General features: G+C 47.8%; 2 long non-coding RNA genes and 2 other non-coding genes across 4 annotated transcripts; 3 read left to right on the forward strand and 1 right to left on the reverse strand.

The window, feature by feature from the left end:
• Nucleotides 1-19,222: 19,222 nt before the first annotated feature.
• Nucleotides 19,223-19,295, forward strand: TRNAG-CCC. Its single transcript has one exon. It is a non-coding gene; the product is annotated as a tRNA-Gly (tRNA).
• Nucleotides 19,296-24,711: 5,416 nt separating this feature from the next.
• On the reverse strand, nt 24,712-26,433 carry LOC122693487. Its single transcript, XR_006340918.1, has 3 exons — nt 26,365-26,433; nt 26,129-26,258; nt 24,712-24,813 (listed from the first exon to the last, which is right to left on the reverse strand). It is a non-coding gene; the product is annotated as an uncharacterized LOC122693487 (long non-coding RNA).
• Nucleotides 26,434-27,350: 917 nt separating this feature from the next.
• On the forward strand, nt 27,351-31,164 carry LOC122695469. The gene is made up of 5 exons (XR_006341386.1): nt 27,351-27,365; nt 28,005-28,486; nt 28,635-28,757; nt 30,333-30,626; nt 31,064-31,164. It is a non-coding gene; the product is annotated as an uncharacterized LOC122695469 (long non-coding RNA).
• On the forward strand, nt 28,794-28,980 carry LOC122695902. Its single transcript, XR_006341638.1, has one exon.
• Nucleotides 31,165-71,463: the final 40,299 nt, after the last annotated feature.

Genomic DNA, 71,463 nt, shown 5'->3' on the forward strand with positions numbered 1-71,463 from the left:
CATTTGAGAAAATGGCAGAAGCAGGAGGTTCACACTGATCTTCCCCTACTTCTCCCCAAGACAGGTCATAACACCCTTATGGAAGTGGTACCCTCTCTATATACCCAGAGGAAAGGAGCATCCTTCTCTACAAAGATAAAGGGATGTCAGAAAAATCCAAACAGGACTTGCCAAGTTTCCACCACTCACTTTATACTCTTTGACCTGTCATATTGCTTCATAGGAGCTTCCCACATGGCTCAGATAGTAAAGAACCCTTCTGCCAATGCAGCAGACATGGGTTTGATCCCTGGGTCAGGAAGATCCCCTAGAAAAGGAAAAGGCAACTCACCCCAGTATTTTTCCCTGGGAAATCCCATGGACAGAGGAGCCTGGTGGGATACACATGGGGTTGCAAAGAGTTGGACTCGACTTAGTGACTAAACAATAATGACAAATTCCTACACAGATGTCACCCCATCAAACCTAGCAAAAAAAAATACTCAGGTTTAACTGTTTTTTTGGGTCTTCATTTCCATATGAAGTCTCTCATGTTACATAAAATTTGCATTACATATATCTGTGTGCTTTTCTACATGTTAATCCATCTTCGTCAGTTTAATTTTCAGGCCCAGCAAGGAACTCGAAGAGAGTCAAAGAAAACATTTTCTTTCCCTACGTTTGTCACCTCTAATCTCCGATTCATAAAATCTCAGACAGTATAACAAATGAGCTGAAATTGTATCCAGTGCGATAAAGGAAAACATTATGAGTAAGGGCAAATGCAGCCTGAGGGTCAGAGCAGTATGTAAAAGTCCCCACAATCATAGTCCTGAAATTTTTCCTGCTTTTTTTTTTTTTGGCTGCATGTCTATGTCATGTCCAACTCTTTTCGACCCCCCATGAGTGAACTGTAGCCCACCAGGCTCCTCCGTCCATGGGATTTCCCAGGCAAGAATACTAGAGTGGGTTGCCATTTTCTACTCCAGGGGATCTTCTTGACCCAGGAATTAAACCTGAGTCTCTCTTGCATCTCCTACATTGAAGGCGGCTTCTTTACCGCTGAGCCACCAGGGAAACTGTGGCATGTGGGCTCTAACCCTGACCCACGTGACCAGGGATCAGACCCTCGGCACCTGCACTGGAAGTGCGGAGTCTTAACCACTGGACCACCACTGAAGTCCTGTTCCTGCTGTTTTAAGCTACTGCCTTTTCTGTGGAAAACCAGATCAGAACATATCTGTACTGGCTCTGATTTTTCCAATAATCCCAGCCTTTGCTTCTGGAGCAAGGGGAGCTGGTGGGTGTGAGCACAGGCTGGCTTATGTAATTCAGGGATTATACACATGATCGGAGTATGAACTGCTGGAGAGTAAGAACCCTTCGAGGCAAGCCAGACCATAGCCCTCGTCTTATAAACGAAGACGTCATTCATTGTCTGCGACTGTAGATGCTATTTTGCATTCACTCATCATAAACAATTTCATCGACTATTGACTCTTTATCTGACAGGCAGATAGAAGACATGCTGCTTTTTGTCCAGCAGAGAGCTGTTATCCTCGACAACAACACAGTCTGCTTTTCCAGGGGATTGTTGTTATTTAGTCGCTAAGTTGTGTCCAATTCTTTTGTGACCCCATGGACTGTAGCCCATGAGGATCCTCTCTCCATGGGATTTCCCAGCCAAGAATACTGGAGTGGGTTGTCATTTCCTCCTCCAGGGGATCTTCCGGACCTAGGGATGGAAACTGTGTCTCCTGCGTTGGCAGTCAGATTCGCTGAGCCACCAAGGAAGCCCCTCCAAGGGAATACCAGCTCCTTTATGAGGTTTTCCTCCAGTTAATGATGTGATTTGAAACTCTTACTTTTAGCTCCTGAAAGAAGCAGGTATTTGTTCCAGGGTAGGACAGAAGACTTGAAATCACTCATAACCTCTAAGGAAAGGCAACTTACTGATCTTCTGGACTATTTGTCTTCCTCATCACTACATTCAGAGGTAGCTCTTGGGACCCTGCCTATAAAGCCAGCAAAGCCAGAGCTGCTGTCCTCTTGTTGAAGATGGTGGGATGGTTACTGGAAGGTACTAGTTATTTCTTTCTTGTTCTAACCCCCCTGGGACTACACTGCCAGTCAAAGCCTGTGCTCCCTGCATAATAAGATAGGAATGCTGTGCAGAGGCGATGCTAATGGCAGCTAAATATAGACAGCAGCTTCTAGGTGCTTGAATGCCTGCACGCACATTAGAACAATTACGGGAAGGAGGCGGGGCTGCCTAATTATAACCTTGACTTTAGGAAAGCACGAACTTCTTCTCTGGCTTAGGCCAGGGCTCTCCTGCTGTTCAGTGGCATTCATTCCTGGACCTTGGCTGAGAATGCGCTGTCCTTTGTTATCTTTGGACTTGGTGGTGCCCGGGGTGGTATTACATAACAGGAAAGTGTCCATTGTCACTCGGAATGTGTGAGGCTCAAAGGACAGTCCTATATGGGTGGAGATTAATAGGCCTCATTAATGAGTCACATTCCTTGTCTTCTCCATCCCTTGTAATTAGGGCGTCAGACATCCCTGCTGGCCTGAGACAGTCTCAGTTGATGCCTACTGACTCAAGGGAATTATCAGTAACATCCCTTTTCACTCTCAGAAGTGACCTGGTTGAATGATACATTTTTAATCTAATTTAATTTTTAATTGAAGTATAGTTGATGTACAATGCTGTGTTAGTTCAAGTGTAGAGCAAAGTGATTCAGTTGCACACATACATATATATTCTTTCTCAGGTTCTTTTCCATTATAGGTTATTATAAGGTATAACCTGTGCTATACAGTAGGTCCTTGTTCATCTATGGGTGATAGGTTTTAAGATCACTGATTTGTAAAATCTCAAGGAGAAGAGGGAGACAAGACCTCTTTGTAGGTGTGGATTCCCCTTCACCACTCCCCTCTGCCCCCTGCCACCCGAAAGCCAGCCTGGGTAAGGGGGCTTTATTTTATTTAATTTTTTTAGTGTTTGTTTATTTGGTTGCACCAGGTTCTAGCTGAGGCATGCGGGATCTTCAGTTGTGATGAGCAAGTTCTTAGGTACAGCATGTAAGATCTAGTTCCCTGATCAGGGATCGAACCCAGCCCCCCTGCACTGGGAGCGTGTAGTCTTAGCCACTGTACCACCAGGGAAGTCCCTAAGAAGACTGTAGATTGAAGAATGAACAGGGAGAAGCAGCACTTCCAAACCCTTCTAAAGAACTGTCTACTGTTCCCTTCCTCAATGGCCCTAAGCAACCACACCCCCGCAGCTTCTGGGGTGATCAAAATAAGCCAGGGGGAACTGTTGACCTAGGCAATATGGTCACACTGGGAAAATCAAATGGTGCCTGCCATCCAGCTGACCTTGGAACTGATCAAGATGAAACAGTTGCCTTGCGGTTGGCCTCTGAGCCTTAGGCCTTTAGGTTCAAGAGAACGTCAGAACCAGGCTTATGCAGGGGGTGTTGGCCATATCTGGGGATGGTCTTGTTTATAGAGTCTTCTTCCCATGCTGGCTCATTTTAAGGCCCATTGTAAAAAGCCAGACCATTCTCTTAAAAAAATTAATCAATTAATTTGCCCATGTGAGGTCTTAGTTGCAGCACTTGGGATCTCTGATCTTCGTCATGGTGTGTGGGATCCAGTTCCCTAGCTAGGGATTGAACCCAGGCCCTCCGCGTTGGGACCATGGAGTCGTGGCCACTGGACCAGGAAAATCCCTCATTCCCTTTTCTATATAGATTCTCACCGAGAGTGATGAGAATGAAGGGGGAAGGGCTGAATGATAGCCTTAAGGGATTTTCAAAGATCTGACACCCCAAATTAAACCATTTCCCCCCCAACTCCACTGGTATGAAGGACTTTCTTGTCCTCAGCCCTTCTGCATGTTTCTTCCTGCAGGAGATGGCCAGGGCCAATAGGGGACTGCATTTTCTTGGGCAATCTATTGGTGACAGGCCAACTCCACGGGGAAAATTCTCATCCAGGGCTTGATCTTGAAGTTGCTCTCTAATTCATCATCTCTGTCTAAAAGCTGTAGAGTACATCGATCACCATTAGGCTGTCAAAACATTCATTCAGCCAATGAAAATAGCTTATTAGGGCTTTTAAAATTACCAATCTTTTGCAAACATGTTGGTTGGGTTGCTCTACGCACCCAAAAAGTGCCTTCGCATACAGATTATTTCAGTAGCATTTACTGCAGAGAATGAAGACTGGAGACTATCCAGTAGGTGGTACTCAACAGACCCAGAGATAAACAATTATGGCAGATGGGAAAGGATGCTCAAGATTTAATTTTTTAAAGATGGGGTGTTGGGGGCTTCTCTGGTAGCTCAGCTGGTAAAGAATCCGCCTGCAATGCAGGAGACTCTGGTTTGATTCCTGGGTCAGGAATATGCCCTGGAGAAGGAAGAGGCTACCCACTCCAGCATTCTTGGGCTTCCCTGGTGGCTCAGACAGTAAAGAATCCACCTGCAGTGAGGGAGACCTGAGTTCGATCCCTGGGTTGGGAAGATCCCCTGGAGGAGGGCCTGGCAACCTACTCCAGTATTCTTGCCTGGAGAATCCCCATGGACAAAGGAGCTTGGCAGGCTACAGTCCATGGGGTCGCAAAGAGTCGGACATGACTGAGGGAGACTTGAATCACGGTCCAAAAACTCCTCCTACCAGCCAATCACGATGGTGTGATCACTCACCTAGAGCCAGACATCCTGGAACATGAAGTCAAGTGGGCCTTAGAAAGCATCACTATGAACAAAGCTAGTGGAGGTGAAGGAATTCCAGTTGAGCTATTTCAAATCCTAAAAAATGATGCTGTGATAGTGTTGCACTCAACATGCCAGCAAATTTGGAAAACTCAGCAGTGGCCACAGGATTGGAAAAGGTCAGTTTTCATTCCAATCCCCAAGAAAGGCAATGCCAAAGAACGCTCAAACTACCGCACAATTGCACTCATCTCATACACTAGTAAAGTAATGCTCAAAAAGCTCCAACCCAGGCTTCAACAGTACATGAACTGTGAACTTCCAGATGTTCAAGCTGGTTTTGGAAAAGGCAGAGGAACCAGAGATCAAATTGCCAACATTTGCTGGATCATCGAAAAAGCAAGAGAGTTCCAGAAAAACATCTATTTCTGCTTTATTGACTATGACAAAGCCTTTGACTGTGGAATAAACTGTGGAAAATTCTTCAAGAGATGGGAATACCAGACCATCTGACCTGCCTCTTGAGAAAACTGTATGCTGGTCAGGAAGCAACAGTTAGAACTTGACATGGAACAACAGACTAGTTCCAAGTAGGAAAAGGAGTACATCAAGGCTGTATATTGTCACCGTGCTTATTTAACTTATATGCAGAGTGTATCATGAGAAACGCTGGGCTGGATGAAGCACAAGCTGGAATCAAGATTGCCAGGAGAAATATCAATAACCTCAGATATGCAGATGACACCACCCTTATGGCAGAAAGTGAAGAAGAACTAAAGAGCCTCTTGATGAAAGTCAAAGAGGAGAGTGAAAAAGTTGGCTTAAAGCTCAACATTCAGAAAACAAAGATCGTGGCATCTGGTCCCATCACTTCTTAGCAAATAGATGGAGAAACAGTGGAAATGGTGGCAGACTTTTTTGCGGGGGGCTCCAAAATCACTGCAGGTGGTGATTGCAGCCATGAAATTAAAAGACGCTTACGCCTTGGAAGGAAAGTTATGACCAACCTAGACAGTATATTAAAAATCAGAGACATTACTTTGCCAACAAAGGTCTGTCTAGTCAAGGCTATGGTTTTTCCAGTAGTCATGTATGGATGTGAGAGTTGGACTATAAAGAAAGCTGAGTGCCGAAGAATTGATGGTTTTGAACTGTGGTATTAGAGAAGACTCTTGAGAGTCCCTTGGACTGCAAGGATATCCAACCAGTCCATCCTAAAGGAAATCAGTCCTGACTATTCATTGGAAGGACTGATGTTGAAGCTGAAACTCCAATACTTTGGCCACCTGATTCAAAGAGCTGACTCATTTGAAAAGATCCTGATGCTGGGAAAGATTGAAGGCAGGAAGAGAAGGGGATGACAGAGGATGAGATGGCTGGATGGCATCACCGACTCAATGGACATGAGTTTGAGTATACTATGGGAGTTGATGATGGACAGGGAGGCCTAGCGTGCTGCAGTCCATGGGATTGCAAAGAGTCAGACATGACTGAGCGACTGAACTGAACTGAACCTGCCAACCAGCCCCAATCATACCCACAGCGTTCAATGAAATGGGATGAGGAATTCTTTAGTCGGGTACCGGGTGTTCTGCCGGGCAGCTCCTCAGAGGAATGGAAGGAATTTGCAGAAAAGTCTGTGAAATTATTCAAACATGCTGTTACTGATAAAAATGTCCTTTCATTCAAAAAAAAAAAAAAAATGTCCTTTCAAATCCCAAGTCAAACTCCTTGACTTTTAAGCAAATTTATGCCCGTGCTGGGCTTCCCAGGTAGCACTAGTTTTAAAGAACTCACTTGCCAATACAGGAGACATAAGAAACTTGGATTTGATCCCTGGGTCAGGAAGATCCCCAGGAGGAGGGCATGGCAACCCACTCCAGCGTTCTTACCTGGAGAATCCCAAGGACAAAGGATGCTGGGGGGCTGCAGTCCAAAGGGTCACAAAGAGTCGAACACAACTGAAGTGACTTGGCACGCATAGCATACCTGCCTGTGCTAGTTCTCAGATTCTTAAAACACAATATGGAAACGATGATAAAAATATGATATTTTAGTTTTGTTGTGTCCCAAGAGCCCAGGGCTGAAAACATGGCCCATGGTGCTGCCTGAGAGCTCGTTGTCCCAGGAGCACATGTCTCTCTAGGATTTTGATTCTCTCCCATCAGAAAGGTCTTTCTCCATCTCTGCTCTCTGAAATCCCAGCTCATCCCTCAGATGCAAAGGTCAGAATTCATTCCTCCTTCCTCTGGGTTCTGATCTGGTTTTGCTCACACTATTATTGAAGCTCTCATAAGATTTCGCTGGCACACAGATCTCTCACACAAACTTCCCCAAGCAGCCAGAGCCCAAAACAGCCATGCGAATTTCTGTAGTATTTCAAAATGTGTAAGAGTCCAAGCTTTTCAGTACTTTCTTTTCATTTTCTCTGCCACACAATGAAGTGACTTCAAAACCAGCCTTGATAAAGAGGATTTTCAATATAAGTGTTCTTGCTTGATTTGGCCAAGTACTCTTAAGAGTCTTGGAAAACATCTCCCACAATCACTCCTGGTACTGATTTTGTTCCTTTTCATTTAGCAGACAGTGGGTTGAAAAGGAACGGAACATGCAGCTTTGGCTGCAGTAACTCAGCAGGGTAAGACTTCCCTGATGGTCCAGTGGTTCAGAATCAGCCTGCCAATTCAGGGGACACAGGTTCGATCCCTGGTCCAGGAAGATCCCACATGCTGCAGAGCAACTAAGCCTGTGTGCCCCAACTACTGAGCCTGTGCTCTAGAGCCTTGGAGCCACAACTACTGAAGCCCAAGCACCTATAGCCCGTGCTCCGCAATAAGAGAAGCCGCTAATGAGAAGCCCATGCACCATAACTAGAAAGTAACCCTTGCCCTCTGCAGCTAGAGAAAGCCTGAGCAGCAATGAAGATCCAGCCCAGCCAAATATAAATAAAGAAATAAAATTTAAAAATTACAACTCACAAGGTAGTCAGAGCAAAATGTCCCTTTTCTTGGAGGTGGGTAACATCAGGAAAGGGCTTTAGCCACCCGAAGTAAAGGCCCCAAGACCTCTTCTACCCTACTACCCACCCCCCAGCCAAGAGCAAGGATCTGTCTGATCCCAAAAGGGCCTGAAACAAATGGAGTAGCTGGTGAAAACACCTGAACCCAACTAAGCCGCCACCAGCAAACCCAAAGGACAAGCAGAAGCTGTAGATGTGCTCAGATTGATCGCTCCCGATGTAAAAACCCCACATCTGTGTTTACCAGTTCATTTGAAACTGGTGGAGGGTCAGACCCAGACAGGAGCTGCCAGGGGGCAGTTTTCTGGAGTGAATGATTAAAATAAGTGACTGAAAGTCTTCTCAATATTCTGTAATAAATGGGAAAAGATTTTTAAAAGAATAGATACATGTATACATATAATCAAATCTCCTTGCTCTACACCTGAAACTAACACAACGTTGTACATCAACTATACCCCGATATAAAAAAAATTTTTTTTTAATTTGAAATAGCAAAATAAAATAAGTGGCTAAAGATAAAACAAGAGCACAGCTCTGCACCTGGGGACCGAGAGGACCCACGTTCCCGTGGTTCACAGCCAGAAGATGTTCTGGGTTCATAGTCTCTTGTTTCAAGTTTGTGCCTGACCCCTGAATCATGGAGGGGTTGGGAGGAGGGACTCCTAGGATCCCTAGGATATTGTCTTTTATCACAGATATCCAGGTGGTCACACAAATTGTTGCTGCTGTTCACTTGCTAAGTCGTGTCCGACTCTTTGCAACCCCATGGACTGCAGCACGCCAGGCTGCCCTGTCTTTCCCTATCTTCCAGAGTTTGCTCAAACTCATATCCATTAAGTCGATGATGTCATCCAACTACCTCATCCTCTTTCTCCCCCTTCTCCTCTTGCCCTCAATCTTTCCCAGCATCAGGGTCTTTTCCAACGAATCAGCTCTTCGCATCAGGTGTCCAAAGTATTGGAGTTTCAGCTTCAGCATCAGTCCTTCCAATGAATATGAATATTCATATTCATAGGGTTGATTTCCTCTAGGATTGACTGGTTTGATCTCCTTGCAGTCCAAGGGACTCTCAAGCGTCTTCTCCAGCACCACAATTCAAAAGCATCAATTCTTCAGCACTCAGCCTGCTTTATGGTCCAATTCTCACATCCATACATGACTACTGGAAAGACCATAGTACAAATAGCATTGTAAAAACAGATGTCACTTGGGTGGAAGTGGCATGCTGGCCCTTGCATCTCCTTTCCACCCGGGGCGACCTTTGCCAATCTTGTTTGCACCTACATTTAGCATCTGGAGTCTCTCTCCTGAGACCAGAAGGCATGTGCCTGGGAGAATGTTAGGCCACTGAGTAGGGTAAGAGGTTGTGCGTATTATAGCAGAGTTGGGAGCAACTATGGCAGAAGTTGGGAACACTTAAGATCTTGTGTCTCCTGTGTTAACTCCATGGGAAGCACTAGACCTTAAGGATCCTTATTTGTGAATTGTTGTTTGCCCCAAAGGCAGTGATAACCTCAAACTGGCAGTATTTCAGGGGTGGGTGAGTAGAGAGACAAACTTATCTGGGTTGGCATTTCTTAACTTGTTCTTTATCGAGTTTGTGACTGCAGATGTGTTTTGGGGTTCATTCACCCTGTGACCTAGAAAGTACACAAGAGAGGAAAGCTGGCAAGGAGGGCAAAGGGGTGACTTGGAAGAAACCTGAGTTGACTTCACACGCTCTGGCATCCTGTGGGCAGAGGTAGCGCTGCCCCTCACAGACCCCTGAAAGTGACCAGGCAAGCCCCAGGGAAAAGAATGTTAAAGTGGTATGGGTAAGTTATCAATACTCCATCTCCAAAACATAATTTGCTTATTTCACATATTTTCAAAATTCCATAATAAAGCATCCTTTTACTTCAAATTTTCAACCTTAAAGTTAATCAAAACTTTAAGCAGAAAAGCTGTTTTTCTGGATAAGAGGATTGCTAAGCACGCCTGGAAGGAACAGAGAAATCTCCAAGGGCAGTGATCTGCTCAAGGCTTAACTGCTTTTTGTTTTTTCCTTCTAAGTTTATAATCTTTTCTTCTTTTTTTAAATTGAAGTAGGCTTCCCCGGTGGCTCAGATGTTAAAGAGTCTGCTTGCTATATGGGAGACTAGAGTTTGATCCCTGGGTTGGGAAGTTCCCCTGGAGAAGGGAATGGCAACCCACTTTAGTATTCTTGCCCGGAGATCTCCATGCCCCCAGGACGACAGAGGAGCTTGACGGAGTTACAGTCCATGGGGTTGCAAAGAGTTGGACACACGATTGAGCAACTAACACTTTAGTTTTGTAGGTGATTTACAGTGTTTCAGGTGTATAGCAAGGTGATCCAGTTACACACACACACGGACACACACTTTTGCACTTTTTGATTCATCCTTTCAAATGTTGAAGGCTCAGGTACACTATTACCAGTCAAGACTGTCCTGGCAGGTAGACTGACCACACCTTGGAAAGACACCATCCATATAGACAACTGAGATTTAACTCTTCCCATCTCAGAATCAGTATCTGTATTCCCAGGAAAATTTATGAAGATAATAGATAGGGAAACTAACATTCTTAACTTTGTATTGTATGCCTGTGGATGGCAGAAGGAGGGCTCCCAAAGACATCTACCTCTAAAACCAGAACCTGTGAATTTGTTAGGTCATATGGCAAAGGGGAATAAAAGTTGCAGATGAAATTAAGGGTGCTAATCAGATGACCTTTAAAAAAGGAGATTAGCCTGGATTATCCAGATGCTGCTGCTGCTGCTGCTAAGTCGCTTCAGTTGTGTCCGACTCTGTGCGACCCCATAGACAGCAGCCCACCAGTCTGCCCCGTCCCTGGGATTCTCCAGGCAAGAACACTAGAGTGGGTTGCCAGGTGACCCAGTGTAATCACAAGGGGTCTGCCTTCAGCTTGATTTCAGCTCAATGACACCCCAGTCACACTTCTGACTTCTAGGACTGTAAAACAATACATTTGTGTTACTTTAGGCAGCTATAAGTTTGTGGTAACTTGTCATAGCAGCCACAGGAAATGAACACAGTGCCCCTCCTCTTAGGTTTTTTTCTTTGCATATGTATTTTCAACCCCCCCCCGAAACAGACCCTACTGTACATAATATTTTGAATTAATATTTTCCAATAGTCTTTTATTGAATGACAGCATCCAAATGGAGAATCACAGATACACAGCGTGCAGCTGACAATCACAAAGAGAAGACACCTATGTGACCACAGCTCCAGTCAAGAACTCTTAACACGATAGCCCCCCAGAAGCCCCCTTGTCCTGTTCCCTCCCCAAACGTGGCACTTCTGGGCTTCTACACATGGCCTAGTTTTCCTGTTCATGAACTTTCTAAGTGAAACCACATAGTATGTACACAATGCTCTCTTTTTTATTGTGGTCTAACTTACACATGGGGTGTCCCAGGTGACTCAGTGATAAAGAATCCACTTACCAAATAGCAGACGCAGGTCTGATCTCTGGGCCAGAAAGATCTCCTGGAGAAGGAAATGGCAACCCTCTCCAGTTCTCCTGCCTGGGAAATCCCATGGGCGGAAGAGCCTGGCGGGCTACAGTCCATGGGGTCACAGTAGAGTTGGACACGACTTAGTGACTAAGTGAACAACAAACTTACACATAGTGAAAAGCACAAATTTTAGGTCTGTTTTCACATGTGTAGACACTCAACAGCCCTGTGGATCAAGATAAAGAACACGTGGCATTCCCCAAACTCCCTTTCCTCTGCCCAGTGTGTATGCTTGTGTGTGTGGTCAGTTGCTCAGCTGTGTCCAACTGTTTTTGACTCCACAGACTGTAGCCCTCCAGGCTCCTCTGTCCACGGCATTTCCTAGACAAGAATACTGGAGTGAGGTGCCACTTACTACTCCAGGGGCCCAGTGCATGTACCCCTCCCCCAAATAAGGTCACTTTTATGACCTCTATCACCGTAGAATTATTAACATTTTTGCCTGGTTTAGGGCTCTGTGGCTGTAAATGGGGGCTTCCCTGATAGCTCAGTTGGTACAGAATCCTCCTGCAGTGCAGGAGACCTCAGTTCGATTCCTGAGTCGGGAAGATCTGCTGGAGAAGGGATAGGCTACCCACTCGAGAGCTGTAAATGGCACCATGCAGTATGCTAAAACCTGTTTTCTTCCTCGCTCATCAAAATATCATAAGTAACTTTCTGCCGTACAGTTGGATATAATTAGTTTAATCCATTTTCCCCTTTTGTCAATGGTTGCTTCCAGTTTGGGGATAATTTTAAGAATTAACCATCAAAGATGCATCAGGTTTCTTTTACTCAAGGAAGTAGGTGGACCAGGGACGAAAATTCATGCACACACTACGTTCTAGCTGGATCTTCACAAGTTGTGATCACTGGACCCACTACTTTAACAGATTCTTGCAAGACCCAGGCTTTCTGGAGGACACTGAAGACTGTCCCTGCTGAAACAATTGTTTTCTTTCTTTTTTTTTTTTTTTTCCTTGCTACTCCATGAGGCATGCAGGATCCTAGTTCCCTGACCAGGGTTTGAATCTGTGTCCCCTGCAGTGGAAGCACTGGACGCCAGGGACGTCCCTGAAACAATTGCTTTTTTTAGTTCCCCAATACAGCCACTTCCTCTCCCTGCAACCCAGCAACCAAAAAGATATTTCCTCTCAGAGTTCAGTCAACTGTCTAATTCCTCCAGCAGACAAGCCACTGTTCAGAACCTCATGTTCTAGACAGGAACACTTCCCTGTATTCCTTGGAAGATAAAGAACGTTCCTCAGCGAAAACTGAGTAAACAAGTCCATACCTCTATTCCGGGTAGCATGGCAAAAGTTAAAACCGAAGCAGCTGGCCTGAAGATGGTTCCAGCTATTATATTGCTTGCACAGAAACTACGGACTCGAGAAACACAGGGGAGCCCAGAGTATTCCAAGGAAAATGTTTGCAGGCTGACAAATTATGACGCCACTTTCCAAAAATGTGCATATTAGGATATTGGCATTTTCTGCATTTAGCTAACGTAGTGGATAAGAGCCTGCTCAACTGGAGTGCAACTGGGGACTCTGATGGCTGGAAATGAGTAGGTATTAAGCACTTACGGATTATTTCAGTTCTTTTAGAATATATGGAACAGTATAGGCTTCCAATGGCACGAAAAGCAAATGGTACAGAAGGGAGACAGAACGTAGACTTTCAGGGATTTTCCTGGTAATCCCGAGTTTAACACTCCACACATCCACTGAAGGGAGCACAGGTTTGATCCCTGGTCGAGGAACTAAGATCCCACATGACATGTGGCCAAATAAATAAGTAAATAAATAGATTTAAAATAAAATACTGTTATTATCTTTACATTTGGTTGGCTTAAAACCCAACAAATGATACTCTCTTCACTTCACATGGTTGTGAGAGTTGCACACGACCCACATTCAAGCTCCAAGTTCACCAGCTGCGAGAGTTTCCCTGTGTCCCAGGCCCTGTCTCTACAAGCAGAGAAAAAACCATCCAGTTTCAGAGACCTATTCCAAGGAGGAAATGAAATGCAGGTGCTACAACAAGCCCAGCGCCAGGTGTGGGTCATTTGTTGTTGTTTAGTCACTAAGTCATGTCTGACTCTTCGCGACCGCATGGACTGTAGCTTGACAGTCTCCTCTGTCCGTGGGATTTCCCAGGCAGGAATACTGGAGTGGGCTGCCATTTCCTTCTCCAGGGTATCTTCCTGACCCAGGGATCGAACACCCTGTCTCCTGGGTCTCCTGCATTGCAGGCGGATTCTTTACCGCTGAGCCAGTGGGGAAGCCCTAAGTGGTCCTTAGGTGGAAGCTGTCTTAGGTTTGTAGCTTTTGGTACCTTCCCCTGTGGGTCTATAGTGCAGTTGGTTGAATAAATAAGATCCTTTATTTCTGCTCCAGAATCTGAAGTCATTAAAACCCCACACAGAGCAGCTGTTTCCCCCTGCTTGGTAAACAATCCCCTGATGGTAAATGCACGCTTAGGGGAACAAATGAACCCTGTAGGTGACGCACGAGCCACTGACCTTTCCCAGAGTGGAACTGTTACCAAGCAAGGACTCACAGGTGAGTCAGCTGCTGGGAGATGAGGGCATAGCATGGGGACACTCAGAACAGGGGCCCCGAGCCTGACCCCACCTGCCTCTAGAGCAGATCTGAGTCATTTCAATTTCCTTTTACTTGGGAAGAGGGAAGTAGAGGGTGATTTCCTTGATTTGTACCAAAATTAGAAAAGAAAAAGGTTGGTGAAGGGATCCAGAATAAGAGTTTTGTCATTGTTTTATTTTCTGAATTCTCCCTTATATGCCTAAGCAGAACTTCCCCCAAAGAATTCAATAGTCACAAAACCCCTCCCCAGGCTCTGATCACAACTTGGGAAGACTGACTCCTCTTTCTGAAGAAGAGACATCCACACCCAAATGAGATTTTCCTGAAAGTTAAGTTGCTTCAGTTGCTTCCTACTCTGCAACCCCATGGACTGTAGCCCTCCAGACTCCTCTGTCCATGGGATTCTCCAGTCAAGAATACTGGAGTGGATTACCTTTTCCTTCTCCAGGGGATCTTTCTGACCTAGGGATCAAACGCACATCTTAAACCCACATGTCTCCTGCTTTGGCAGATGGGTTCTTTACCATTAGTATTACCCGAAAAGCCCCAAAACTACCATAGCTCTGGTCTGTTCTCTTAAAGGCCCATTTATCTATCTGAAAAAGTCCTTTGTTTTCCCATCATTGTCCTTCCCCTCCCCTGCCCCTTCCTTTTTAGATGGTTTGTTGTTGTTGTTCAGTCTCTAAGCTGTGTCCACCTCTTTATGACCCCATGGACTGCAGCATGCCAGGCTTCCCTGTCCTTCACTATCTCCTGGAGTTTGCTCAAACTCATATCCTTTGAATTGGTAATCCAACCATCCCATCCTCTGGTTTACAAGCCCCCAATTCTAACTACCTCCTTGAGTCACATTTTTCATGAACTCCTGCATACCTGGGTGAATTTTAAAAATCTGTCTTTTCTCCCAATAAATTGTCTTTAATTTGCAGGACCCCAAGCAATAAACCTAAGAGGGTGGAAGAACCACTTTTCATCCCCGACGCTGGGGTTCATGTCTTTACTGTCACCTGTTAAAAACAATTACTCAATAACCCTTGTTAGATACGGTTAAGAGAACTGATTCCAGACTATCACGGTGGGTATGAGACCATGGCAAGGGGATTTTACAGTGGAGGAGAGAGACTAGGCTCAGTTAGGAATACAGTGTGGGCAAGTGGGAGTGTATGGAAAATTACTAAGAACAAAAACTGTCAGGAGCAAGGGGGGTTCTGGCTGAACTGAACTAACAGGTTTCTTACTGAAGGCAAGCTGGGTGGGGGTGGGGTCAGACATCACCTGGGGGTTGGTGAAGGGTCGAGAATCTGATCACGTGTCAGGATGCGGGGCAGGGGAGGGGGGGGCTGTTCTGGTTAAAGTGACTCAGCAAGACTCTTGTTAAAACTAGAGTTTACAGGGAGGTGCAGACACTGGCCTAGGGGATGGTCTGGGGCTTGAGGAAAGTTTAGTCAAATGAAGAATCTTTGTCAAAACTTACCCTCGGGGGGCTTCCCAGGTGGTCCAGTGGTTAAGACTTCATGTTTCTGATGCAGGGGATGTGGGTTTGATCCCTGGTCGGGGAACTGGATCCCACAGACCACAACTGAGAGCCCACATGCCATAATTAAGACCTGGTGCAAAGGAATACTTTTTTTAGAAGTGAAATCCATTGTTTTTTAAAAAAATTACCCTCATTTAGTCCTTTAAAAAAAAAAAATTTATTCATCTAGCTGGGTCATGTTTCTGTTGCAGCACGTGGGATCTTTCGTTGCAGCCAGCAGGCTTCTCTCTAATTGTGGCGTGTGGGCTTAGTTGCCCTCACATGCTTAGTTGCATGTGAGAGCTTAGCTTCCAGGCCAGGGATAGAACTCATGTTCCCTGCATTGGAAGGCAGATTCTTAACTGCTAAACCACCCACGGAAGTCCCCTCATTTAGTCCTTTTGAGGTTTAATTGGAATGTTCACTAATAAAAAGATATTATCTAATGAAAAGAGAAAAGTAGATATTATATCATGAAACGAGGATGGTAAGCCTAATTTATTACAGGCCTAGTAGGTCCCAAGTGCTTTGCAGATGTCACCTCCTTGAGCCTCTCATGTTACAAGGAGGGCGTGGATTCAGTGAGGGCTGGCGACTGCCCAGGATCCCGGTCTAGTGTCCACCTGTCACTCACAAATGTGGGCTGCACACTCAGGCACTGTGGGCACTGGGTATAGAGGGGCGAACAAGACAGTCACCACCACCCTGGGACAGACTGGATGGCTGAGAGAAGACCCCTTCTAAGAGTAAAACACACAAAAATGATGCCTTCAGGGAGAGCTCAAGGGGCCCCCACCTTGGCTTAGAGGAGAGAGGAGGGGACACTGGTGGGCCCAGCCCTGAGAGCAGAATCACAAGGAGCACCGGGTGGAGGAAGGTGGAGGGAAAGGGACACCGGGGGCTGGGACAGCGAGAGCAGAGGCCACGTGCAGGACGGAGCTATGGTGGTTCTGTGGTCCAAAGGCGGTGCCGCCCAGCTCCGAAGTCCATGCGACCCCACTGAGGCCTCCGTGCACCTGTAACCCCGATAGAACTGGGCCTTTTGGCTGCCTGGAGTCAAGTTCAGGCGCTCAGTCGTGTTGGACTCTTTGCATCCCCATGGACTGCAGCATGCCAGGCTTCCCTGTCCTTTACCATCTCCCGGAGTTTGCTCAGACTCCTGTCCATTGACTCAGTAATGCCATCCTCAACTAGGACAATACCAGTACTGAGCTAGGATACTTTCATTTTGCTCCTAGAACAAAAACATAACCAGATGGGCCTTCTTGATCAAGTCAGGTGTTTAACCAAAACAAGTATGATGCCCAGGCCAAAAAGACAAAAAGAGGGACTTTTTTTTTTTTTAATTTGGTCTGAACCAGACTTTAGACAGAGACTTTTAGCCTGATATAATTCATACCCTTCTTCTGGGGAGAGATTAGCGTTCCTGATGAAATTCACAAGGTGCTATCTGGGAAACCAGTTATCTACCCACCGACCTGACTGTCTGGACCTTTAGCCAGAGATTCTTATTGTATTTAGCCTGATGGTGATATTTTCTTAGAAAATACACCTACCTAAAAATGAGCTTCTTTTTTTAAAAAAAATTGAAGCATAGGACTTCCCTGGTGGTCCAGTGGTTAAGAATCCTTCTGCCAATGCAGGGGACATGGGTTCCCAGATCCCTGGTCTGGAAAGATTCTGCATGCCCTGGGGCAACTAGCCCATGCACCACAACTGCTGAGCCTACTCACCCTAGAACCCGTGCTCCACAGCAAGAGAAGCTTGCGCCCCGAACTAGAGAGTAGCCCCCACTCGCCACAATTAGAGAAAGCCCTTGCACAGCAGTGAAGACCCAGTTCAGTTTAATTCAGTTCAGTCGCTCAGTTGTGTCCGACTCTTTGCGACCCCATGGCCTGCAGCACACCAGGCCTCCCTGTCCATCACCAGCTCCCTGAGTTTGCCCAAACTCATGTCCATTGAGTCGGTGATGCCATCCAACCATCTCATCCTCTGTGGCCCCCTTCTCCTCCCGCCTTCAATCTTTCCCAGCATCAGGGTCTTTTCAAAAGAGTCGGCTCTTTGCATCAGGTGGCCAAAGTATCGGAGTTTCAGCTACAACATCAGTCCTTCCAGTGAACACTCAGGGCTGATCTCTTTAGGAAATGAAGACCCAGTGCAGCCAAAAATAAATTAATTAAAAAAACTAAAAAGATAGAAAAAAATAAAATTGAGAAATAGTTGATTTACAATTGTTTAAGTTGTATTAATCACTGCTATAGAGCAAAGTGATTTAGTTATATTTACAGTCTTTTTTAAATATTTGTTTTCCTTATGGTTTATCACAGGATATTGAATATAGTTCTCTGTGCTATACAGTAGAATCTTATTTATTCGTTCTATATATAAAAGCTTACATCTGCGAACCTCAGCCTCCCACTCCATCCCCCCCTCAACCTGCTTCCCCTTGGCAACCACCAGTCTGTTCTCTAAGTCCATGATTCTGTTTCTTTTTTTAAAATTAATGATTGACTCGGGTTTTCCTTGCTGCACTGCCTTCGGGCCTGCTCTAGCTGTGGTTAGCGGGGGCTGCTCTTTGTTGCAATGCACCAGCTTCTCACTGTGGTGGCTTCTCTTGTTGCAGAGCATGGGCTCTAGGTGCGGGGGCTCCCAGTAGTTGCAACTCACGGGCTTAGTTGCCCCATGGCATCTTCCCAGACCAGGGATTGAACCCGTGTCCCCTGCATTGGCAGGCGAATTCTTAACCACTGGACCACCTGGGAAACGCTGTTTCTTGTTTCATAGATATGTTCATTTGTGTCATGTTTTAGATTCCACATATAATTGATATCATATGGTATTTGTCTTTCTCTTTATGACTTACTTCACTTAGTATAATAATCTCTGCTGCTGCTGCTAAGTCACTTCAGTCATGTCCGACCCTGTGCGACCCAATAGACGGCAGCTCACCAGGCCCCCCCATCCCTGGGATTCTCAAGGCAAGAACACTGAAGTGGGTTGCCATTTCCTTCTCCAATGTGTGAAAGTGAAAAGTGAAAGTGAAGACGCTCAGTCGTGTCTGACTCGTAGCGACCCCATGGACTGTAGCCCACCAGGCTCCTCCGTCTGTGGGATTTTCCAGGCAAGAGTACTGGAGTGGGGTGCCATTGCCTTCTCCAATAATAGTCGCAACCAAAAAATCAACTTCTGATTTGCCCTACAGGGGCCTCTCCCCTTGCCTACAAGATTGTAATAAAACTTTAACAGATACTTATAACTAAATTGTTTTAAGTCTTCTTTCACTCATCTAAAAAAAAAAAAAAATTAGGGACTTTCCCAGTGGTCCTGTGGCTAAGACTCTGTGCTTCCAATGCAGGGGGCCCGGATTTGAAGATCCCTGATCAGGGAGCTAGATCTCATGTTCCTTGACTGAAGATCCTGCATGCTGCAACTAAGACCCAGCGCAGGCAAACAATAAATAAAATAAATAAGTACTTAAAAATTAGAATGCATAGATTACTTAATGTGGTTGACCTGCTTGTGTCAAGTTATGCTAAGAGGCTACTGTAAACGTAGAAAGAATCAGCAAGAGGTTCAAAGAAAGCTCAGCCAAAGAAATAGCGAGACAACTGTAGGGGAACATTAAAAACTGAGAGAGATTTTGCACATGCGCAGTAGTGTAACCTCTGAATGGTGAAAACAGAGATGATATAGGATGCTTGTGCTGGGAGGAAGGGCAGAGGGAAGCAGAGGGGAGGCGGTGAGAGCCCAGCCTGAATCCCCCAGGAAGAAAGGCAACAGGCCAGGATGAAGAAGGTGAGTCAAAAAGAGCAGCATACCTGTTATTCAGAAACAGGGAGAGAAAGGACTTCCCTGGTGGTCCAGTGGTTAGGACTCAGCACTCCCAATACAGGGGGCCTGGGTTCAAACCCTGGTCAGGGAACTAGATCCATGTGCTGCAACTAAGACCCAGAGCGGCCAAGTAAATAAATACGTATTTAAAAAATAATAAGATAATTTTTGTAATATGCTAGGTACTGAATAAATATTTTTTAAAAAAATAGGAAGAAACAGGCAGACGAGGGAATTCCCTGGTAGTCCAGTGGTTAGGACTCCATGCTTTCACTGCAAAGGGTGTGAGTTCCATCCCTGGTGGGAGAACCAAGATGCCAGAAGCCACGAGATGTGGTGAAAAAAAAAAAAGAAACAGGGAGATAAGTGAACTTGGAAGGAGCTAAGCCAAGTAGAGAGGGCTGGGGGAAGCAGGCAACTGCTGTTCAGTGTCAGCATTTCCATCCTATGAATTTTTAAACTAGTGTTTTATTGAGCACTTTAGGGGGAAAAAAAAAAACAAACTAAAAACAAACACTCAGCAGTGTTGATATAAATCTAACATGACCAGAGGAAGTGAGGCCTTTATTTCGTTTTGACTTCTTAATATCTTCTTTTTCATCCTCTCTATTAACTTACAAAGAGGTAATTAACTCTCAAGTAATTGGGAACAAAGACAGCACACTAGTGAAGGGGATTTTTGGAAGCTTTGCCCATAGCTCATTACAGTAATTCGTCATGACAGAAAGTGACAATCTGATAAAGCTTGCAAGTGGCCACAAATTGTTGGCAATTTGACTTGGAGGGGACAGCCCGCACAGGTGGAATTCTAAGGGAATTCTGTCCCGTAAGCAGGTGGCTTCCGTAGCTGCTGATGGAAGTCAGTTATGAGAAGCCCACATCCTGGATGAACCTTGAGCCTGTTATACAGAGTGAAGTGAGTCCGAAAGAGGAGAACATTGTACATTAACACATATATAAGGAATCTAGAAAAATGGGATTAAATGGTATTCTATTTTCAGGGAAAGAACGGAGTCAGATAAAGAAGACAGACTTGTGGACACACTGGGGGGAAAGAGGTGGGACAAAGGGAGAAAGTAGCATCGATATACATACACTACCATGTGTAAAATAGATAGCTGGTGAGAGGTTGCTATGCAACACAGGGAGTCCAGCCAGGTGCTCTGTGATGACCTGGAGGTGGGGGGAGGAGAGGAGCGGGGGATGCTCAAGAGGGAGGTGATACCCGTAGGGTGCCTGCGTGCTAAGCCGCGTTAGTCGTGTCTGTGTTCAACTCTTTGTGACTCTGTAGACTGTAGCCTGCCAGGCTCCCCTGTCCATGGGATTCTCCAGGCAAGAATACTGGAATGGGTTGCCATGCCCTCCTCCAGGGGATCTTCCCGACCTAGGGATCAAACTCGTGTCTCTCACGTCTCCTGTATCAGCAGGCAATTTCTTTACCACTTTTGCCAACTGGCAATTATGGCTGATTTGTGTTGTTGTAAGGAAGAAATCAACACAATATTATAAAGCAATTTTCCTCTATTTAAAAGATAAATTTTAAAAGATGTCACATCTCGGTTTTGTTAACAAGGGATTTGTTGTTGAAAGAAAACAGGAGTCCTATTTTAACTCCATACAGTAATCTCAATGTCCAACAGCCGGTGGCTGCTGTCCTAAAGCAGCGTTGTGTAACCATCACCCAACTGCACAGCTGACAGGCAGAAGGGACACGTGAGCTTCCAATGACTTACTCAGCTCCACTTGAATTAAACTTGGAATAAAGACCTCCTTTTCTGCTGTAGCTGCAAAACTGATCAGGAAAAAAATCAGAATGACTAATTGTTTTCAATGCATTCATTATGTGTATCCACGAACAACCACAACTGGGCTGTACATGCGTAATGATCATAAAGGGATGTGCTTTTTCTAGTTTTCTGGATGGTCAAGTGAAAGTGTGTGTGAAAGCTTCAGTCCCTCAGTCATGTCTGACTCTTTGCGACCTCAAGGACTGTAGCCTGCCAGGCTTCTCCGTCCTTTGAATTCTCCAGGCAAGAATACTGGAGTGGGTACCCATTCCCTTCTCCAAGGGCAATCTTCCAACCCGGGGATCAAGCCCAGGTCTCTGGCATTGCAGGTAAATTCTTTACCATTTGAGCCACTTTAATTGAATGATTTAAATGACACACTTCTACACTTTGTTCAAGAGACAAGTTCATGGTTCCTATGAGGTGGAAACAGGCAAGAAAACAATCACAAAGCACTCGAGATTAGGTGGAAGCATGCGCAAGTGACCAGGGACCAGGATCCTTGCTGATGAGACGGGCAGGCATTCAGGTAGCCTCTGACTTCATCTACAAGGTGAAGGGCAAAGGGTGCTCATTTGTGAAGAAGGTCATTTGTCCCAGAAACTTTACTTATCACATCTAAACATTTTTCCATGTCACTCATCTCAGGACACCAAAGTTAAAGTTCAACAGAGCCAAGAGTGAAAGACTCCTCCAGCTGCCAAGGTAAAGATAACTCTCCCTGATCTGGGATCAGCTTAACAGGCAAATTTGTTAGTACAAGAACAGGAAATACGTGTAAAGTTAACTACTTTATTGGGTTCAGGGGAGCGGGAAAGGACCCTAAAAGATGAGAAGAGAACATGTGAGCTGCTGATACTCATCAGAGTAAAAGTCAAAGTCTCACAATTTCCTGCAAGATCCTGCAAGACCTGGTCCCCAGTTCCCCGTAGTCCTGCTCATAAACCCTTCTTTTTTTTTTTTTTCATAAACCCTTCTTGCCCACCGTCCATTGTACTGTGGCTTTGGCTACTCCCACACTGGCTGTTCCCTCTGCCTGGGATGTTCTTCCAGGATGTCCCATGACCCACTCACTTCTTTTCGGATTTTGTTATTGATCAAAGATTCAGGCCCTTCCTGAATACCCTAATTAAAATCGCAGGAACTTCCCTAGTGGTCCTGTGGTTAAGACTCCTTCCTTCCACTGCAGGGGGCATGCATTCAGTCCCGGCCAGGGAACTAAGATCCAACAGGCTGAGCAGTGCACGGATGGGTGGGGAATGAATAAAAAACAATAAGTGAAATTGCAAACCTCACCCTCGACTCCTTCCTAGCCCAGAACTCTCCCTATCTCCCACTCCCCCTTCACAATCATGTGACTCCAGGACTCTAAGGATTTCACTGTCTCCCCTGCACTAGAATGTCAGCTCCCCGAAGATGAGTTACCTCTGTCTTGCTTTCTGTCCTGGCCTCACTCAGCTAGCAGTGAGTGTTCCACATTTGTTCAATCCATCAGAAAACTGTCACCAGGTTCATAAACCAGAGAACATGTAGTACTCTACTTAAAATTACACTTTCAGAGTTGTAACTTTTTTTTCCCCGGATCAACAGCATTTTTCCAGCAGACAGTAATCAGCCATCTGAACCACACTGGCTCTGTACAAACTTCTTTTGGTCTTGATTTGTACCTTTCAATGTCAAATATGAGCAATGTTCTGGCCAGAGATACTTCTAAACCCTTAACACCCTGTCTGGGACTTCAAATTCTGGTATGTGTTGCACTGGATTCCTCATCAAAGAAAACCTTTCATGCTGAGTAGAACCACCTGTTGTCACCGGGAGTGACTCTGGCCAGAAAGCTTCATTGCAATGTGCTCTGATCCCCAAGCGCCAAGTGTTCAGCTGGCCCGTGACATGACAAATGCTTCTCGGGGACTCTGTATAGCTGGTTCACCTGGGCAGATTTCTAAGAAAGAGGCCAACCATGCAGGTTAGTCTTCTGCATAACTTTCTGGTGAAATAAAATCTTGACTAAATTCCAAAAAAAGAAAAAAAACCCACCAACCCCAAAAATAAAGTAAATAAATAAACAAAACAAAGAAACTCCCACAGAATCCAAAAAAACTCTACCAAATTACAAAAGAGAGCACAGTCTGGTGTATGATTCCACCCTCTAGTGGACGAAGAAAGAAGCTCAAAATCTTGACTTGATAGAACTACTCTTTAGCTCATTTTTTATTGTTTTCTGCTATAGTCCTTTTGGGTCCCAGGGCCATCTTTAACATAAGAAAAATGACTTCTTAGAGACCACATGTTTAATCATGCACTGCTACTATTATTCAGTCCTTGGGTCAGGAAAATCCCTTGGAGAAGGAAAAAGGCAATTTACTCCAGTATTCTGGTCTGGGAAACCCCATGGACAGAGGAGCCTGGTGGGCTACGTCCATGGGGTCGCAAAAGAGACATAACTTAATGACTAAACAACAACTATTAAAGTAGAATCTTTTTTGGAAGACTGGAGTCCTGCCTGCTTCAACCCTCTTACATAATCCAGAGGAACAAACATCATAAATGGTGAGGCTCATCCACAGGACGCAGCAACCTATTATATACACACACATGTATTCTTTGGGGAAAATAGGTGCGCTGTCACCACGCCTCGACCAGCGGAGGCCAACCCCACAAAGGGGCTGGAACGGAGTGATCAGGAGACAGCTGGGGGACATTCCAGGAGCCACATGCAGGTGTGCCGTCAGCTACACGAAGTATCTCACGAGTCTCCTCCCGGGGGTTGGAAGGTCCCCTCCATCACCCACGCATGTGCCCAGCACACTCGTCGTGTAGGAGAACTAATGAAGACTGATGCCGTGGGAATCCCTTGGCAGTCCAGTGGTTAGGACTCAGCACTTTTGATCTTGGGTGGCCTCAGCCTGCAGCGGCTTGAAACAGGGTTTTTCAATTCCCAGCCAGAGACTGAAGTCAGGCCACAGAAATGAGAGCACTGAATCCTAGCCACTAGGCCACCAGGAGGGCTTCCGTGGTGGCTCAGATGGTAAAGATTCACCTGCAGTGTAGGAGACCAGGGTTCAATCCCTGGGTCAGGAAGATCCCCTGGAGAAGGGAATGGCTACCCATTCCAATATTCTTCTCTGGAGAATTCCATGGAGAGGAGCCTGGCGGGCTACAGTCCATAGGATCACAAAGAGTCGCACAACTGAGCGACTAACAGACACACACACACACACACACACACACACACCCCCCACAAGGAACCAGTGGCCAGTGACAAGGCCTGGCCTGTATGGCTTTGCAGAAATAAATTCCCACAAAGAAAGAAAGTAATGAAACTGTAAAGTGTTTATTAGGAGGAAAAAGAGTACATGTGGATAGCCACACTGGCAGGCCCAGAGAGAGTCGCGCCCTTGCGGTAGTTTGAATCACTTTTATGCGGCATCTCTTCCAGGTTCCCTTTGGCCAACCATCGTGCTTCGCCGGGTCTGTGTTTGGCGTATCTCAGGGTCCTCTCATGTGCCTGCATCTCTCAACCAAGACGGATTCTAGCAAAGAGGCCCACGGGTAGGTTGGCATCACTTACTGTGCGGAAGCACCCTTCTCCCTTTTTGACCCTTTAGGAGCCTTTCTGAGCACGTGTAGTCGGGGAGGTCTCCTTGACTTCAAGAATGAGGAATGTGCGGGTCTTTTATCTCTTATCTGGGGCAGGGCCCAGCCTCCTCTTCTGCTGTCCACAGGGAACACATTCCAGCTGCTCACCCTGGGGCCTGTCTCCTGTCTCACTCTCACTGCCAGGATTCAGATTCGATCCCTGGTCAGGGAACTAAGATCCTGCAAGCCACACAACATGGTTAAAAAGGAAAAGAAAAAATTCAGACTGTTGTTTTGAGGTGCAGTCATAGACAAAGGCCGAAGGGTCAGTGTTAAGAACCCACATCCAGGGGCTTCCCTGGTGGTACCGTGGTAAAAAAAATCTGCCTGCCAACATAAGAGACACAGTTTCCATCCCTGGTCTGGGAAGATCCCACATGCCGTGGATCAACTAAGCCCATGTGCCACAACTATTGGGCCTGTGCTCTGGAGCCTTCGAATCACAATTACTCAGCCCAAGCGCTGCAGCCACTGAAGCCCAAGTGCCTGGAGTCCGTGCTCTGCAATGAGAAGCCACCAGTGAGAAGCCCATGCACTGGAACAAAGAGGAGCCCCCGCTTGCCGCTAGAGAAAAGCCTGTGCAGCAACAAAGAGCCCATGTAGTAAAGAAAAGATACAAATAAATAAAATTGTATATTAAAAAAAGACCCCACATTCAGGTAGAGTTTCAGCAGATGGAAACAGGACAGGACACAAAGACATCTTTGTTTAATGTCCAGTGTTCTAGAGACTGTTCCACTGGAGGACCCTCTGTCCTGTCTCCCTGGGAATAATGCAGAATGATCTGGACAGTTACATGTCACTAGTCGTTCCCAGGAACTCTAGTCCCCTTTAGGTTTCTAGCATTGGGTTTCATGCAAACTTTCCCCCTAAACCATAACTTCCCCCAAGGCCAGGGTGTGTGTATGACTCTATGGAGGGCTCCCTTTCACTCTGAGATCCAGGACCTGAGAGCTGGAAGGGTCCTGGGAGTATCCCATAGTGGCACCCTCTGCTTTCTGGGCTACGAAAGTATTAGCTGCTCAGTCCTGTCCAACTCTTTACAACCCCATGGCCTGTTCCGCCAGGCTCCTCTGTCCATGGGATTCTCCAGGCAAGAATACTGGAGTGGGTAGCCATTCCCTTCTCCAGAGATCTTCCTGACCCAGGGATTGAACCTGGGTCTCCTGCCTTGCAGGCAGATTCTATACCGTCTGAGGTACCTGCAGTCCACAGAATTTATGGGAAACCTCTGGAACCAGGCCAGCTCAAGGCCTCACGGGGCTGTCTTGGTTCCCCTAGAGCATCTCCTACTTTATCTAGTTTCTTTTTTCCATACATTCATATTCTTTATTATTATTTATTCTTTAAAAATTTTGTTATAAATACGTTTAAGTTTTTAAAACTGTTCAAAGTTTTTAATTTCTAGTAGGAAAACATTATCTGATGAACACCCCAATGGCAAACCACTGTAAGAATGTTTCAGTTGCATTTGGGGCAGAGGAGTAGAAATTACCTTCAAAGTACCTCAGCTTTCTTCATAAGAAGATCAGAGATATGCTGGTTCATATTATTGTGACATCCATTAAGTGATCTAAGTTGCTTTTCCTTCAGCAGGGGCTTTATTTGTCAGAAGGGCATGATGCCTAGAGAAAACAAACAAACAAAAAGGCCCCAAAAGATAAACTTAAAAGAAGGGCTTTATGCTTGACCTCCAAATTTGGCTGACAATTTACCGATGAGATTCATAACCTTTGGGTTGCTTTCGACATCTTTGCCGGGTTCTGGGCCACATCCCGGAAGGTCACAGTAACTTCTGGATCCTGCATGGCTGCAAGAAAATCTCTGGATCACTAAAAATTCCATTGAGCCCAGGCATTCCTGCTATTCTAGGCACACTCCCTCCCATCCCAGGCATTTCTCCAGGAAAATTACCAGGCGCCCCCACCAGGAAAGGCACCAGGGAAAGAGCCACACTGAGCTCCTGATTGTCATCTGGCTTCTCCCTCCCTCTGGGCTCTCTCGTGTTCTTCCCCATCAGTTCTCATTTTCAGATTTTTTGCTTCTAGCCATCCTACTAGATATGAATGGCATCTCATCGTGGTTTTGATGTGTATTCCCCTGATGACTAAAGATGCTGACCATCTTTTTTTTTTTTTTTTAAACTATCCACTTACTTATTTTTGGCTGCGCTGGTTCTTTGTTGTGTCAGACGGCTTTCTCTAGTTGCAGCAAGCAGGGGCTACTCTTCCTTGCAGTGCACAGGCTTCTCATTGTGGCGGCTTCTCTTGTTGTACAGCACGGGCCCCTGAGTGCTGGAGCTTCCTTAGTTGTGGCATACAGGCTCTAGAGCACGGGCTCAGTAGTTGTGGTACACAGGCTTAGTTGTTCTGAGGCACATGGGATCTTCCTGGACCAGGGATTGAATCCATGTCTCCGGCATTGGCAGATGGATTCCCAACCACTGGACCACCAGGGAAGTCCCAGCGTTAACCATCTTTTCATGTGATTATCAGCCATTTGAATGTCTTCTTTGGAGATAAGTTTGAATTATTTGTCCATTTTTAAATGGTTGGTATTTTTTTTTTGCCTTTGTTATTGGGTTTTAAAAAGTTTATCTGTATTAACTACTGGATTTCTGAAAAATATTGCATCTAAAAACAGAGGTTTACTAATAAATGAAGGCTGGGACCTGCTGCAGCCTTTTTATGTCACATACAGAGAAACAGAGGCCCATGAGGTTAAACCACAAGGTAAGTAGCAAAACAGTCTGTCTGACGGCTTGCCTCACCTCCTCCCACGTCACTCAGCACCTGCAGTGGGCAGCAGGCAGGTGCGGGCTCTGTGAGGAACTACACGTGCAAAAACAAACCCTGTCCTTCAAGCCTTGCGGGAAGATGAGGCTGGAGGAGCTGGGAGTTGAGGGGGCATGGTGAGAAGTTCCCTGTAATTGAGGAAGGGAGAGAGTGGTGGCAAACAAGGCTAGATTCTGAAGGATCTGAATGCCAATAAGTTGGAGGTTTTAGCCTGGAGACCCCAAGTCACAAATTCAAGCACTCTCCTGGGACCGCAGGTGCTACAAATGTGAACAACCGGGGTTAAACAGTAGGGAGTGGAGGGGGCCCGTGGCTAACCAGAGTGCCCTCCCTGCCTAAAGGCAGATTCCAAGATTGCTGGTTACAGCATATTCGGAGTGACGTCAGTTTGGGGGGTTCCAGGTAGGTTTAGGGAGGAGACGCAGTGTCCCGAGGCCGATGGTCTGGGAAGAGGCTGTTGTGTTGTTGAACCTGCCCAGTTGTGGACACACAGAGGGCCAATGGCTTCCTGGCTGGCCAAACTTGGGAGAGTAATTCACCTTCTCTGCAGCTTGGCTCTTTTCCCCTGGAAAACAGGAGTGATCATTGTACCTATCCCCTGCCTCGGGATGCGGCTCCATTCCGGAAACCTAGCTGGCCTCCTGCTTCTCTTGCTCTAGGGACCTCCCCTCCAAGCTAGCGCGCTCCTCTCCAACATCTCGAGGCTGCGGCCCCTTTAAGGCGGCCATGGAGGACCCAGTTTCAGAGCTAAGGAGATCTTCTAGCTGCCGTCTCTGTGGTAAGCCGTCCCTTACGGCCGGAAGTGCGTGTTCAGACCTACTTTTCACTCTAGACTGGGAAGGCAGGGACGCCACGTGTTCTGTGGTGTCAGAGGGGCTGTGCTCGCTCGCTCCCACCCGCTGGCCGAACCCCAAACCCGCAGAATGACGCTGGTCAGCGGCGCCAGTTCCCGCCCTGGGGCGCTGACGAAGCTCCCGGCAACCGGACTTAAGGAATCACTCCCAGCATAGAAATTGTGCCTTGGACGGAAGAGGCCAAAAGCAGGCACCAGGATCGGGGTGAGGAGCTGCAGTAGGAGGCGCTGCACCCCTTAGAAAAGTCTTGGATCCCGGGCTGGAAAGCCAGCATGAGTTTTAGCGGGGGAGGGGTGTAAACATCCACGAAACTTATCCTCCTAGAGCACATGGTGTTCATCTCTTTCCCCAGGGCTTTATCAGAAGATGAACGCTCTCTGGCCCCCGGCGATTGGATGAAGGCCTGCAATCTTTGCTTCTCCTCTGCGGTGAGCCTAGAGCATATTCGGAGTGACGTCAGTTTGGGGGAATCCAGGTAGGTTAAGGGTGGAGACGCAGGGTCCTGAGGCCGATGGTCTGGGGAGAGGCTCCTGTGTTGTTGAACCTGCCCAGTTGTGGGTGCAACGTTGTACCAGGTAGCCCGACCCTGACCTAAAGTAAATTCCTAGGAGAACTTTTTCCTGGGTTTTGAATTTGCAGTAACAGGTGTGAGCATTCTAGCAGCAGTTTGATGATCATGTATGATACTGCAAACAGAACGTTCGCTGAAAAAAGAAAACCTATAAACAGTGTTCATGTATATTTGTTTTATTCAATATTTTACGATACTTTGACCAGGTACCATGCTAAGTGTTAGGGACACAGAGATGTTACCGACCTTGTTCTCAGGAAACTACAGCCAAGTTGGGGAGATAACCCTAAAGAGAGTGTAATTCAAGCTGACATTAATGCTCTGAAGGAAAGCACAGTCTTACAAGAATGTGTGTCTCAAAGAACCTGATGCAGACTGGAAGGCTTTCCTGAGGATGAGACCCTTGATTGGGCTCTGAAGGATGCATAGGAGTTTGGTGGGAAGGCCAGGGGGCAGCATGTACAAAGGTCCAGTGGCCTAGCTAGTATGGCTAGTGGAGGAACTGAGAAAAAGGCCACTGTAGTCCAGAACGTAAAGTGGAAAATGGTGTGAAAAGAAGCTGAAAAGGTTGGGGAGGGACAGGCTACACAGTGCTTGTGGCTCATGTGAGGATTTGGGGCTTTGTCCTGAGAATATTAGGAGGTCAGTGTGGGTTTTAAACAAAATGATGTGCTCAGTTCAGTTCAGTCGCTCAGTCGCGTCCAACTCTTTGCAACCCCATGAACCGCAGCATGCCAGGCCTCCCTGTCCATCACCAACTCCCGGAGTCCACCCAAACCCATGTCCATTGAGTCGGTGATGCCATCCAACCATCTTATCCTCTGTCGTCCCCTTCTCCTCCTGCCCTTAATCTTTCCCAGCATCAGAGTCTTTTCCCATGAGTCAGTTCTTCACATCAGGTGGCCAAAGTGTTGGAGTTTCAGCTTCAACAAAGATGATGTGCTAAAAACTGTAATTTCAAAAGAGCCCTGTGTACAGAGCGGCAGTCAGACAGAACTCTCTGTGATGCTGGAAACGGTCTACATCTGTGCTGTCCAGTAGGGCGGCCATGATCCTGGAGTGGCATTTTGTTTTATTTTTATTTTTTGGCTGCATGGGGTCTTTGTTGTGGCGCCTGGGCTTAGCTGGTCCATGGCATGTGGGACTCTTCTTGGACCAAGGATGGAGCCTGTGTCCCCTGCATTGGCAGGTGGATTCCTAACCACTGGACTGCCAGGGAAGTCCCTAAAATTTTAATTTAAACATAAATGGCCATGTGTACCTAGTGGCTGCTGCATGGGACAGTGCAGGTCTAAGACGTTCCTGGAAGGGCAGTGCCACCCTTACTGGAATCGTGACACCTGAGCCCTTTCACTTCCTGGACAGAGGCCAAGACGAGTTCCACTTGGAGAGAATCCTCCTGTTGATCTTTCCTGGGGATCTCACACAGTAACTACCAGTGGAACTGCTTTTCATTTTTATTTTCTTGGTGTGCTTCAGCCTACTCCGTGAAGCATCATTCCTCCTCCTGTCTGCCTGTTTTGCTGTCAGCACACTGATGGAGAAGCGATCCTTCATCACATTGAAGTACCTACAGTGGTCAAAGCGTTATGCCTCTGCTTTGGAGGGAATGTCAAGAAAAGCGTGGTCCCTGGTGTTGCGGGGTTTGGGGTGCAGAGAGGTAGACAGCAGAAAGTGCCGGACCCCAGGAATGCGAGTTTTCAGTGGGACCTGGCAGGATGTAACCCTGTGAGGAAGTGAAGGCCGTTTCCATCTGATGAAATGTGACAGAAGGTAGGAAGTGTGAAAGTGAGAGGGTTGGGGAGCTCAAGAGTTGGGGCCAAACTGGGGGTCTACACAGAACGGGAGGAGAATGTATGGATAGACGGGCTGGTATTGAGTTGTGGGGGGCTTTGTCAGAGGGTGGTTTACTGTGCCTGCTATAGGCAAGCTTCTGAGGGCCCCACGTGGTGGTGGTGGGTAGATGCCCAAGTGTGCTTGGGGTGGTGGTGGGGGTTGTTAGGAAGTCACTGGGATGGAGCCTGTAGACTTGGAAGGAGGGGGGCCACTGGGTCACTGCAGGGTTGGCACCAGCAACATTGTGTTCTGAGTGGAAGGTAGATTTTAGGTTTTGAAGGGTTTTTTATTGTGTTAAAACAGTTTTAAATTCCCTGAATATTCAGACTTGCTGAAGTTGAACGAAGAACTGATGTACTGTACTTTCTTTGCAGGTGAGTTCACTGGAAGAGGTGTGTGCTTGCCGAGTGAAAACCTGCTGAGTTTGTTTCTGCCTGGTTCTCTGTGCCTGAAATACAGTAGTTGTGTTTTAGCACTTTCTGAGTTTGTTTGATTTCATTCTTATCTACATAATTTTTGAATGCTGACCTGCTTAAGATCCTGTTTTGTATGAATATAAATGAAAGGAGTCAGACCCTAAGGAGACATGTCACACCTGCGCTCAGTGACCACCTGCTGAGTGTGTGCCCTTGGCCTCCAGGGGGCACACAGGCAGCTCAGTTTCTGACCAAAGAGTTAAGGTCACACGCCCTCCGGGCTGCTGGTGCCCTGGACCTGTGACTTAGTCCCTGAGCACCCCACTCTCACCCAGGCTTCTCAGCAGGCGAGGAACCCCCACCCCTAGCTCACACCCAGGGCGCATACACATTGCAGGGCCTGGGGGCTTTGTGATACAGAGCTTGGGGGCTCTGCTGACACTGGATGGGGCCGTACTTCCCAGCAGAGAATTCTCCCGAGTCCCAGTGTCTTTGAATATTTCTCCCTCTGTTGATGTGGAGAAGGAAAACCAGCCTGTGTTCTGAGCTCTGATGGTGGTAGCGCCATCCTCAGACTGTCAGGCCATCCTTCTGTTGTGGCCGTAAGTTTTTTTGCGGTTTAGAAAGGTCCCCAGTCCAGGCCAAGCTGTAATCTCTGGCTTGCTGTCAGTGGTTGTGCACCTGACTCCAGGCCCAGGCAAACATTTGTGATAGATTGTTACATGAGTTCTGTAGAGTTAACTTGGCATTCAAGGCCCTCCAGAGCCTGCTCCACCGGCCTTGTCAAGCTTACCCCCTGTGTCACCACCTCTGTCCCCACATGGCTTGCAGAAGTCACGATCCAGAGAAGGAGACAAGCCCAGGGGTGCTTGGTGGGTTGCCTGATGCTTAGCTGGGTGATTTCCGCCCATCTCTTCCAGTGTGGTGGTCCAGAGAGGCCCAGGAGAACCTCGCAAAGCCCTGTCACGTCTCTGAGTGGCCCTGTCTGTCCTCACTCCGAGGTCAGGGGGCTCGGGCAGTCCCAGGGTTCAGCAGACAAAGGCTGCTTTCCGAACCCACCCAGCAGAACCCTTCCCCTTGGGGTCCTGGGGGTCCCAGAGTTGGAATGCTGCAGTGTCGTGGGCAGTGTGCACCTCTGTGCCTGAACCCCCAGCACACCTCCTTTGCGGGGAGGAGAGCCTTCCACCCTGCTTTGACGGCTGTGCCTTGGCCCGCTGCCCTGTCTCCTCTTCCTCTCAGCAGGGGAGTACTTGGGACAGGCCAGGTTTCCTGTGGCTGATCTCATCTCACCCCACGACAGTCATGTGAAGCGGGGACCCTGATTGTCATCTCCATTGTACAGATGAGAGAACTGAGGCCTTGAGGTTAGGGATGCAGAACTGGCAGAGGCAGACCCGGAACCCAGGGTGGACGCTGTTAACACTACACGCCCAAACCCCACTCCAGGGACACTCCAAGCAGGGCTGCTGAGTTTAGCAAATCAAAACAGGCTGCCCAAGTTAAGTTTGAATTTCAGATAAATGAAATTTTTTTTTCTCTTTTTAGTATATCTTAAATATTGCATGGGATATACTAAGACTTTAAAAAGATTCTGTTGTTGGTTTGGAATTCGGATTTCACAAGGTATTCTGTATTTTATCTGGCAACCCCAACCAAGGCAAAAGCCTCTGCACAGCCCTGTGAGAGGAAGTGGGCGTGGGGCTGGGAAGGTACCACCAGCGTTAACAATGTACAGAGCAAGGGCCAGGAAGTTCTGAGTCCTCAGGAGTGGAAACCTCTTGGAAAATAGGCCTTTCAGTCCCCAGGGCCATTTGCAAAGTCTCCCTAGGCGACGGTGGGGCAGAGTGTGGCCTGCAGTTCCTGAAGAATTGCTCGCACATGCAGGGAACGTGGCCTTGGGGATGGTGGTGGGCGAGGTGGGGCAGAGGCGCCTAGGTGTGTTGGATTATAGGTTGTGGCGCCTTATGGTCCACTGTGTAGTGTGGGCTTCACGGAGTCAGCCTGGGGCTCTGCAGCCATGGCAGCTGGCAGGACATACCGAGGAGCTGGGGCCAGAGCAGAGTCCCATGGTGGCCCTGAGGACCCTTGACAGTACTGGAGGTAACGCAAGCCACACAAAAAATTTTAGATTGGTGATAGCCATGTTAAAAAAGTGAAACGTGAAGTTACTTGTAATAGTTTATTTAACCTCATTATGCCAACAAGGGGCTTCCCAGTTGGCGCTAGTGGTAAAGAACCCGCCTGCCAATGCAGGAGACATAAGAGACTTGGGTTCGATCCCTGGGTCAGGAAGATTCCCTGGAGGAGGGCATGGCACCCCACTCCAGTATTCTTGCCTGGGGAATGGTATGGACAGAGGAGCCTGGTGTCTCCTCTGTCTATGGGGTTGCAAAGAGTTGGACACAACTTAAGCTACTTAGCATGCATGCACACGCACGTGCCAAAAATAGTTTCAACATGCAATCATACAAAAATTATTAGACATTTTGCTTTTTAAAAAAACTGGATCTTCAGAACCCAGTGTGTATTTTACACTCATGGCTCGTCTAGGTTTACCCCAGCCCCACTCTGAGTCTCAGTGGTCACACGTGGCTGCCACCATGGAAGGGGCACGGAAGGGGCACGTCTGAGACCTGCAGGCGAGTCAAGCCTTTGCCCTGATTCTCAGATGTCCAGGGAGGGAGGGAGGGAGATCACACTGTGGAGGCTGGCTTTCCTGTCTTTGGTGTCATCTGATCTTCAGCGCGACCTCAGGGCCTAGGTGTTACTGTGCTGCTCTTTTAGAGGCTCAGGCTTACCCGAGGTCACTGGACAAATGCTAGTGGGCATCCCCAACTGCCTGACTGCCCCCACGGTCTGCGGGGATCTGGGATGTCTTCAAGATCATTCCAGGGGCAGGACTCCCAACCAGCCATTGCTCTCCCCTTCCATCCTCTGGCTGGTCAGCTCACTCAGGGTTCTGGCTGCCAGGAAAGCTGGCCAGTTCCAGTCAAGGCCAGCCCTGCCCTCCCAGTCAGCCCCCCCAGGTTGCTCTCCAGGATGGAACGCAAGCTTGGCTGAAAACATATCTGGAGTCTCAAAGGAGATCGGCTCCATCCTGCTTTTTGTGAAAGGAGCCGCTGGGGACTGAGGCCCCCAAGTGCCCGATCTAAGCCCTTGCCAGAGAGGTAGAGGCAGCCCCACAGCCCACCCACCTCGTGCTTACAAGTTCCTGGAGACAGCTGGTGCATCACTATTAAACCTACTCATTGGGAGGGGGGTTCAGGATGGGGAACACATGTAAATCCATGGCTGATTCATGTCAATGTATGGCAAAAACCACTACAATATTGTAAAGTAATTAGCCTCCAACGAATAAAAATAAATGGAAAAAAAAAAGAAAAGAGTGAATTACAACCTCAGGGGAAAAAAAAAAAAACCCTACTCATTTCGCCGGGCATTTGAAGGGCCCCTCTGATTGCTGTGACTCTGCGGGGCGGCCGGAACCAATTTCCTAAGGATGATAGATTTCTTCTCATTTGCTGCTTTCATGCTGTGGTTACTTCTGTGTCCAGGAGCAAAACACTTTCAAGAGGCCGTCTCCTGAGACTAACCTCCAGGGGAGGGGGCTTTGGAAGGGGAGGTGTCCTCGGCCCCCTCTGCATGGCGGTAGGGGTGACTGGCCCCTGAGGCACAATGCCAGGCCTGGGGAGAGGAGAGGAGGGATGGGCAGGCTAGGGCAGAGGATGAGGCTGGGAGGAGGTGAGGAGGGGTTGGGAGTGGAGGGTGAGCTGCTAGCTCGTAGCTCCTGCTTGGATGTTCTCTGGGCAGTGGTTCTCAACTTTGGTTGCACTTCTGAATCACCTGGAGCTTTAAAGATCCCTATGCAGACTTCCCTGGTGGTTCAGTGGTTAAGACTCCGTGCTGCCAACGCCGGGGACCCAGGTTCGATCCCTGGCCAGGAGCTAAGATTCCCACGTGCCACACAAGGGGGCCAACGTAAATAAATAAAATATTAAAAAAATAAATAAGAGACTTCTCTGTACTTCCCTGGTGGTCCAGTGGTTAAGACTCCATGCTCTCAAAGCCAGGGACCTAATTTCTACCCTAGACTGAGGTCCTTCTAGCTAAAGCTATGGTTTTTCCAGCAGTCATATATGGATGTGAGAGTTGGACTATAAAGTCCAACTATAAAGTTGGACTAAAAGCTGAGTGCCGAGGAATTGATGCTTTTGAACTGTGGTGTTGGAGAAGACTCTTGAGAGTCCCTTGGACTGCAAAGAGATCCAACCGGTCCATCCTAAAGGAAATCAGTACTAAATATTCATTGGAAGGACTGATGCTAAAGCTGAAATTCCAATACTTTGGCCACCTGATTCAAAGAACTGATCATTGGAAAAGACCCTGACGCTGGGGAAGATTGAAGGCGGGAGGAGAAGAGGACGACAGAGGATGAGATGGTTGGATGGCGTCACTGACTCGATGAACATGAGTTTGAGTAAACTCTGGGAGTTGGTGATGGACAGGGAGGCCTGGCGTGCTACAGTCCATGGGGTCGCAAAGAGTTGGACACGACTGAGCAACTGAACTGAACTGATGCTGTAACCAAGACTTGGTGCTGCCAAATAAGTAAACAATAAATATTCTGCCTCCAGGCACCACTGACAAGAGATACAGATTTTGAAGGGTCTGGGGTGTGGCCTGGGATCCGGATCTTTTGACATTGCATGGGTCATTCTAACGCCCTGGTTTGAGGCGCTCTCTGTCCTGCAGGTGTGAACAGACCGAGACAATCCCCTGTCTAGAGAAATTGCCCAAGACTTGCAAATGGGCCAGGAGACCCTGGGCGGGCCAGGTGCAGCCCATCCCCAGGGGTTACCCGTACCTTTGTCTTTCTTTTGAAGAGGCTGTTCTACAGCTCAGATGGGGAAGAAATTGGGCTGTAGAAAATGGAAACAGTTCTTGTCCACAACGGTGCAAATGGATCTCATCCCACACAGATAGGATTGGCTTCTTTCATCTGGAAAAGACGACCTCAAACATTACCTTTTTTGCCCCATCAACCCGTTCTGCATCTGTTAGCAAATTTGGTCGAGCCTTCCAGATTGCCTGTCTACATGGCTGCTTTTCAGATTTTCCTTTCACCTGGTCTTAACATCTTATCAGCTCCCTCATTAATTAATGAGCTGGAAACAATGACTTACATATGTCTATTTTATGTGTGAAAGTGCTGTGTTCAACTTTTGAAAATTATAATTTAGCGCCTCTCAGGGGGACTGGGGTGCACCTTCCTGCTCCCTCAGCCTCCATGGGCCTCCTGTGTGTCCAACTGTGACCTGGCTATACCTCCCCGTCTCCCCAACTAGACTCAGATGTAGTCACAGAAAGTTGTTTATAGTTGTTGTTTAGTCATTAAGTCACATTCAGCTCTTTTGCAACCCCATGGTCTGTAGCCCGCAAGGCTCCTCTGTCCATGGGATTTCCCAGACAAGAATACTGGAGTGGGTTGCCATTTCCTTCTCCAGGGAATCTTCCCGACCCAGGGATTGAACCTGTGTCTCCTGCATCAGCAAGCAGCTTCTTTACCGCTTTTGGCCATGACCTGCAGTATATGGGATCCTTGTTCCCCAACCAGGGCTTGAACCTGCCCTCCCTGCATTGGAAGAGTAGAGTTGTAACCACTGGACCCCTAGGGAAGTCCCCATAGGAGTTGTAAATAATTTTTAAATGTCTTCCCCACGGAGTTAGATCCCCTTTCCATTTTTGATACTGTTTTTTTACCTTTATTCTTGGCTGAAGTTTTTCAAAGAAAAAACTTGTTTTATTGATGCTCTCTGTATTCTATTTCATGAGTTTTTGCGTTTGCCTTTGTTATTTCTTTTATCTCACTTTCTTAAGCTTTACTCTGCTGTCTTTTTTTTCCTGGCTCCTTGAATTGCTTGCTTGACTTATACTTTTCACCTTTCTTAGTTTTAGGGATTTCCGGCGCCCTTTAAGTACCGTGTTAGCGGCATCTCCTGTATCTCGATGTCCTGTTGGACACCTCCTACACGCTGCTTCAGACCTTCATGGCCCTTCTCCAGCTGCTGCCAGCACTTCTGCCAGCACCAGCCCCCAGAACGGGCACCCAGGTTTGAGAACGCCGGAGCTGCACACTCCTTAAATCACAGCCGTGGAGATCACAGGACCACTTCTACAGCATCTTATTGTCAGTACAAGTCACGGGGTCAGCCAGATTCAAGGGAAAGGGGAATAGACCCGACCTCTTGTCAGAGAGTGACAAAGAATTTTCTATTCTTTTCCATCCACCATCACAATGACTATATGGCCTATTTAGTCTATCTATATAAAGTTCAAAACAGACGAGATGAATCTAGGAATAGATATGTGAATAGCGGTTGCTTCTGGGGGCTGGGGCTGGGGCTCGACTGAAAAAGAATACAAGGGGGTTTTCTCGGGCGCTGGCAAGACTACAGTGATTGGGGGGTTGTCAGTTACATGGATGTATATGTATTTGTCGAAACTCATCAAACTGGACACTGTGGGTTTTAATGTGTAAAATTATACCTTAATAAAGAAACAGGCAACAACAAATACTACAGAGTTGTCTTAGTCTTAATTCTGCTCCCCACTCAACACAACACATACATACTCACACCAGAGCCAGAGACAAAGGCTTGGGAAGTAATCTTATTTGGGAAGTAATCTTATTTGGGAAGTAATCCCAGTGGGCAAGAGTGAGGGATGTGGAGAACAGGTGAGGAGGAAAAACCAGTTCCAGATGCATCATCAGTTTTACCACTGCTGGTGGTGACTGGTGTCTGGTTTGACCAGGACCTTCTCAGGAGCCTTATGAAATGCATCTCAGAACTGTCTGCCCGGAAGGACAGACAGGAAGCACTATTTCACTGGCTCGTGTCCCCCACGGATCCAAGTTGACTTCTTGACATTAACTCCCTGGTACTTCTGGGTTGTTAGGAAGTACCAAGGAGTTACTTGTTGTACTCAGGTGTGACAACCAGCTCCAAGATGGCCCAATGACTCTTGCTCCTGTATTCACAGCTCTGGGTGGTGCCAGTGTGTTCTAGCGCTTGTGGACACAGCACCACATATCTGCCATCAGTCTGGTGCACCTACCAAATCCTGGAAGACAGCACAGCAGTGCTGCGGGAGGTTCCTCATCAGGTAGCTTCCATGAACCTCTTTTTTTTAAAAATTATTTTTATTCGTTGGAGGCTAATTACTTTACAATATTGTAGTGGTTTTTGCCATACATTGACATGAATCAGCCATGGATTTACATGTGTTCCCCATCCTGAACCCCCCTCCTATCTCCCTCCCCATCCCATCCCTCTGGGTCATCCCTCCCATGAACCTCTGATGAGCCAGCCTCCTGCTCTCTTGAGTTCAGATGCTTCCAGATGACGGAGTATCTGCTGAGACCAGTGGATCTGATATGATACATCATCTGCACATTATCACATCTCCTTCGCCTCCGGGAGTTGGGAGTGGAAATTTATTGAGACAGAAGGGAACTTTCTGGGGGGAGGTAATACCACTATATGGATGTAATCACTCCATATAGTGATAGAGGTTTGGTTAAACAATGTACAAATTTGTCAAGACATAGTGAGTGTGCACTTCAGATCTGGGCATTTCATTGTGTGTAGATTTTATCTCAAAAGTAAAAAAATTAAAAAAAAATTTTAAAAAGTAAAAAAATATAAAGAAATAGCTCTAGCTAATGATACGTAGGACTGATGCTGAAGCTGAAACTCCAGTACTTTGACCACCTCATGCAAAGAGTTGACTCATTGGAAAAGACCCTGATGCTGGGAGGGATTGGGGACAGGAGGAGAAGAGGACGACAGAGGATGAGATGGCTGGATGGCATCACCGACTCGATGGACATGAGTTTGAGTAAACTCCGGGAGTTGGTGATGGACAGGGAGGCCTGGCGCGCTGGGATTCATGGGGTATAAGAGTCGGACACGACTGGGTGACTGAACTGAACTGAACTGAATGATACGTATGCTGAGTTCTTCAGGGGAAGTGTACAGATGACAGCAATTTACAATGAATCAAAAGTTAAGATGCACGGGCTGCCTCGGGCCAGTCACTGAGCCTTTCTGTTCCAGGCTCAGTCTTTCCATGTGCACTCAGAGCCGAGTTAGGCCCACCTTGAAGGTAGGGTTAAATGGAATCTAGTTTATAAAACAGCTTGTGCCTGGTACAAATGCATTCTTGATAAATAGTTTTTATTCCTCTATGTAGGTAGGTAAAGATACTTGCCCAGAAATACCTGATTTTGGCCTAGAGCAACATTCAGGACAATGACTGTAGGGATTTGAACTGAGAAGACGTCTCATCAAGTACCGTATTTCTGATGTAGTTATTCAGAGATCATCTATGTCCACCATTTCTCAGCTTCTTTGATTCTCAGTGGAACTTGAAAAGAAAACCTACCCCATCTCACCATGGGTTACATGTCGGTGTCACCGAATTCTTCACCATGTTTGGTCTCCTGTCTTTCCTTCAGAACAGCAACCGCAGGACGAGTAGCATGCGCATGTTTTATAAACTCTTTCTCCCTCCTGTCGATTTCTTGGCAAGTGTCTGATTCCATTATGATATGGAGAATCAACTTCGGGCCGCAGGAGGCTCATTGAGGTTGCTGTGATGCTGGGGCATCTATTCATCATCCTCTCCCATGCTGCTTCCAGCCTTGTCACTCAGCACAACAAATACTTAATGGATCCTGGCTCCCTTGAGGCCTCAGATTTCACCACCGGGAGACTCTGGAGTGGGTCTGCTGCTTGCTGCTTTGGTGAAAAGGAAAAAAAAAAAAAAACTGGTAGAGGGGTAATCGTAAAGTTTTATTCTCCCGTCTCCTTCTTCTCACTTGTAAGGGCTTGCAGGCATACATGACTTATTTATATTCGGACTCTGAAAAAAGCTTGCACTGTGAATACCTGCTGGGTAATTGAATTGACATTCTCCAGAATTTTTCTACTTCCTGTCAGCGTGTGTTCGGTTATCGACAGTGGTAGTCCTGAAGGATATACTGCTCTTGCGAGCACTTGCGGAGCCTTCCCAAGGGTCTTTAGCAGCCGTTTTGACTTTATTTACAGTGGCTGTCTCTTCCGGTGACTTCATACATGGTGATGTGCTGGGTGGTACCCGGTGGTGCTCGGGAAGAGCCCTTCTGGGTAGAGAATGATGAAACATTGTAATAGGAAAGAATCTTTGTATTCTGAGCTCATCACTAAAGAGATGTTGCCTATAACCTAAATTACACATAATGGCCCGTCTTTGGGAACCCTGCCTCCCGGGTAATGAGCTCTAAGGTAAAATACCTTTGTTTAGGGGCTTCCCGACTGGTTCTGGTGGTAAAGAACCCGCCTGCCAATGCAGGAGACACAGGAGATGTGGGTTCAATCCCTGGGTCAGGAAGATCCCCTGGAGGAGGGCATGGTAACCTACTCCAGTATTCTTGCCTAGAGGATGCCATGGACAGAGGAGCCTGGAGGGCTACAAAGAGTGGGGTTGCAAACAGTCGGACATGGCTGAAGCAACTTAGCATGCATGCACGCACCTTTGTTTAGCTCATAGGCAACATTCTGACCAGGCCCACCTGTCAATGACTGTAGGGAGGAAGAAATGCACACCTCCCCTCCAGAGCTGACTAGACGTGTTTGACTTTACTCTCTCCCCTTTCAGTATAAAAGAAGCCTGAATTCTGACTCAACATGGTTCTTTGTGAGGCAAGTGCACTATCTTCTTGGTCCGACAGCTTTCCGAATAAAGTCACTATTCTTTGCCCCAACAACTCATCTCTCGATTTATTGGTCTGTCGTGTGGCAAGCAGTATGAACTTGGACTCGGTAATAACATCTTTTGGCATACTTTTCTTCATGGTTTTCCCATTTTTTTTCCTTTATGGTACCTCTAATAATTTGCCTAGGACGGAAATCAGTGTAGCAGAGAGCTGAGCACGCAGTCAGACAACCCTGACTGCAAATCCTGGGTCTGCAGCTGCGGTCGGTGAAATCTTTGCTTCTAATTCTTTACTTCCTCCCAGTATCAGAATGAGAAATTGTTGCCATTTGGGCATGTGGCTTTGCAGCCCATCCTGCTAGAGGGAGCAGGGTACATGGGATGTGGGAGTCTGGTCCAGCTGAGGCTTTAGGGTGTGGTGTGTTTGGTTTACATGTCCTCCATCTCCCTGAGAAGAAGACTCAGGGAGTCTGGTCCCAGGAGGATGCAAGTGGAGCCGAGCCAAAGCCATCCTGCAGCTTGGAGATAATCCCAGAGGACTCAGCAGTTAGAAAAATAAATATTGGCGGGGGTGACTCATTTTTCTTTACAAGACCAGAGAGTAAATAGTCTGGACTTTGTAGGCCATTGGTCTCTGATGCAACTCTTCAACCCCACCATTATGATATGGGAGCAGCTGCAGACAGTACATAAACAAATAAGTGATGTTGGATCTAATAGAATTTATTTATTTGTTTGGCTGCACTGGGTCTTAGTCGTGACTTGCAGAATCTTCAATCTTAGTTGTGGCATGTGGGATCTAGTTCCTTGACCAGGGATCAAACCTGGGCCCTCTGCATTGGGAGCTCAGAGTCTTAGCCACTGGACCACCAGGGAAGTCCCAGGACATTGAAATTTAAATTTCACATGATTCTTGTCACAATGGATTCCGCTTTTGAGGTTTTTTTTTTTTTTAACTCTTTAAAAATGTAAAGACCATTCCTAGCTGTGGGCCACAGAAAAACAGGTGGTGGGCTAGGTCTGGCCCACTGGCCATAGTTTGACTTCCCCCTAAGCCTCAACATAAATAAGATGGAGGGAACAATAAAATATTTCCCTCTGGGGAAATGAAATGATGTATAGGGGTGGCTTTGATGGTAAGTATTTAATCTATGATGTTTAATCTTATTAATTATAAGCAGTCGCTATGGCTTTACTCTATAGTCCTGTCATTCTAGTAGATGGCGAGAGAAGTGCTCTTTGCTTCAACCCAAACCAAGAGAGGTAGCGATTCCCTTGCAAGCAAATCTTCAACAAGTGGGGCTCCGAGGGGACAGCTCTGAATTGGGGGTCCCTACAAGGAGAGGCCGCGGGCAGCTTTCTCCCAGCCGGGCTGCTGTGAATCTACAATCTTCTCAACTCCTTTCTCAACACAGGCTGGGGCACAGAGGAGGTATGCCCAGGGGAGCTCAGTCTGTATCCTCTAGAGTTCTGTGTGTAAAACATATAGAAACAGGTGTCTGCTTCCACCTGGAGCGCTCTGAGGGCAGGAATGTGGCTGGAGCAGCTGGTGAAGGCTGGGCAAGTGGGGACTGTGATGAGATGGCCCAGGAAGAAAGGATAGAGGACCCCCTGACCTGTGTCTTCACAGGGCTTAGAAGGCACTGTAGAGGTTCTCATTGACTCCTGCGGCTCCCTGTCAATGACAGTGATGGGAGGAGAGACGGGAGTCAGGGATTGTCCAGGCTGCCCTCGGGTGGACCACTGAGGGAGGGCGTGAGGAGACATGTAGACATTCCTTTCAAAAGAGGATGGAGATGATGTCCAGAGTGAGTCTGAACAGCACCCTAGGAAACTCGGCGGGGCGGGGGGAGGGGAGCATGTTGGTCTCCATGGAGGCCACCTTGAGAGCAGAAGCTACCTGGAGCAGATGGACCAGACAAAGACAGAGTCAATGGGCAGTGAGTCCCTTCCACTCCTGTCTCAGAGGCTTGGCTGGGTTGGGCAGGAGCCTGGGACCCTCGAGAGATTTGAGCTCGATGTGAGGTAGTGATTTAAAGCCAGAAGGATTTGTAATAACTGAAAGTGATGGGGAAACAGCGGGATCTGCCTGGGCTCTCAGTAGGAGACGGAAAGCAGAATTTGACAAAGTGCAGCTGACGGCATTGATTAGAGAAAATATAAAACCGTTTTATGTTTATACCCCCGAGTCTGAGATGCTCAATAAACCAGCTATGCAACTGATTCCAATCCTCATTTTTTCTCTCCACCCCAGCTCCTTTACCGCAGGGGAAATGTTACAAGCCAGTTTCACCTTTTTGACAAAGGAAGAAGAAACGAGAGCTCTGTTGGATGGCTATCTGCAAGGACACACTGAGGCCTAGTGTACGCCTTTTATCACTGGAACCCCCCTGAGTTAGGTGTAACCTCAGCTCCCTTTCCACTCTGAAGATTTGACTTCAGGTTATGTGTGATCCATGTGGCTTGTAAAACCATGCGTGCCTGAATATTAAGTTGATTCAGTTGTGTCTGACTCTTTGCAACCCTATGGACTATAGCCTGCCAGGCTACTCTGTCCTTGGGATTCTCCAGGCAAGAATACTGGAGTGAGTAGCCATGCCCTCCTCCAGGGGATCTTCCTGACCCAGGGATCAAACCTGAGTCTCTCGCATCTCTTATATTGGCAGGCGGGTTCTTTACCACTAACGCCACCTGGGAAGCCCATAAAACCATGGAAATACAGCTAAAAGAGAGAGTTTATGCTTCTGAGCTCAAAGAAACCAAATGTTTGCTTCCTTTCTGGGTCTTTTCCCTACCTTTCTGTTTAAAATTTCCCACTTTGAACTTTATCTTCTCTACCAGCACAGTTTAAAGACCTAGAACTTGAGGTACAAGCCTTAACTAATGGAGATCTGAGTCTCCCCTAGCCTGCTTAAAATGCAAATTAAGTCACAAAAAATAAAGGCATAGTCTTCGTATGTCTTAATATAGAGACATATTCTTTATGTATTAATATATGTCTTAAGATCTTAACATATGTCTTTATATTATTTAAATGTCTTAAGAATTTGTTGACTTGAATTTATAGCCATCACACCTAGAAAGCTTTCTCAACTTTGAGAATCTAAAAGTATATACCCAGGGGCTTGGGGAAGAATGGATATGTGTGTGTGCATGGCTGAATCCCTACCTGAAATTATCAAAACATTGTTAATTGGCTATACTCCAATACAAAATAAAAAGTTTATTAAGAAAACAATGGAGAAGGAAATGGCAACCCACTCCAGTATTCTTGCCTGGAAAAGTCCATGGACAGAGGAGTCTGGCGGGCTGCAGTCCATGGGGTTACATGACTGAGCATGTGTGCCCGAGGGTGGAGGGAGATGGGTTGGTAGCAATAAAGTGGTAGAACTAAAAAAAAAAAAAGAAAACAAAAATATCCACCCAGGATTTTCTTCTAGTGTTTCAATGCTTTCGTTTTTTACATTGACAGCTCTGATCCAAATTGGATTAATTTGTGTGTTAGGAGGGAGATGAGAGGCATGGTTTTAAAACAAATATGTGGGGACTTCCCTGACAGTCCAGTGGTTAGGGCTCCATACTCTCATTGCTGAGGGCCTGGGGTTCAATCCCAGGTCAGGGAACTCAGATCCCACTAGCTTCATGGTATAACCAAAAAAAAAATAAATAAATAAATAAAGCATTTCTTTTTTTAAAAAAATTTAAAATAAAATAAATGTGTTGTCCCCTGAATCACGTAATGCCTCAGTGACCAACTTCCCACCTCCGTCTCACACCTGCCAGGTAACGTTCAGGTGGGTGATGCCCCCCCGTGAACCTGTGCGGGACTGAGCAGGTGGCTGGAGGCTCAGGAGCGCAGGTGGGACACCGACACGGGGGAAGGTCGTTCTCACAGAGTCAGTGGAGGAGGCTGGAGGGTGGCGTTTTCCAAGGAAAGCAGCAGAAAGAGCAGAGCAGGTGGTAAGAACTGAACTCGGTGGCTCTGCTTGAGCTAGGAAGTGGGAACAGGAAGCAGGACCCTACGGATAACAGAGCGGTTGGAGGGTGAAGCGGAGAATGGAGAAATTTAACGTAGTAGCAGTTTGGCTAAATATCACACAGAAGGACAGTCCCAACAGCTAGAATTTCCTCTGCTGCAACCGGGATCTCGTCAGCTTTAGGGGATAACTGGTTGCAGAAGCAAGAGGATCAGCTTTGGAGTGTCAGTCCTAGCCTAGCCTAGGGACCTTGAACAGGTTAATTACCCTCCCTCAAAAGCTTCTACTTCCTCCTTTGTACACTAGAAACAATTCCTGTCTTGGGGGCTGTTCTAAGGATTAGTTGAGAACATCTGTAAAGCTTGCAGCACAGTGCCTTGTTCCCTGGGAGAGGTTATATGTTTATTAATTTTTCCTTCTCCTTGCCCCACTTTCTTTTGATTCCACAAGAGGGAAGCAGTGGCTGAGGATGCAAAGATATACACATTTCCCCAGGTGAAAAGGGTTTAAAGGCTTTCCAGATTGCTTCTCGGCCTTTTGGGTAAGATCAAGTATAAAGCCCCTCCAAGTGGTTGTTTTTAGGTTTGGAGATGGTGGTGAGAATGGCAGGGGTGGGTGCTTTGGGCTGTGAAGAACTTCTTTAATGCCCAGCCTGGAAGGGAGCAGAACCCTAACCACTCACCTGTACCTCCTTTCCTAGGTTCCACATGTCTGTAGCTGGTATTTATTGTCTGCAGATTCCAACTGGCCTGGGACTAGAGGAAAGAAACATGGAGGTCTGAAACTGCCGCCAGTACTGTGGGGGCTTCAGGAACCAACTTGGCACCAGTTGGTTGGAGAAATATAATTCCCACGTGAGACCCATCTCCTGACTCTAAAATAGAAACACACCAGCAAAGCTGACCTGTAAAGGAGGGAGGAGGTTTACTGGAGCATCTTCTTAGCTCTCGAGTGGTACCCAGTGGTAACGTGTGGCTCTGAGTCATCACCAGCAGCAGATATCCATTTCCAGAGGGGTCAATTTCCACAAGTCTTGAAGTCACCTTGTAGCTATGAGAACACAAGTCACCTCTTCTTCCATGTTATTTTGTGATTACTGCTTGAAAGAGACAGAGACAAAGAGAGAAACGGACAGATGGGTGTGTGGGGGCAAGAGAGATAGAGAGAGATAGACAGTATGCATGAAGGAAGGAATCTCAATAAAAGAATCCCAAGTCCAGTTTTTGTCTCTCTAGAAGTTCTCATTTTTCAAGCTGCCACGGGGATGTCAGTGCTCATGTGCAAACTCAATTCTCCATAATCTTGCAGCGCTGTGGCCCAGTGACAGCCTGAGTCTGGGGACACGTCACCCATTTGTTCTTCTGACCCTGCCACACAGCATCCATCAGTCAGGGCTGCAGGGAGCAGAGTGTTTCCATGCTCCCCAGATGTGCGATCTCTCTCCATCTGCTGGAGGTGGCCTCTGCAGACCCGAGGCAGTAGGACTGGCCCCAGGTGCCCCTTTGCCTCCTCCATCCCTTTGCCTTGGGCAGTTCTCCAAGGTCCTTGCGGCTCAGACCATCCTGAGGCTGACTGACTTAGAATGACCTCCTAGCAACACCCATCAAATTGTTCTGGAAATCTCCTTCATTCTGTGCTTCAAGGGTTCCAAGGAAGAGGAGCTTTCTTTTTTTTTTGGAAGAGGAGCTTTCTAAGCAGAGGGGTCAGGCTGGCCTGGCAGTTATGTTGGTGATGGGGGGTGAAACATGGATGCAGCCTTGGAGATGAGGGGGCCCGCGGTGCCTGAAGAGGAAGTGGGCTCGCGGGAGTGTCAGTGGGCAAAGGACACTTGGGACCCTCAGCTCCTTGCCCACCCCCCTTACTCGCCTCCCCCCTGCTTCCTGCCAAACCCCATTGGTCCCCCACCAGATCCGCACTCTGGCTCCATGACAGCTTGTGCTGGGTCACGTGGTGGGATGGGAGGGGGGGGTTATCAGTCCAAAACACGCCAGCCGCCGGCGTGTTTTATGGGATTCCGAAAGCATGGTGAGTGAAAGAAAAATCTTCCCCTAAGCTTCTCTTAGAAGAAAGAGGGGGGAAAAAATGAGGAATGGGAGAGATGAAAAGACTTTTTTCTTGCCCAAATTGGAGCCACACTTCAGATGAAAATAAGGCATCTTGAAGGTGGTGATAAGATAGGAGAGAAAATTGCTCTGGAAGCATTTAAGGCGGTGCCTTCCTCTTATCTCTGGTGCCCCTGCCCGCGGGAAGACGGTGTTTTCAGCCGATTGAAAAGAACCCAGTAGGTGGAACAAAAGCTGGTCTCTGAGAACATTAGCCCATTGTTTAAAGTGTTTAATTTCAAGCATTCAACACTTTCTTTTTTTTTTTTTTAAACAAATCCGCCAGGCAACTGTAGGGAGAAAACAAGAGGAGCCTGCCAATTAGTGCTGTCTTGCTTGCTTGTCCAACTGCTCCACCTTTTGTTAAAGCTGTAAACGCGTTTTTCCAAGCCACATGGCTTCTTGGATACTGTATATTTAATCTGCCTGGAACATTCCACAGCTCGGGCACTTTTCAACAGCATTTCATTAGAGCCTGTGTGACTGCCCTGTGAGGGCGCATGCCCATCCCCTCCCAGACAGTGCAGTGCTCAGCTTAACAGGCAGGCTTCTTGGCTGGCTTTGGTCAGAGAAAACGTGTCACTTGTGGTTATGGGTTGACTTGTGTCCCCTCCAGATTCACATGTTGACGTTCTAACCCCCATGGCTTCAGCACATAATTTGGAAGTAGGGTCGTTGCAGATACAATTAGTTAAAGTGAAGTGAAAGTCGCTCAGTCGTGTCCGACTCTTTGCGACCCCACAGCCTATACAGTCCATGGAATTCTCCAGTCCAGAACACTGGAGTGGGTAGCCTTTCCCTTCTGCAGGGGATCTTCCCCACCCAGGAATCAAACCAGGGTTTCCTGCTTTGCAGGTGGATAATCAGTTAAGATGAGGCCATTAGGGTGGGCTCTAATTTAATACGACCGGCGTCCTTATAAAAGGGGGAATTTGGTCACAGAGACACACACAGAGGAAAGATGGCCGTCCAAAAGCCAAGGAGCAGACTTCCCTGGTGGTGGAGTGGATAAGAATCTACCTGCCAATGCAGGGAACACGGGTTCAATCCCTGGTCCGGGAAGGCTCCACGTGCGGTGGAGCAAGGAAGCTTGTGCCCCACAACTACTGAGCCAGCGCTCGGAGCCCCCGCTTGCTGGAGCTAGAGAAAGTCTAGAGTGCGGCAACGAACACCCAGGGCAGCCATAAATAAATAAACAAGTACAAATAATGAAAAAAAAAAAAAAAGTCAAGAGCATGCCTTTAAAAACAAAACAAAGAGTCAAGGAGAGGAGCCTGAAACACATTCTCCCACCAGGCTCAGAAGGAACCAATGCTGCTGACACCTTGATTTCAGACTTCTGACCTCCAGAACTGGGCAAGAATAAACCTTTGTTACAGCAGACACAAGGAGCTCAGACATCGTAGGAAAAGCCCCTTCGTGGTCCAGAGGGTGCAGGAGGCTGCCTCAGTTTCGCCATGTGGCTGAGCACGGACCTGGTTTAGGGGATGGCATCAGCTTTATTCAGTCCTGTTTCTCAGGCCTCTCCTCGTTCGCCCTCACCCACCTGACTCACGCCTGGGACCACCAGTCCAGGAAGACACTGAGGTCCGGTCCTACTCTTTCAGCAGCCCCTCCTGTGGACCATCAGGTCCTGCTGTGACCCCCTCACAGCTGCCGCAGGTCTCAAGCGTACTTGCCTGGGTGGCACATCCCTGACCTTCAGGCTGTCATCTTCCCCAAGGCTCTTGGGCCCACGTGGGTAAAACATTGCCTTAGCATTCTAGGAGGTGGACCACCTGACCCAGGAAGCCTGACTTTCTAGGATGTGCTTTTTTCACCGAGGACAGTTTTCTGGACACTTGTCCTTTAGAGGCCTGCTGGGACCAGTCGGGTACTGAGAACATCTTCTGAGCCCCTTCCGACCACGAGAAACAGGCTAAGGGGCTGGATGCTAGAACAGGCTCGATGCAGCTGGTGCCTGACCACCTGCACCTGCCAGGAACAGGGACGAGGGGGGGGGGTGACTGAACTGGGGACCCTTCATGGGGCAGGGACAACTCTGTAGCCTCTTTTTTTTTGGCCTTACTGTGTGGTATGTGGGATGTTAGTTCCCCAACCAGAGATTGAACCCGTGCCCCTTGCAGTGGAACTGTGGAGTCTTAACCACTGGACCACCAGGGAAGTACCTCTGTAGCCTTTTAAAGATGGGAAAGGATGGAGCCACTTGTGGGAAGTGATTTCCGGAGTGAACAAGGCCAGACGTGACCACTGTTTTGAGGTGGGAGCCAGAAAACTGAGTGGAGAGGCCAAAGCAAAAAGGAGTCCCCCTAAGACCCCATTCTTCTGCTGAGTTTATGATTCCAACACTCGTTCCCCTAAAGATTGGGTAGAATCGAGGAAAAGGGGGGAGGGAAACCAAGCCCGACCTTGAGGGGTCGGTCCTCCTGGGTGCGGGGTCATCCTGGTCACAAAACCTTTCTGTATCCCCCGTTTCTTGTTTGTATGAAAAAGGCTTCAGCTTCCTCAACCTTCCCTGGGTTCAAAGGGCAGATTCAAGCAGTTACTAATTGGGGAAGGGAGTGGATACAGAAATAAAGCAGGAGCAGCCAAGAAAAAATAATGCAGCAGTAAAGCAGGGTCCTTCACAATATACTCCACGTTCTTTGACAGGAGCTGAGCCCCCCTCCCAGGTGGAGGATGGCAACTTCAGGCTGAGCATAAACGCGTGGACCCCAGACTGGTTGGAGCTGGAAGGCTGATGATGTTGATTCCTGGAGCATCACCCTCTTTCCTCTCCACCAACCAATCAGAGGAGGGTCATGGACCTGCCACCCACCTCCCAGATTTTGCCTATAAAACCTCTTCCCTGAAAGCCAGGGGGGAGTTAGGGCTTTCTGAGCACTAGCTGAGCCAGCCCCCGCAGTAAACATTTCTCTGCTCCAAGTGCCGACATTTCAATTTGTTTGCCCTCACTGTGTGTCAGGCACAGCGGACAGCGTGGGGCTTAGGTGAGGGCTGGAGTGGAGGACATGAGTGGAGACCTGTTCTCCACTCCGAGGTAAAGAGGGAACCTGGATAACGAGTACTACATCTCTGAGGGTTACTGGGGGCTCAAATGTGTCTTCCCCCCGCATTCATGTCCTAACTCTTGGTACCTGTGAATGTGACCTTACTAGGAAATAGTCATGTCAGATGTAATCAAGTTAAAATGAAGATAAACTTTAAAAATTTGTTTTTATTTTAGCTGTGCCGTACAGCTTGTAGGATGTCAGCTCCCTAACAAGGGATCGAACCCGGGTCACAGCAGTGAAAACGTCAAGTCCTAGCCACTGTACCACCAGGGAACTCCCGAGATGAAGATATACTTGATTAAGGTAGATTGTTGTTGAGTTGTTCAGTCATGTCCAACTCTTTGTGACCCCGTGGACTGCAGCATGCCAGGCTTCCCTATCCTTCACTATCTCCCGGAATTTGCTCAGACTCAAGTCTATTGAATCGGTGATGCCATCCAACCATCTCTTCCTCTGTGGCCTCCTTCTCCTGTTGCCTTTGATCTTTCCCAGCACCAGGGTCTTTTCCAATGAGAAGGGTCTTTGTATCAGGTGGCCAAAGTATTGGAGCTTCAGCATCATTCCTTCCAATGAGTATTCAGGGTTGATTTCCTTTGGTACTAACTGGTTTGACCTCCTTGCCATCCAAGAGAGTTGGACCATAAAGAAGACTGAGCACTGAAGAACTGATGCTTTCAAACTGTGGTGGTGGAGAAGACTCTTGAGAGTCCCTTGGACAGCAAAGAGCTTAAATCAGTCAACCCTAAAGCAAATCAATCCTGAATAGTCATTGGAAAGACTGATGCTGAAGCTCAAGCTCCAATACTTTGGCCACTGATGTGAAGTGCTGACTCACTGGAAAAGACCCTGATGCCGGGAAAGATTGAGGGCGAGATGAAAAGGGGACGACAGAGGATGAGATGGTTGGATGGTATCACCCACTCAATGGACATGAGTTTGAGCAAACTCCAGGAGAGGTGAAAGGCAGGGGAGCCTGGCATGCTGCAGTCCATGGGGTCACAAGAGTTGGACACGTCTGAGCAACTGAACAACCATTCTGGAATACTCCAGGCTACCAGGTGTGGCTCAGCTGGTAAAGAATCCGCCTGCAATGTGGGAGACCTGGATTTGATCCCTGGGTTGGGAAGATCCCCTGGAGAAGGGAAAGGCTACCCACCCCAGTATTCTGGCCTGGAGAATTCCATGGACTGTATAGTCAGTCCATGGGATCACAAAGAGTCGGACGCAACTGAGTGACTTTCATGTCTCTGGGTCTGGGAAGCCACTAGATGGCAGTAAAGACCGAGTTTGGACCCCGTCTAACTGAGAAGGGGTGGAAGGGAGGACGGAACCCAGAGGAGCCCAGGAAGGAGGGAGCTTGAGTCACCTGTGTTGGTGAGGGACACAGGAAGGGGGACCAGGGCCCAACGCGTGGGGAGTGTGGGCTGGGAGCCCCATGGTTGGACCCACAGAAGCCTCCTGCTTGGAAGGATGTCCCTTGGGGAGTCTGTCTGGCCTCTCAGTTTTGAAGAAGGCTGCTTTCCAGAGCCCCAGACCTTCCTCAAGGGGCTTCCAGGACCAGAGGTTGATGGTCAGATGGGGCCCACCTGCGTGTCAGGCCAGGGAGACCCAGAAAGATGGGGGGGACATCTGAGCAGAGCAGAGGTTGGGAGAAGCCTGGTGTCACCACCTGTCAGCTGGTGACCCAGCCAGCTCACCAAACCTCTCCTCACCGGGGAACTGGGATCTGGATGGTATCTACCTCGTCTGCTTACATGAGATGGTGCCAGGCACTCAGTCTGGCCCAGAGCACAAGCCACTGTCAGCAACACCAACTCTGTCATCCTTGTTGTTCTTAATGGTATAGGGTGACCTCAGAAAGGTGGGATGGGGAAAAAAAGACAAAACCAAACCAAACTTGACTCTTCCACCTGCATGGACATTCTGGACATGGAAGCCCAGCTTTGAATGGCATCACAGTCCACCCAGCCTTGTCTTAGACATCTTCCCAGGGTGACCCCTTCCTATGGGTCGCTCAGGGCATCCGCACAGATATACCTAAACTCCTTGCCGACCATCAGGAGCCACCCCACGTGCCAGGTTCCTGTTGGGTGGGGCCTCTATCTGCCATTATCTGTGATGGTCAAGGGCGATACAGGAGTTGTGTCCTGGAGGAGCGGCCCGCAAGGGAAAACCAAGGGAGCAAGCCCCAAAGTGGACATCACTCTCAGGGCCAGGCTCAGAGTGGGAGCCTCGCCTGGAGTCTATTGAGAAAGGATTGAAGTGGGGTGGGAGATCTAAGAGGCCACGTGTGAGAAGGTTCAAGGGCCACTGGCAGGGGAGAAACTCCAGAGAGTGGTGCCTGCCAGCCTTCAGGTCCTTCTGCTGCTGGTTTGGTGAACGAGGGGAGAGTGCAGACTGGAGCACCTTCACCAGGCTTGTGGGAATATTTGTTTGGTTCTCTGGAGGGAAGTGGGGGATGCTTATGGGTTGGGCAGGGGCCTGTGTGTCCCTCCCATGACTCCCTCTATGCAGAGTGTTCGCTGTCCGTAAACAGAGAGAAAAAGTATCAGTAAGTGAAGGTCTCCTGCTGACTTTGAGCATGTATTCTTTATTCACATCACATACATCACACAGGATCCTTCCGGATCTGTTAGTTCCTCCAGATCTTTGGGAACCTCTGGAGGATCATCATTTGTCAGTGAGTCTGGCCACATTCTGTCTCCCTGAAATCACAGCCATCCTGCAAGATGCTTCTTGGGCTCTTTGGACCTGGTGTTGACAGTGATGAAAAGGCACCAGGGAAGTTTAATGAAGATGTTTTTAGTTCTTAAAAAATAAATACAACAGTGATAGCTAACATCTGTGGAGGGTGTGTGAAGAACTAAGCATTTTGTGTGCATTGATGTTGCTGTTGTTTAGTTGCTGAGTCGTGTACGACTCTTTTGCGACCTCATGGACTGTTGCTCCCTAGGCTCCTCTGTCCATGGAATTCTCCAGGCAAGAATACTGGAGTGGGTAGCCATTTCCTTCTCCAGGGGAATTTTCCCCATCCAGGGATTGAACCCGGGTCTCCTGCATTGCAGGCGAATTCTTTCCCAACTGAGAAACTGGGGAAGCATTGGTCCCCAAAGATGTTCTCCGTCTCCTGGAATCTGTGAATATGCTAGTTTCATGGTGTGCAGTAAGGGGTTAATCTTGCCCAGAGAGAGGTTCCAGAGAGGTCAGCTCTGAGCCCTTGAAAGGTCCTGCCCGGTCAGTGTTTTATTTACCTGGGCTCCTTGGCCAGCCAGGTAGTCCTTGCTAATGATGTGATTTGGTGGTGGGGGGCAGGGCTTGGAGAGCTTGGACCATGTGGTATCCGCTTGACTTTTGGAGGGGTTTCAGACTAAAGTCAACCATGTGTCTTCATGACTGAAACCCACTGAAGACTCTGGGCACCAAAGCACTGGGGAGCATCCCTGGTTGGGAATATTTCATCCGTGTTTTTGCACATTGTTGCCAGGAGAATCAGGAGCTGGTCACACGACTCCCCTCAAAGAGTACACCTGGAAACTTATGCCTGGTCTCCGTGGGCGCTGCCCTGGGTACCTCTTCCCACCGCTGATTTTAATCTGTGTCCTTTCTCTGCAATAAACCATAAGTATGAGAATAATAGAGTTTTTCCCCTGCATTCTATGAGTCTTTCTAGTGAATTATCAAAACTGAAGAAGGTCTTGAGGGTTTCCAAACTTTGGACATGGCAAAAGAGACTTTGCAGTTATAATTAAAGTGAGAAATCTTAAAATAGGGAGATTATTTGGGATGCTTGGCAAGGGGTGGGGAGGTCTAATCTCATGAACCTTTAAAAGTGGAGACGTTTTTGCAGCTGAAGTCAGAAGAGGAAGCAGAGAGATTTGGAGTGTGGTGGTCCCTCCACCTGCCCTTGGTAGTAGGAGCCCATGGAAGGCATGAGACAGAATGTCAGCATCTTTTGGGAGCAAAGACTGGCCCCAGCTGACAGCCAGCAAGCAAGGGGGAACCTGGGTCCTACAACTTCACAGAACTGAACTTGGCAATTACCCGAATGACCTTGGAGACAGAATCTTCTCAGCACTTGCTGATTACAGCCCAGCCTGGCCGACACCTTGATTTTGCCCTTGTAAAACCTAGAGCCGAGAGACCAGCAGACCAACTGGACTTCTACCCTGTGAGCTAATTAATTTGTGTTGTTGTAAGCGGCTAAATTTGTGGCAATTGGTTACAGCTGCACCAGGAAATTGATGCATTCACCCTTCGTGTGTTCTTTCCATTTCTGTTTTCCAGACCAAATTGCCTGATCTCTGGCCCGCTTGCAGCAGTGTGTCCCATCCTGGGTGTCTCCAGGGTCCGTTGTTCTCATCCCTGGCTCCAAGGTTGAGGCCTGAGTGCTAAAGTTCAAAAGTGCTTCTGAAATTTTCAGTATGAAACGGGGTCTTGGAATCTTGGAGGATGAGGCAGGGAAGATGTGTTTGGCTCAACAAAAGCTATTTTGAATTTCAACACAAAGATTCCAAATCTAGAAACCTTCTCCAGCACACAGACTGCATGGAAAATTAAAGTTGCTTAAATATAATTATCTAGCTTTATGCTGAGTTACAGAAACCAGACACAAAAGAGTCCTTTCTCTGTGATTCCACTTCGGTAACATTCTAGAATAGGCAAAACTAATCTATGTGACAGAAATCAGAATAGTGTTAGTCTTTGGGGTGTGAGTAGGAGCGTAGGGGTTGACTGAGGAAGGACAGGAGGGAACTTTCTGGGGTGACAGAAGTGTTCTAAATTTTGATAGGAGTGTGGGATGCATTGGGATACATATTTTTCAAAAATCCTCCGATTGTGTACTTCAGATATGATCATTTCAATGTATGTAAATTATACTTTGATTGGAGATTAGAAATAAAATTAGAATAATTGCTTAGAAAAATAATTGAGTAATGCAAATAAGCCTTTATCATTTGAAGGAAAGGAACTACAGCCTTGAAGATAAAAAGGACTTCTTTCTAGAACTTTGTGCATGTGACCCCTACCCCATTTTTAAATTTTATTTTAAAAGGCCTTAAAAATTGTGTTGGTCTCCTTTGCTGCATGGACTTCAAACTACATGTGTGTGTTAGTAGCTCAACCATGTCCAACTCTTTGCAACCCCATGAACTGTAGCCCACCAGGCTCCTCTGTCCATGGGATTCTCCAGGCAAGAATACTGGAGTGGGTTGCCATTTCCTCCTCCAGGAGATCTTCCCGACCCAGGGATCGAATCCAGGTCTCCTGCATTTCAGGGATATTCTTCTCTGTCTGAGCCACTGGGGAAGCTGCATGGAATGCAATAAATCTCATTTTAGTTTACTTATTTTAAAACATTTATTTTTGGTGGTGCTGGGTCTTCATTGCTTTTCATGTGTTTTCTCTCATTGCGGTGCGAGGGCTTCTCATTGAGGTGGCTTCTCTCGTTGCTGAGCATGGACCCTAGGTGATGTTGTGGTGTGTGGGCTCAGTCAGCCAGCAACACGTGGGATCCTCCCAGACCAGGAATAGAACCAGTGTCCCTTGCATTGCTAGGCAGATTCTTAACCACTGAACCACCAACAGAGCCCTAAATCTCATTTTAGATTTTATCAATCTAAAACACCCTTCAACAAGCAAACTTGGCTCTGAAGTTCAGTGGTGTTGGGCAGACACTGGTCTATTTCTGCTGTTCTCCATCCACATGGGTTCTAATTGTATAGGAAGGTCATCAGTGTGTGACAGGCTGGGAAAGGACGGGGATTCTGGTGTTGGGTTTAGTCTGCCCGAAGTAGGGAATGGAGCACAGGGCCTGGAGGTGCCCGTCAGATGGGCTCCAGGCCCATCCTCAGCCCCACCTGCATTTGTATCCAGGAGAAGCTGTGAGTGTCTTAACTGAGTGTGCTGAGAAAACATTCCCTTGGGCACTGAGGTGTGACTGTTCTATTCTACATCCCCTAGACTTGGTCTGGCCTTGAGATTTGCTTTGGCCAACAGAATGTGGCAGAGGTGGCACGTGAAGGGTGCTGTGTGCTCAGTCACGTCTGACTCTTTGTGACCCCACAGACCGCAGCCTGCCAGGCTCCTCTGTCCGTGGAATCTCCCACGGACAAGAATACTGGAGCACATTGCAATTTCCTACTCCAGGGGAATCTTCCTGCCCCAGAGATTGAACTTGTGTCTCCTGCATCGGCAGGTAGGTTCTTTACTGCTGCACTGTCTGGGAAGCCCCATGGCATGTGATGAGTTTTGGCAAACCATGCACTTTGAGGGGACCATGCTTCAAAAGACTGTCCTCAATTCAGATACCAGCTACAAGTACTGGGTGCTAGGATCACACTCACTTCACACCAGCTGGTTGTGAATTTGGGGTTCCCCACAACCACCTTCAGGTTGGACAACTCACTTGGAAAGACTCACAGAGCTCAAGAAGGTGCTGTATTTACTATTACAGTAGTATTTCAGCGGGTGGATGCAAATTAGAACCAACCAAAGGGCAAGGTGAAGGGCAGACCGGGGTTCAAACACGAAGCTTCCCATCATCCTCCCCATGGACAGTGTTACCATCTCCCAGTTACAATATGTGACAGTACTCGAATCTTGCCAACCAGGGAAGCTCACGCCACCACAGTGTCCAGAGTTTTTACTGGGGTTCAATCACATACTGCTACACGGCTGATCTTCCGTTTTGTTTCTTTAGAAGTTGCAACTGATGTGGCATATCCCAAGACCCCTTCATAAATCACATTGTTTTAAATTCTAGGGAATTTGCCATCAGGCAAAACATGGCAGCAGCCTATACATCATCTTCCAGTAGCTGAGGGCAGAGGCCACACCTCCCTTTGGTTAATATTAATCCTTCACTCAGACATCATATAATTTCCAAGCCTAGACCTTAAGAGACCTTGCGGCTTCCACTGGTGCCCTCTTGGAAAACCCCTTGCTGTTGTTCGTTGTTCAGCTGCTGACTTTGTGACCCCGTGGCCTGCAGCACACCAGGCTTCCATGTCCTTCACTATCTGCTGGAGTTTGCTCAAACAAGTCCATTGAGTCAGTGGACATGAAAATCCCTGAACCTTGTGAGAAAGCCCAGACTAGTCTCCTTGAGGGTGGGATGCCCCAAGGAGGGAGATGTCACCTGACAGCCAGGGCCGACCTCTCAACAAGAGTACATGAAGGCCAGCAGGCTGTCCAGCCTCAGAGTCACCAGATGATTGCAGCCATGTAAGTAGAACTAGGCTAGGTTGCCAGATAAAATACAGGATTCCATTATATTTGGGTTTTATATAAACAGTGAATGCTTTGTGTAGCATAAATGGTTGCTTGAGACATATTCTGAAAAATTATTTGTGGCTTCTTTGAAATTAACATTTAACAGTGCATCATGTATTTTTATTTGCCAGATCTGACCATCCTACCATGAGGGAGATTGTAAAATATCTGTCCAGTGGCGCCCAGCCTGTTGACTCAGGGAGTTATGAGCAAATAAGAGTCTTGTTTTAAGCCCCTAAGTTTTGGGGTGCTTTGTTTCACAGCAGTAGATAATAGATGTGACATCCCCAATAGTGAATCTGAAACAGGGCTCTCAAATTTCTCTGGGCATTAGAACCACCCAGAGAGGCTGTCAGCAAGAAGTTTGGGTGGGTGGCGGGGAACCTAATAGCATTTCCGGTTTAACCTATATAGAATGTTTTTAATGTAAAAGCAAGGGTTTTTCATTTTGTAAAATTGTAGACATCTTTACTTGGAAAATTTGTTTCCTTAGGACATTACATTAGATACTGTTAAGGTCATCTTCTGTTGAGCAGTGATTAAACCATAGTAGTTATACGAGCTAATAACAAATAGTTTTAAAAATGCACTTTGCTGAGGCCCACCCCCAGAGTTTCTGATTCAGTGGTTCTGGGTTGGAGTCCGATAATCTTTATTTCTGATAAGTTCTCTGATGAAACTGATGTCGCTGGTCTAGGGTCCATACTTTGAGAAGCAGGGGTCAATTTGACTCAAGGCTCAGTGGTAAAGAATCCACCTGCCAATCCGGGAGATGCAGGTTCGATCCCTGGGAAAGGGAAGATTCCCTGGAAAAGGAAATGGCAACCCACTCCAGTATTCTTGCCTGGGAAATCCCGTGGATGGAGGAGCCTGGTGGGCTACAGTACATGGGACTGCAAAAGAGTCAGGCACAACTCAGAGACTAAACAATAACAATAATAGTTTCACGGCCAGTGATTGGTTCAGGAATGACCATGTGACGCCATTCTGACCAATGAGTGCTGAGAGAAAGTCTGCTGAAGAACTTCTAGGAAAGACCTTCACAGCGCTTTTCTTCCTTTGGATGATGTTCTCTGAATTCAACGTCTGGAGCTGGCTCAGCCATCTGGCAGCCCTGAAGGGAGCCAGCCTGGGGCCCTGGCCAACACCCTGGGGAAGGCAGAGCAGGGAGACAGAGAAGCTGGGTCCTTGTGTCCCTGCTGATCAGCTGACAGAGGCCTGCTCCCTGCCGCTCCCCAACAGCTCCTGCTCCGGAGACAGCAAACTTCTTACCAGTAAAACCAGATTGATTCAGGGTCTCTATCACCCCAGCTAAAAGTGTGTGTGTGTTAGCCACTCAGTCATGTCTGACTCTTTGCAACCCCATGGACTGTAGCCCGCCGGGCTCCTCTGTCCATGGGATTTTCCAGGCAAGAATACTGGAGTGGGTTGCCATTCCCCTCTCCAGGGGATCTTCCCAACCAAGGAATCGAACTCAGGTCTCCAGCATTGCAGGCAGATTCTTTACTCTCTGAGCCACCAGGGAAGTCACTAGCTAAAAGTACCTAAACCAATTTACCAATAGGCGATTGCCAAATGCCATGACAGATGCTAGAATGGGAATAGACTCAGAACCTACCTAACGCAGCTCCCTTAGGGGCTTTTTGAAGCTTTTCATGGTGATGCTGGGGTGCAGATGCTGGGATGTGAGATTGGGAGAGGACACTAACCTTTCTCCTTGTGCCCAAGTTTCAAGGTTAGGGCATCAAGGTAAAGGGACCGTTTGACAGCCGATGTCAGGATTGCCACGTGCGTCACTGATACTCAACTCTATTTGGGGGGAGGAGAGCTGGTGAGGGGAACTCTGCAAGCTCTTCTCAGCTTCCCTGGAGTGGGGTGGAGGTAGTGGGGCTGCTTCCTAAAAAATTTCATGTGGGGAGGCTACTTTACAGTCTTCAAGGAGAATTAAAAGGGATTTACGCTCCTGGGTTTGGCTAAAGGAGACAAATAAGCCCTCGGTTATTGGATTAGCATCACAGAGGCCGCGACTGATTCAACTTTCCTTTTGGGTGCTTCGTGAGCAGGACAGTAGAATCTCAGAAATCCTTGGGGAAAAAAAAAAAAAAAAGAAGTCCTTGGCCACTGTCCAAACCCTGCCTTGGGGCTGCTAAAGCCTTTTGTCTCTTTGGGGCATGGTCTAAAAATAAAAAATAAAGTCCAAAGTCCTCAGCACAAACCATTTAGATGCCACATTGTGACTGATGTCCTTTTTCTGGCAAATAGAGTTCCCATAACAAAGCAAAGGAAGAAGGGAGAACCGGATATGGAGCTAGAGCCTACAAGCCAACTTGAGGCTCAGTCCTTTAAGGTCAGAGCTTCCTCAGCAGGGCTCTGGGAAGTGGGCAAAACAGAAAGTCATCTGTGACCATAAAGGTAATTTGTGTGAAAGCCAGACTTGGAAGGAGTCATTGGTATGACTTCTTTAAAAAAAGAAAATGGAGTTAAGGTTTTCCTGGTTGTCCAGTGGTTAAGAATCCGCCTGCAGTGTACATAGGTTCGATCCCTGGTCCAGGAGGATCCCACATGCTGCAGAGCAACTAAGCCCGTGTGCCTAAACTAGAGAGTCTGTACTCTGCAAAGAAAGATCTCGAATGACACCACAAAGATCTTGTGTGCCAAAACTAAGACTTGATGCAGCCAAATAAATAAATATCAACAAAGAAAATATTAGGAGGATTAAATGAGCTAATGCGTCTTAAAGACTTACAACAGAGCTTGTTGCATTTGTAGTACGTGCTATATAGGTATTTGCTGTAATTGTGACTTCTGCTTATAATCAGATACTTTTTTAAAGAAAACTACTTCCTTCTTTCTTTCCTCAGGATTGGCGCATGTGCTGTGAAAGGGTTGTGGGTGGGGAGGGTCTAGTGGGGATGGCAGGGGCTGGCTCCATGGATGTGACGAGAAAGACAGCTTCTCATCCCTGGCGGTTGTCCCTGGTGGAGCCCGAGGGCAAGAATCCACCCCGGCCACAGAGATCCTCATCTGATCTAGAAATTCTGCGAAGAGGCTTTCAACGTGTTGTCAACAGATTGTTGCTAGGAAAGGTATAGCATAGCATCTGACCTGAGCCAAGGTGACACCTGAGGATGGGGTTAGTCCCAGGGGAGGTGCCGTTTTCAGGTATTCAGGGAGCTCTGCCCATGAAAAGCACCCCGATACAGGGTTCCTCCCCTACCACCTAGGGCCCTGGGGAGGAGTAGGAGAGTCAGCGGGGGACAGGAAGGCGGTGCTTGTACCCCCTGCCTCCCACCCCCGTTCAGGTACCAGGAAGGCACCTGGATGCCAGGCGTCCAGACGCTGTGCCGCTGTGGCTTTGCCACAAGGGGGAGCGTCAAGCACCACAAGGAGCTTCCATGCGCCGCCTGTAAAAGAAAAAGCAAAACCGTTAGCATCTTCTCATGGCGAGGGGCTTTAGACGCAGTGGGTCATTCCTAAGCCAGGTGGTGCAGACAAGGCAAATGAGGAGCTGAGGGGCGTTTGGAGTAATTTCCCTGCCTGGCCTGCGGGCAGGGCCTGAAGGTGGAAGCGTGGCCTTCTGTAAAGATACTCAGTCTCCCTGAGAGAGGCTGATCTGGGCAGGTGCAGGAGGCTGGGAGGCAGGAGGCAGAGATGTGGGCATCCAAAGGGGTCCCAGAGGGTCGGGGGGGTGGGGGTCAGAGCCCACCGCTCCTGGGCAAACAGTCTGGCTGCTGCAGCTTCTGGGGTTAACAGAGAACTTGGGCCCCAAAGGTCTGCTGAGAGCTGAGGCCTGTCTGCTGGGGTCTCCAGAGCCTTCTGCCATGCAGCGGCTAAATATCACAGTACTGACAGATGCCTGGGCCTGTGGGTATCGTGGGTGCTCTGATTGCCCACAGGATGCCAGCTGGTATCCAGGGTGGAATGTTTCTGCCAGGGCTTTCCGAGGTGAAACTCAATCTCACCCCTGCTATTAGGTCCCAGGCCTCCGGCCCAGAGCTTGTAAACACACATGCACACGCATACACACTCCTGCACACACATATACACACACATGGGCTTCCCAGGTGGCACTAGTGGTAAAGAACCCCCCTGCCAATGCAGGAGATGTTAAGAGACGTGGGTTCGATCCCGGGGTGGGGAAGATCCCCTGGAGGAGGGCATGGCAACCCACTCCCGTATTCTTGCCTGGGGAATCCCGAGCGCAGAGGGTTACAGTCCACAGGGTCTCAAAGAGTCGGACACGACCGAAGCGGCTTAGCACGAGCACACACAGACACACCTCTACCGCCTGGAGATGATGTGCTGAGACAGGCCAAGACGAACAGAAAAATGTAGAGGCTGATAGAAGCCAAACCTCCAGGCTGCTGGCTACCTATAAACAGCTCCCCTGAGTCGTGACTGAGGCAGAAACCCAGTGATTTGCTTGCTGACATCCCATGGACGTGCCACTAATGTCATTTGCTTCTAAGTGGGGCCGGCTGTGCTTTTCTGGTGATTCAGCACCGGTGCGGGGAGCGGGGAGCTGGGCAGGGAAGGGGCCGACCTGCGCTGGGCCAGGCTGAACTGGCTGGAGATTCCAGCCCCCCACCCCCCTGCGCCGACCCCCTGAGATGTCGGAGAGGCAGGGTGCCGGTCCCCTTCAGCTGGCTGCAGAACTGTGACCTCAGCCTGGCCCTGCTCTGTACATGACCTTTCGACCTTGACCATGGAGCTAGGAGTTTCCTGTTTCTGCCCTGGGTGCTCTGGGGGCCACCCCCACCCCCGCTCACAGAGTGAGGAGCTGCTAGGCTGACCAGCATCTTGGGCGCGGGCTTTAGAGAACAGCCTCCTCTGGCTTCTGGCTGAAGGGCTTCCCAAGCTGGCTTCCGCTGTCCCCTTCTGCGTCTGAACCACCCCCTGCACCGCCTGTCTCTCCTGCCCCTTCCGGCCGCCCGAATTCCTTCCATTCTCTGATCCCTCAGAGTCCTGTCCTCAACTCCGCAAACTTTTTTTTTAAGGTATGTCTTTTTAAAATAATTAAGTAATTTTTGCTGCACTGGGTCTTCGTTGCTGCGCTCGGGCTTTCTCTAGTTGCTGTGGCTTCTCTCGTTGCAGAGCACGGGCTCTGGGGTGTGCGGGCTCAGTCATTGTGGCATGTGGGCCCAGTTGGCCCGAGGCCTGTGGGATCTTTCCAGACCAGGGCTCGAACCCGTGTGCCCTGAACTGGCAGGCAGATTCTTAGCCATCGGACCACTAGGAAAGTCCCACTTTTTTTTTTTTTAAATGAGCCTTTTATTCTCACAAAATGGCCTTCTTTCTGCCCACCTCCTCCTGGGAGGGCGTGTTGGTGAGAAGGAGTTAAGGAGAGGCTTCTTTTATGTGATTCTCCACCAGAGTCTGTCCACAGAGGTTTGTAGGAAGGAGGCCTCCAGCAGAATCCCAGGTAGAGAAGGGAGTGAAGAAGAGGGAGCTGGGAGATGGAAAAAAAACAAGGACGGGGCAAGAGGGAGGGAGGCCAGGAGAGAAGCCCCTCCCAGTGGGATGTGGGTTCCGGAAGGAATCCCGATGACCCCACAGGGAATGGAAGGAACGTTTGCATAGTCCTACCCCAGCAATTCAGTTAGAGACTGATGCCCCTGGAAGGGACAACCTGGACCCGCCCTGCAGACGGCCTTAAGCCCCTCTCACTGAGGTCCCCCTTGGCCCTCAAGATGAAGCCTGGACTCCCTGAAGCCCTGCCTGTCCCAGGATGGCCCACTCTGTGACGCTGTTGCCCTGCGTTCAGTACTGCAGCCAGAGTGACACACACAGAAATAGCAGAGTCAGGATATGAACACAGGCTTCTCTAAATCCCAAGCCTGGACTCTACTGCACTGGGACTTCCTCTCACTATTTTCCTATGGTTGCATGTGTGTGTGCTCAGCCATGTCTGACTCTTTGCAACCCCATGGGCTGTAGCCCGCCAGGCTCCTCCGTCCATGGAATTCTCCAGGCAAAGATACTGGAACGGGTTGCCATTTCCTACCCAATTTTCCTGTGGTTGGGTCTCCTGTGTCTTTGTCTAACTCACGTCCTTGTTTTGCTGGAGCACATCCACCAGTACCTGCCCCAGAAGGGGTAATTGGGAGGTGATGTCTTGGTGACTCTGAAATCCTTCTGTCTAGAGGGTTCTACTCTGCCCAGTCCTCATATTGGCTCCCTCCATGATCCAAAGAGACAAAGTCGTCTGGAACCAAACCCCAGGCCAGAACCAGGTGAGTTCTAGGTATCACAAGAGGAGGATAAACTCTGGGTTGTCAGCCTCCAGAGGAGCCTGCCTCCTGCTTCTGCCTAGGGCTCAGCTGCTCTGACCTTGCAGGGCTTGTTTTCCCAACCAGCCTGCCTGAGAGCTAAGGCCTGGTCTCGTGGTCTGTAACCTCTAAAGGACCATCTGAAAGGGCTCCTGCCTTGGATACCAGCCTGGGAGGCCCAACCTCAGCGGCCACAAGCTTTTCCTAAACCCTGATTTTTTTTTTTTTTCTATAAAAGAGGGCATACCTCCTGTCCCCGTGTAGCCTACTCCCTTCTCCAGACCTATTTCTATTGTGTATCGTAAGGCAGTTCAGAGGGCTTGCCCGGTGGCTCAGTGGTAAAGAATCTACCTGCAATGCAGGAGCCGCAGGAGGCTCAAGTTCGATCCCTGGGTTAGGAAAATCCCCTGGAGGAGGAAATGGCAACCCACTCCAGTATGCTTGCCTGAAGAATCCCATGGACAGAGGAGCTTGGTGGGCTACGGTTCATAGAGTCACAAAGAGTCAGATACGACTGAGCAACTTAGCATTCATGCACGCGAGGCAGCTCAGGTGGGAAGGCCCCGAGCTCAGAGTCAGAAGCTGGATTTGGACCTCAAACTACCATAAGCAAATCACTCAGCTCCATTTTACAGATGAGGAAGTAGAAGTTCAGAGATCCAGAAATACTTTCCCGTGGTCATGTTCAAATGAGAACATATATGAAGGGTTTATATAGTGTCTCAATACCACACAGAGTTTGGGACTGTTAGGACTCTTGAAGGAAATAAAGCCATTCCTGGGGGGCCCGTCTCTAGGTTAATTTGCCAGGTTGCTGAGTTTTTCAGGGTCCATCTTACCCATGTGCAGGTGCAGAATTGAGCGACTTTCCTAAAGCCAGAGGGATACAGAGTTTCCAGGGGCTCATTTTAAAGCAGAAGGAATGAAAGTGTTCAGAGCAGTGGTTCAACCTTGGCTGAACATTAGACTTACCTGGGGAGCTTTTTAAAAAAAAATCTTGCTGCCTAAGCTGTACCCCAGGACCATTAAATCAGGATCTCTGAAGCGAGGTCCTGCCATCAGTATTGTTTAATGCTCCCAGAGAATTTCAACAGTAGCCAGAGTTGAGGGAAAATCTTGCATCAGAGATTCCCATAAGGGGGTGATTCTCAACCCTGGGCCTTCAGATCCTCCTCTTGGGAGAACCCTGATGCCCGACCTGACCGCTGAGGCCTGGATTGACTTGCTTTGGGGCAAAAGTAGCCCAAGTGATTCAGAAATGCAGGCAGATAGAGAAAGTTTGCGCTAACGCTGTTCTCATCCTTCTCTGAGGCCACCAGGAATTAGAAGGAAGAAGCTGAGAGTGGGTATCTTGTGATCCCCGGAGCTTCGGGACGTAACGTCGGCTTTGCCTGGAGGAGTCAAGGGGAGCTGGTGCTGCGTTTCGACTGCTTGTTCTGCCTCCACAGCTGCTGCTGGCAATTCTTTCCAAACCATTTCCCCCATCGTTGTTCCCATGGGTGCAGCAGACCCTGCAAACCCAGGGGTGATGGAAGGCAGCTTTTCAGCTCAGCTGGAAAACCCCATTGGCAAAGTGGACACTGGGCTGGAGGGTGTTACTTCCTGACCACATGCCTGCAGAAGAAACTGAAGGTGGTTCCTTTGCCCACCGTAGTCAAGAGGTCAGCCTGGGGACTTCCTTGGTGGCTCCGTGGTAAAGAATCCGCCTGCCAGTGCAGGAGACACAGGTTCAACCTCTGATCGGGGAAGATCGCACATCCTGCGGAGCAACTAAGCCCATGAGCCACAACTCTTGAGCCTGTGCCTTAGAGCCTGGGAGCCACAAGGACTGAAGCCCACACACCCTAGAACTCATGCTCCCCAAGAGAAGGCACCACGATGAGAAGCCTGCGTGCTGCAACTAGAGGATAGTCCACACAGCAACGAAGACCCGGCACAGCCAGAAATAAAAATAAATAAATGAAGAGGTAAGCCTGGAATCTGGTCCACTCAGAGACTACACACAGACTATCTCACCCTTAAGAATAAACCATGATGGGGGGATTGTTATTGGAAGTGGCATATGCCTTTTCCCTGGAAAGAAATGAAAGAATCTGAGTTTGTCCTTCTGCAGAGAACTTGCCCATTGGGACATGGCTTCCTTACTGCCTAATGGTGTTCAGAGCACCCTCATGAAGGAGGTATAAACCCAGTCACTTCCTGGTTCTCCAGAGGACCGAGGCTGGCCAAAAAGCAGCAGGATATGGGTCTCACTTCCTGACCCTGTGCTAGTCCTCTTTGTGAGCTGTTGGGTTCACTCTGATGCATTAATAGCCTCAGTGCCAGGCATGGTTGAGTTACCGGAATTCCTGAATGAAGACTGCAGTCCTTGCCTTTAGGACCTCCCCACTGGTGCCCTGTCAATGGGAACCTGGACCAGGCTGGGCTTAGAGGTGGGTGGATTCTAGGTTGGCATTTTCACTCGCCCGTCCTTCACCTGGACTTTGGATGGGGGTCTTCTCACCCCCATATACAATAATTGCTAATTATCAATTATCAAATAGGGTAATTGCTTTACTTCAATGGATTTTGTGAGGCTCAAACATGATAATGTGAGTGAATTGCCTTTGAGAAGCGTTTCCAAGGCATATAAACACAAGGGGTTACAGAGCGAGGTCCCTCTGGCTCAGCGGTGCGGTGAGGCTGTGTGCACAGCCCACGATCCCCATGGGATTGGGGACTGCGGAATTCATCGCCTTTGGAGGCTCAATGTGCTGTGCGTGCATGGTGAAGAGAAACGGGGCGGGGGTGGGGGGCGGCCTTTGCCTTTTATGGCAGTCTGGGAACTTGAAACACTCGAAACCCATCCTTCCCAAAAAGCTTTTTATAGTCCTTCAGAAGCCGATGTCTGGGCAGATCCACATATCACAGGTATGCGGCTAGACGGGGCTCATTAAGTCATGAGCTAATGCAGGGGCTAATTAAATGCTTTTGACACTTGTCACCATCTGCTGAGGTTGGAGTAAAGTCTGAAAGTTCTGTGGGTTTTATTAAAGCCTTGGAGTCCCCACCACCCCCTTGGGCTGAGGTCCTGTGTGGTTTCCACCCCAGAAACTAAGCAAACACTATCAGAAGACGGATTCGATCCTTAACTGATTTCCATTTTAAGACACAAGCTTTGGGGATTATTACGAAATTACTTCAGTTAATTAAAAAAGGGGAAAGCTTTGAAGTACTTTACTAGTGTTTATGCATTTGGTCCCAGAGTGGTCTCCGTGGATATCCTAACTTCTGGCTTTCCCTGTCACTGACTGCAACAAGGAGAATCTGGGAGATTAATTATTGACATTGATTTTTTTGGGTCATCAGATGAATCCCTCAGTAACTCTGAAGAATCTTGGTCAGATGGGTTCAGAAAACTGATTGAAGAAATGACCCTTCTTCTTCTCCTCCAGTAAACATGTGAAGAGATCATTCCCATGGTTAAAGGGAGCCGGATGGTATCTCATTACGCCACCTCCCTGTTTCCCTTTTCCCTAGATGCAGCCTAAACCTTCTATTAATTGATTTTCATGTTTACACTTGGTTTTAGGAGAAAGGGAAAACTTTTATTCAGAAAGAGTGTTTTGTCACTTCTGGTGGAGTGTCTACAGTTTCCTTAATGATTAGTACAGGCTCTTGACATATACCAGATATGATCCTTTGTCAAATATATGTATTGCACATACTTCCTTTTACTCTGTGGGTTGTGCATCCCTAAGAAGCAACCAACACCTGCCAAAAGAGAACCAGGCATCAGAGACAACTGATAAAGAATATTCTTAGGGACTTCCCTGATGGTGCGGTGGTTAAGAATCCACCTTCCAATGCAGGGACTCAGTTCAATCCCTGGTCTGGGAACTAAGATCCCACATGCCAGTGAGCAACTAAAGTTGCCACAACTAGAGAGTTCATGTCCCATGATGAAAGAGCCACGTGATGCAACAAAGATCTCACATGCCACAGCTAAGATGAATGCAGACAAAAAAAAAAGAAAAGAAAAGACGACTAATAAAGTAGTGTTATCAACACAACGAACTTGGATCTGATCCATTGCTCAGTCTAACTACCAAGTCACAGGAAATACGGGGGATGAAGGAACATGGTAAACCAAACCACGGAGTGTTAAGATTTGGCTCACAGGACTCTCTACAGGACAAGTGAGCCTCCTTTTCAACAAATAAGATGCAAGGAAAATGAGTAGATTTAAAGACACTGAAGAACCATACCAACCAATTACAATATTTGAAACTCATATGAATCCTGATTATAGTAAAACTGTGTAATAGTTAAGACATGTGGAGACATTTGAACACTGACTGGATATTTGATGTTGTGAATGAACCAGGCTTTTTTCTTTAAAGTGTGATAATGGTATTGTGCTTTTAAGAATACGTCCCTTTCAGAGATGCCTACAGAAATACCTATGGGAAAATATTAAGAATTTGCTTAAATCTAATCTTATGGGAAAGGAGATTAGTCTATCCTTGCTCCCCCCACCCCACCATAGACTGAAGCTGATCTTTTTCTCTTCTTTTTTTTTTTTTTTTGGTCATGTCAGGTAGCATGCAGGATCTTAGTTCTTCAACCAAGGGTTGAACCCATGCCCCCTGCAGTGGTATAGAATGGAGTTCTAACCACTGGACTGCCAGGGAACTCCCGGGGAAGACAAATTGAATTCACCAAGGCTTGTTAATTACTGAAGCTAGGTGATGAGTCCATGGAGATTTATTATAGTATCCCTTGGTGTAATCATTTGAAACTTTCTACAGTGAAAAGGAGTTTTCAACCAGGGTTTGTTGCAAGTCAGGGTGCCAGATGAAGCCTCACTAAAGTCTTAAAAGCAGCAGGTCCCTCTTCACCCCCTGATTTGATTTTTTGGCTTCACGTGCCACTGACCCTTGAGAACTAACCCCACAGTGCTGTTCCACCATTCACAGTTCCCTTCATTGCATAAGGATGCTGTGAAAGCTTCCTGTTGCCTAGCAATGGCTGGCAGGAAATCGATCCCCCGCTCTGTAACACAGTAGTCGAATATCGATTATCTGGGTGATTTGGAGATTTGACTTTCTGGACGAACACATTTTTTCCCCTGGGTAATTGGTCAGGACTGTGGCAGGGGTGAGCAACAGATATTCCACAGAGGGGCTGGGATCAGGTAAAAAGACTGGCAAGAAAAGAGAGTGGTTGGGGCAGGGATGATCAGTGACGTCTGAGTACTCAAACCTCGAGTCTCCTCTCCAAGACCTTCCGGGGGAGCTGCTCTCAATTCAGCACCTCTGCAGCTGGACAGCACCTTGGGAGGCCAGGTTTTTTGAGGGTGGACCTCTACAGAACACATTCCTTCATGTCTTAGGATGGTCCCTGTTATAGCTGGCTAGCTCAGATGCTTAATGCATGATGTTAAGGAGGCCAAGGCCCCAGCCTGGAGCCTGACATTGACCAATTGGCTTGACCAGCTGAACTAGCTTTGTTTTACTTATAACTGTATTGATATGTATTAAGGGGTGGCTTTTTGCTGGGTATTTAATGGGTCTGACTCCATGTAAGACCCTCACTCCTGGAAAAGCTGCCCTAAGTTCATGGTCTTCTTTGTGGATGATCAGCAACGGTTATTTTTGTTGCTCAGTCGCGTCCTACTCTTTGTGACCCCATGGATTGCAACACACCAGGCTTCCCTGTCCTTCACTATGTCCCAGCATTTGCTCAAACTCACATCCACTGAGTTGGTGATACCATCCAATCATCTTGTCCTCTGTCATCGCCTTCTCCTTTTGCCTTCAATCTTTCCTAGCATCAAGGTCTTTTCCATTGAGTTGGCTTTTCACATCAGGTGGCCAAAGTATTGGAGCTTCAGCAGTGGTAATTGCTGCCAATTTCATCTTCAGAAGAATACGATGGGAAAGGAAGCCTGTCCCCTTAAATTAGTCAATTATTCTTGCTTTCAAACCAGTTGCAAAACTCAGTGGCATACAACAATAGGCAATCACTTCCCACTCATCTGTTGGTAGGTCAGTGGGGGTTGGGGCTGATCTTGTTTGGGGTCAGCGGGAATCGGCTCCACCATATGAATGGGGTCCAGATTCGCTCCATGTCCGCTCACCCTCATTGGACTTGGGAGTTATCCAGGGCACATTCTAGTCATAGATGAAGGCAGATGGGCAAGAGGGTAAGCCTATTCACACTTGTATACTTCAACCTACTGCTTATATTATGTCTGCTAATGTTTCACAGGTCAAAGCAAGTCTCAAGGTCAAGCTCAGTGTCAGCGTGGCAGGGAAGTATGCTCTGCCTGTGGTGTACAGTGGATATTTGCTGACCAGTAATTTATCACACCCTACACCTGAAAGGTGATCTGTACTCTAGCTTGACTAGTCCTGAGAGAGATGTGGGTGGGAGGGGAAACATTGAGTGCACATTCCAGTTAGGAAGTGCATAGGCAGGATCTGGCTCTGGCCCACCTGCCCTCCATGGGTCCCTGAACATGATAAGGAGTGGGGAGAGGATGCAGGACCCTGGGATCTGCTGGCCACCAGCACAGGGGCTCTGAGAACCCCTGGAGGCTGGGAAAATGTGCCTGCAGCTTTTCCTGAGCTGAGCAGCTTTGCAGCATAAGTTCTCCTGTGTGTGCCTGTGCGTGCATCTCTCCCTCTATTTATAGACTCCTGAGAGGGGCAGGGATAAGTAAGGCCTCCATCATCACCAGGCAAAGAAGGCAAAGGGACTGTCAAGCCTGCCAAAGACGTGTCGAAGATGCAGTCATGTTTGCACAGAAATCCCTGGCGCGCAATAAAGGCTGGGAAGAGCAAAGAGACTGAAATTAAAACACAGGCTGGCTAGTTACTAAATACAATGTTTTCTGGGAGGTGTTAGCAGCTGTTTCAATTCCAGAGCATGCAATATCATGTAACTCTGTCTTAGTAGCAACTACACAGGGATCTGGCTGGGAACTGACACAGAGTAACCAGAAAGGCAAATGCATCAGCAAACCCACAGATTCCTAGACTGGTGCAAATAGCAGGTGAGTCCAGAGAGCCCCTGAGTGGTTCCCATGGCTGAACCTCAGAGAGTGGGAGATGCTCGCCTTCCTTCTTCCTGGCAGAAAATGACAATAAATTACCTCAGCCCTGGCACACAGGAGAACTATTTCTCTGCCTCCTACCTGCCACCATGGTTTTTTTTTTTTTTTCTCTTCTTTTAAATACAAGATCAGGGAGAAGATGACAGCATTTCTGGAAATAGTAGGGAAGGCTCCCTGCAGAACGTAACAATGAATTAAATCTTGAAAGATATTTAGGACAAGAGGAGTGCATAAGGACATTCTGGACTAAGGAAAAAGCAGGAGGAGATAAGAAGTAAAAAAGCAACAGTACATTGTCTGTATCAGTCAATAATTGCTGCAATAGTGCTGTGTAACAAACATTCTAAAAAGTAGGTGAGGGTGGGCTGTATTCCATGTTCATTCATTCACCTGAGGACCCAGGCACAGAAGCGACCACAGGAAGCCTTTCTCCTGGCTATGGTGCAATGCAAGAGCCAAGCTCCAATGCACCTTTGCCTACGTCATGCCCGCTCCATGCCACTGATCAATGCAAGTCACTTGGTCAAGACTTGCCTTTGGTGGGAAGAACTGCAAATGCCATCATAAAAGGTCTGGGTACAGGGAGGGATGATGAATTGGGGCCAATACTAATATCTCCCACAGTATCTGAGGGGCATCCACAAACAATCAATTTGCAGGAGTATTGCATGCAAGATGGGGTTGGGAGGAGAAGGCATTGAAGAGACAGGCCAAGTGGACAACTGGAACTTTGGGGTGCTGTGCAAAATGCTTGGGCTTTCCAGTGGGCAGTACGGGGACCAGTCTTAGCTCCCACTGCTATAGACTGGGGTGTTTCAACAACAGACCTT

Source organism: Cervus elaphus, chromosome 5 (genome assembly GCF_910594005.1).
Source record: "Cervus elaphus chromosome 5, mCerEla1.1, whole genome shotgun sequence".
Lineage (NCBI taxonomy): Eukaryota > Metazoa > Chordata > Mammalia > Artiodactyla > Cervidae > Cervus > Cervus elaphus.